The 72,089-nt window shown below is 47.4% G+C and overlaps 1 long non-coding RNA gene across 1 annotated transcript; it reads left to right on the plus strand.

Moving 5' to 3' along the window:
- The first annotated feature begins 10,371 nt into the window (after positions 1-10,371).
- LOC146863887 (uncharacterized) lies at positions 10,372-49,661 on the plus strand. Its single transcript, XR_014976583.1, has 4 exons — positions 10,372-10,491; positions 45,529-45,734; positions 48,431-48,523; positions 49,082-49,661. It is a non-coding gene; the product is annotated as an uncharacterized LOC146863887 (long non-coding RNA).
- Positions 49,662-72,089: the final 22,428 nt, after the last annotated feature.

The following is a 72,089-nucleotide window of genomic DNA, read 5'->3' on the forward strand; positions in this document are numbered from 1 at the left end:
CTCTGGTGGAAGTGCGGCCCTCATTATGCTGGACCTGTCGGCTGAATTTGATACTGTTCCCCATTGGCTGCTTCCGGCCCGTATGGCGGACATAGGTATCTCAGGGTAGACTTGGAGGTGGCTGAAACCCTTCTTGGAGGGATGTTCGCAACAGGTCTGGCTCCCGCCATTTTCGTCGCTGCCTCAATCTGTGACCACGGGAGTACCACAGGGTTCCTCCTTGAGTCCCCTGCTCTTTAATATCTACATCACCCCTTTGGTCGGGTCAGCGGAAGATCGGGGAGCCAAGATCGTTACCTATGCCAACGATACCCAACTTCTGTTTACTTGGGGTAAATCGGAGTTCTCTACTGTGAAGGCAAAATAGTGTCTGATAGCTGTTTTTCAGTGGCTCTGTGCTGCTCAGCTTAAATGTAATGAGGATAAGTCAGAAATCCTTCTTTACGAGATGTTTGCCCCCCAGTTCAGAGAAACTCTTTGGCAGTCCGACCATCCTCGGCCATCTTCCTCTGGCGTACCATTAAAAAATCTGGGTGTTTGGTTCGACGAGCAGCTGTCCTTCTGGACGCAAATTATAAAACTGGCTTGGGGTTGTTTTGGGATGTTAAAGTCCCTTAAGAAATTCCTTCCGCTGCTTCCTAGGACAGCAAATGAAGCAGTGACTCGGGCACTGATCTTATCCCACATTGACTATGCTAATGCATTGTACATTGGCCTCCCAGATTACACTCTCGAAAACTTGCAGGTGGTCCAGACTGCGCAGCTAGGCTTGTGTTCAACATTCCTATTAGAAACAGTGTCAAGCTACATCTACGTATACTGCACTGGCTGTCTGTCATGAAACGTGTAAAGTTCAAGGCCCTGGTTATCGCGCATCATGCTTTGCATGCGGGGGGGCCTGAATATCTCAGGAAGCGCTTTGCATTTTACACGCCTGCCAGACACCTGAGGTCGGCATCCCAGCTTCTTGCTCAGATACCCCGTGCCCGCCTACAAAGAATGGGGGGCAGGTCTCTTGCCATTAGGTCAGCCATGGCTTGGAACTCTCTGCCCTATTCTTTGCGTAGCATCCAGGATCTGGGGCAGTTTAAGAAGCAGCTCAAAACCTTCCTGTTCTAATCACTTCTATTTCCAGCACCTCTAGGGCTCACGCCGGGACACTCCTAGGAGTATCTGTGTGCAGTATAAATTTCCATAACATAACATTATGGTGTCCCACACCAACAGGCTGGTGAACCATATAAAGCTGGGCCCTCACCCACCCTGCTCGGGAACACTGATGGACTTTGCGAAAGGATACCAGGCGGCCTGAACCAGCTTCACTTGGCATCTGTGACCTGTGAGAAGGACCTAAGGAAGATAGACCGCCTTTCACTTGAAATCCAAGGACAGAAAGATCTCAAATGATCATAAAGCTGATCCCTACGGTAGATTCGGAAACATAAAAAAGCTGAAGAGGACATTTCTGTGACGACCCCCAGCTGACCATTGGCAATTAAGCCTGGGCTCGACTTTGCTGTCGCTCCTACTGAGGTTAAGTCAAGTCAGAGAATCTTATATAGCGCGCATATCACTGGTAGGTCTCATGGCGCTTGCTGAGATTCCAAATACTGACGGTCATATCCAATTTGCGTTTTTTCCGGTCAAACAGCTATGTTTTCAATTCATTGCGGAAACACTGGTTATCCGCAATAGAAAGAAGATGAAACGGCAGCTTGTTCCAGAGGTGGGGGGGCGAGAAAAGAAAAGGATCGACCCCCATTACGTACGGTGCGGAAGCACAATGGGGTAAGAAGAGATTTTGAACTGTATCCTAGTGTTCTTTCTGGCTGATATCTTTTAATTTTTTTTGCTAAATATCCAGGCCCGGTGCCATAGATACTTTTATGAGTTAGGCATAGGATTTTAAAGTGGCCTCTTTTCCTAACTGGAAGCCAGTGGAGGGACCTCAGACTTGGGACTGCAGGAGATCTTGGAGGTAGATTTAAGATCAGTCTGGCCGCAGTATTCTGCAGAATTTGCAGTTTAGAAAAGAGGTCTTCATTTAGGGAGGCTAGTAAGGCATTCCCATAATCCATGCAGCTTACAATTAAGCCCTGGACCAGAGGCTTCCTGGCTTCGATAGGTAGCCATTTTAATATTTTGAGTAGCTTCCGCAAAATCCCGTAACAAGTACCCAGCACAAGATTGACATGAGTTTTCATGTATAACTTGTAGACAATCATTATTCCAAGATTGCAGACTGCTTGTTTAGGGGGAGGGCATGGGCCCAATGCCTGAGGCCACCAGCTGCTAGACCAGTACTCTTCGGCCCTGCCGAACAGAATGATCTCGGTTTTACTGCTGTTTATCTGTAATTTGTTATTGCACATGTGGGTCAGACAGTTTTTAAACCGGATCATTATATCTGTAGGGTCAGGACCAAATGTGATCAGCAGCTGGGTGTCATCAGCATATGACACAACCTCAAACCCATAAGACCTGATTATCCTGGCCAGAGGTGTTACATAAAGATTAAAAAGCATAGGGCTCAGGATTGACCCCTGAGGAACTCCAATGCTTACTGGTCTGCTGCATGAGGCCAAGGTATCTACATGTACAGTAGTGGAACGATCCTTTAGATAGTTTTTAAACCAGTCCATAGCTTTCCCTCGGACCCCCATCTCCCAGAGCCGTTGTTCTAGAATGTCATGGGAGATGGTGTCGAAGGCGGCAGACAGGTCTAAAAGAACCAGCATAGCTGATTCTCTTTTATCCAAAGCCAGCCTGATGTTATCAACCATCTCTACTACTGCCGTTTTGGTGCTATGCACCGACCGGAATCCTGATTGCGATGAATCAAGAAGTCCATGACTTTCCAGATGGACAGTAAGTTGTTTACTTACCAAGGATTCGAGCGCCTTCCCAAAATAAGGCAGTAGCGAGATGGGACGGTAATTGCCTGGTTCTCTGGGGTCTAAGGTTGGCTTTTTCAGGATAGGTCTGACTTGAACTATTTTCCATCTTTTCAGCACCATCGCTTGGTCTAGTGGCATATTAAAGATCTCTGTTAACTTTGTTATCAACAGAGGTGCTAGTTGCATAAAGAAGTGGGGAGGAAGAGGATCTGCTGGGGAGCTTGATTAGATCTTAGAAATGACTTCAGATATCTGTTCGCAGGTCACAGTTTTAAATTCAATCAGCAAAGGCAACAGCGGTTGGCTATTCGCAGCTGAGTGTGAGTCAATATTGTTTACATTGTCTTGGGGGAAGGATCTATAAATAGCTTTAACATTTTTGTCAAAAAAGCAGGAGACTCTATCGACCCATTCTTGTGTGTGGGGAAGGGTGCGCAGGTTGGCCTGAGGAGTAGTAAACTCCATCAGAATTTTATATATCTCTTTACTATAGTTAGCGACATTGTTGATCCTCGCTGTTCAATAGGACTTTTTGGCCTGTTTAATATTGTTTAAATAGGTATGGTGGATTCATTTATATTTGATTTGATCTTCAGTAATTTTAGTTTTCCTCCAGTGCTGTTCGGCAGTTCTGCAGGAGAATTTCTCAGTTTTTAGTGCTGATGTAAACCATGGAGATGCTTTGCCTTTAGTCTTGACCCTTGACATGGGTGCTACTGTGTTCAGGGCATGTATAATGGCCTCTTCAAAGGCCGCAGTTGCTTGATCTACATTATCTGGGTGTAGTATGACTTCGACATTAAAATAGGTGGAGAATGATTCAGGGGTGACTTTACGCCAAGGTCTGATTAAGGCACAGTCATTATGCTGACGGATTTTAGGAGCATCCATACGAATGCCAAATTTTAGCAGATAATGGTCCACCCAAAGTAGAGTTTGAGGTTGTTCAACTGTGAGTTTAGTTGAGTTAGTGAACAGTAAATCCAAGGTATGACCAGCCTGATGGGTAGGACCTACTACCAACTGCACCAGCCCTAATGTCTGTAGTGAGGTTACCAATTGGTCAGTATCAGGGTCCTGTGCTTAATCTGCATGATAATTGAAATCTCCTATGAGAATGAAATTATTTGTGGCTAGGACATTAGGTGCAATAAGTTCCAAGAGAGTATTTACAAAATTAGTTTTTTGGCCTGGGGGTCTGTAAACTAGGGCCCCTGTCCATGCTTCCGACGATTGGATCATGATTTTAAAAATAAGTATTTCCGCTTTGTCCGTATTGTAGGAGTTTAACCTGATGATTTCCAATTTTCCCTCAGTGGCCACTCCTGTCCGACACCCTCTCTCAGCTGCTCTATCTAATCTAGTTAGCTGATAATGGGATGGGATGGCATTCGCTATGTCGGGAGATGCCTGGTCATGGAGCCATGTTTCAGTTATGAAACAGACATCCGGTTTTTCAAGATCTAGGAGGCTCCATAATTCTAAAGCATGTTTAGGAATGGACCAGGCGTTAAGATAGAGTCTGTGTAGTTGATACGGGCGATCTGGTAGGTCCCTTTTTAGGTCTCGGGACCATCCGGTCGGCAGACCGGAAGTCCGGAGATTTAATGTCTTTGAGAAGAGGGGCTTGCACCCGCCCCTCTTCTCTCCTGTTCTCCATTGGCTGGCCTCTTAAATGCTGGCCAGCCACTGGAGAAGAGGTCCAATCACTCCGATTATGCCCCGTCCTTTTCGGATCGGGGGGCGTGTTTTTTAAAGGAAGTCTCATTCTCTCCTCCAGCCAATGGCTGGAGGAGAGAAAAGACAAACACGCCCCCGAATCCGAAAAGGACACTGCGTTTCTCCGAGGCATTTCTGCTCTGCCTTGGAGAAAGGCGGTGGTGTCTTCCTGTGCTCTCGGCTTGTTCAGGCTTCTAATCGGATAACTTTCTTATCCTTCAGTGGTTAGGTCTTCCCCCCCCCTCCCCCAACACAACTCCCGGTCACGGCACAGCCAAAAGGTCCCACCTAGAGGATTTGTCAAAGCTCGCCTGATTGTTTGTGCACGCGGCCCGCCTTGGGGAAGCACATTTCAATAGTGCATCCTGCCTCTCCTCCTTCCCCCCTCGCCAGACACGCATGAAGCTGTCGAGAATGCTAATGAGCCCCTCTCCTGCCTTTGAAGTTTCTCCCGTTATCTGCGCTGTGCCCGTTGCCTTTTGCTCTTCATTTGTTTTAACAAGTTTCAGTATGCGCATTGTAAAGCCGCACATGAGCTCACGCGCTCCCAGGCAGCATGCTTTCAGACACATGAAAGTCGTGATGAAAGCGTACACATATTGCTTCCATAAATCTCTCCTTTTTGGCTCCCATTTCTTCCTTCCGCTATTCCACCCACCCCCCTCCCCCTCCCCCCTTTTCTTAGCTCCGCTTGCTCCCTCCCTCCTTCCTCTGCACTTCGTGCTCGCCCTCGTTTCCTCTGTCTCATTCCTTGCTTGGTGTACCTCTCTGCCCGTCCCCCTATTTTCGCTCTTTAGCAGTCTCTTCTTCCCTTCTCTTCCCTTACCTGGTTGTCGTCTTTTCTCCCTTTCTAACTTTATCTCTCTGTCACGCTCACTTATTTTCCTATCCCTCTCACTCCCCTCCCCTTCTCTTTTCTACTCTTGCCCCCCCTCACTCGCTGTCTCACCCCCCACCTCTGTGTCTTAATACTCTGCGGTAAGAGAGGCCAGTCACGAGCTTCCAGGCTCCGCTTTCATCCTCGTCTCTGTTAATTATTCGGTGGTCAATGATGAAAAGCCGAGACTTTTTTGCGCTACATTAGCACATTAAAAACACTGTTACCCAGCACATAAATGAATCAAATGCCCTCCTCAGTTGCTTGGTCTGATATTTCTACCCCCTCCATCATTCCCAGAAACGTCGGGAAATAAATTTCAGCGCTCCCTCCCACTCCCTCGCCCCACAGCCCCCAGCTCAGCTGGATGTCAGTTCACAAGGGTTCACTATTGGAAGCCGAGGCGGGGACAGAAAGCTGCTGTTCCCTGGCCGGCTCTGTGTGCCTGGTCAGCCGCCAGCTGTGCCCTGCAGCTGGCAGGAATTAGTTCCAGCCAGAGGCCTTTCTTTGTCGAACTTTACCATCGAAGTTATGCCTACTTCCAAGCCTTGGAAACCTCTGCTTCATCTGCTAATAGTGTCATTTTTTGGACGCGCAGACAGTGATCTTCTTGTTCCCCGATGTCTCAAGAAGGGTCTCTGCTGGTGACGTAACATCTCTCCCTGAAGAGGGGTCTCTAGCCCCCATCTAATGTTAACCGATGGCTCCATTTGATATGGGGCAGCATGTTGAGATAAACCAGAACTACCATTCCCACAATGCTTTGGCTGCTGAATAGAAGACCATGGCTGGTAAATAATACTCGACATTTGTGGTGTAGCTATGGTACCCTGGGCCCTAGTGCAAGCAAGGACAAAGGGCCTTCTGACTGCTGGATGGGTAGTAAAATAAAGCAATCAGTGCCCCCCTCGTATATCTGGGCCGCTATAAGGAGCTTGTGTTTGGGCAAGAGAAAGTGTCCTCTTGAGCGCCTGGTGAAATCAAACCGACAGATTGTGTGTGAGGGGGGTGGCAATGGGTAGGGGTGATGACGAGCACAGGCATTCCAAGTGCGCCTGTTCCCGGAGCAGCATATGCCACAGCGGCTCTTTGTCTGCTCGTCTCCGAGACGCCATCTCAGATGCGCGTTACGGCTCTTGCAGGTCTGTACGAAGGCTGCACACAGCTGCCCCCTTCCCTCCAATGTTGCACCCAAAAATATCTCTTTAATGGAGTTCTTCTGCAAGCATACTTTACATGGTTAAGCTCTCTTTGTACGCCATATTAGATAGACCTCGAGGGCTTTTTTCTCACTGACCATTCAGACACAGTGCGGGCCGTGGGTGAGAGCGACGGGCAGCGCCATTTCACAGGAGCCCGCGGTCTCCTGCTGCGCGCCTGTCTCTGCCGGAATCCGGACCCTAGACTTGCAGTAAGTTTCTCAGCTCTTAAAGGATAACAGGCGATGTTTGCCCCCGAGCATCTGCAAACTGCTCTGACATGTGATCTCCCTACCCAGCATGGCGCTCATTAGGCTGATTTTCAATACAAAGTTTGTATTATCAGCCGTCTCTAAGGGCAATTAGGAATGGGCGGCTCTGCGCACCAGACACCGGGTGACTCCGAGTGACTCATCTTTATTGGTTCCTTTGTCGGGGAGACAGTGATTGAGATGGCAGGGATGCGGCCTACCTGCCCATTTCATCGGGTAAATAGTGAAGAGAAATGGTGTGTAATTAATTGACAGTTAATATCGGCCCTGTTTAGTGTTCAGACACAAAGCGGGAGACGCTACCCAAAGGAACAAATTATCAAGGAACTGTGTGTAATTACCTGACAGTTAAAAAGGGGACCGTGCAAGGTATTTATGGGGTCTAGGATTTCGGTTTTGTGGGGGGCAAAAAAGAGGATTGGAAAAAAAAAGACAAAGAAAGCAAACTACAGTGACAATGCAAATTATATTTTATGACTACGCCTTCGGGCCTGATAACTGGTGGGAGCAGAAGGGCGCCGACATGAAAGAAGGAGCGCCCCTAAGAGACTCTGAGCCATTGTTATCACGATTTACCTAAGAATGCCACCTCTTTACTTAATACATTTTACACGAACTGAGCGAACAAAGGAGCGCGCGAAAGAGTTTATTTCAAGAGCAAAGACAAATTAACTGTTTGTTTAGAAGTTTGTGGTTATGTAATAACGACTACAGAATCAACGGTTGCAACGCATTGCTTTCTAATGATACAGGGGTGAGTTTTTACAACACGCACTGCCCAACATCTCAAGAACCCGTCACCTTTAACTATGTACCTAGCATGATTAACCATTTGCACTTAAATATTTTTACGTTAAGGTAAAGCACAATTATTTTAATGTTTAATCTAATGAAGCATTTTATAGCGCAAAACCAACCTATTTAAATGGCCTCTTGGCCCACTTTAGAGTTGTAAGCCATTGGATAGATTGCCCCATATAATATTTGAAGTAAATTTGGTCAAACGATTCTAAGCCTTCTTACTTGTTTGTGTGCTCATATCTCAATTTTTTCTAAAAACTTTTACTGACTGATGAAGACAGCGACTACCTCGGTCAGTTTAGCATGTATATTGTTTCGCTCCTTCATGGTGTGGGGTAGCATTTCTGCCTTACTCCTTCATTTATTTCTAAAAGAGTTTACGTGTCTGTATTTTAAAGGAGCCCCTCAGAAAAGGGGGGTTGCCTTGCCAGGGTTCAGTCTCTGCCACTCTGCCCTTCAGATGTGTGAGGCGAGTGTTATGTCGCTGAGACATCGCCCCCCCCCCACACATTACCAGAATCCTAAGAACTAGTGGATCTTATAACCTCGAGGCATTTGTAATGGAGGGACTCGGGGAACTCTTCTACCCTCGGAAGGGAAAGCTGACGATCTCTTTTTCATTCCCTGGCACGTTTGGTACTCCTTGTAGTTGTACTGTTATCTCTTTGACTTAGGCCAAGACTACAATTCCCAGAATGCATGCGGCTAAATCACCTCGGGACTCGAGAGGAGTTGTGTTTATTGACTAAACTGCTGATTTTGGCACCTGGGTTCTAATCAGGCTTTTAGTCAATCTGGGTAAATTAGATCCACCCACCCACCGCACCCCCTCGCCTGAAACCTATATATGCAATCTATTTCATATCATTAGGTATTTTTATATATGTCATGCGGGCTCACATTTTTCGGCCTGGTTGTCTTTGGGAGGAGTTGTATAGCACCCAGGAAAGAAACAGGAGAGCTCCTGTCAACAAAAAAACAAACTAAGACTAGATTAACGGAGATGATTTGCATATTCATGACTGTCAAAGAATTGGAATGGCATGGTAGGCAAAAAAAGAATGTATTTAGGCCCAGATCTCTGTATTCGAGGTGAATGTTTGGCATTCAGCATTCGGTCCATCAATTGTTCTTTTTGCAGCAGTCAACATGACTGAGCCTGAAGGGTGAGAAGGGGCGATTTTCACACGGCGTGGTGTATGGCAGGGGAATGGAAACCAAGGTCTCTCATTCCAGCACCCCAGGGTGGCACCGCAGAAGTGCTGCACGAAGGGCTGCATCAGACTGCTGCGCAGCTGTAAGGTAGGACACAGCAGAGTGTGGAAAATGAAAGGCCTGTTTGATGTACAGCTCTGATGCTCTGTGAAAGAGGGCTCCGCCAGGCCCAATCACACCAAGGCAGCTCTTCCGTACATTCAGTGGCATGCCGCAAAATGGCGGTGCCCCCTTAAACATGAGATGAGAGGCCCCTGAGCCTCCACTATCTCAGAGATATCCAATGCCCTTGTCCTAACAAGCATTTCCAATGCAACGGTCTCGGTGTTGTTAAAGTTAGAGCTATTGGCATTGCTCATTTGTTTATGTTTTTGTTTTTAAAACATGTAAAGAAACGGCATTGTTATTTACCATGTTAATAGCTTAATCAGTGTGTGTGTAGGTGGCTCTGTGTGTGGGTGCAAATGCAATAGGTCTCGCATTTGAGAGTGATTAAGCTATTGACATTGTAAATAACAATGCCGTTTCTTTAAATGTTTTAAAAACAAAAACATAAACAAAAATAATGTCATGAGCAATGCCAATAGCTCTAACTTTACCAATGCCGAGACCATTGCATTGTAAATGCTTGTTTTCTTGAGGCAAGAGGTGGTTTTCATATATGATTCCTTACTGGAGGTCTGAATGCCGACCGTTGGTGGCACAAAAAACTCCTCGGTACATGATAGATCTTTTGGTTTCAGGATGGTGAAAGGTCTTTTTAAAACTTTTAACTCTGTGCTACAGTAACGCTGCATGGCCATGGTTGATAGCTTGCCTTCCATTATGCCCTATATAATTAAAATGGCAGGGGTCCTGGCGACTGGCGGCGGTCTGGCGCAGACGGGTTTGCCTTTGGCATGCCGCTGGTGCGCAGCTGCGTGCGTCTGCTGTGCGTCCGCGCCCCATCCTCCTTTAAATAGGCAGAGGAGAGGATGCAGCCGCTAGACCGCTAACCCGACCGGAACCACCAGTCCCAGACCGGAAGTGTAAAAATAAGCCCTGAGTCCCTCTGCACAATCGGCACGAGCCGCGACGGACCGGTGACCGGGGACCGGGCACTGCTTAAATCAGGCAGATCAGGTGAGTGTTGATCAACACAAACATATGGCGATCATTTCAAATACAGAAAAGCAGTTTCAGCGCAGATAAAGCAACAGTGCACGTGTAATCAAGTTAAAACAAACACACAGTGCAAGAATTAAAAACTATAATCACGAGTTTTTAAGAACAATATGAAACCAAGAGGCTGGGGTCAGAGTATTGCCCATGCAGCCTGGAGTCCACTGCGCGTACACGCCCCTTCCTGCTTCAAATAGGCAGAGGGGAGGACACAGCCGCTAGACCGCCAACCCGACCGGAACCACCAGTCCCAGACCGGAAGTGTAAAAATAAGCCCTGAGTCCCACAGCACAATCGGCATGCGCTGCAGCAGACCGGGGACAGGGCACTGCTTAAATCAGGCAGATCAGGTGAGTGTTGACCAACACAAACATATGGCGATAATTTCAAATACAGAAAAGCAGTTTCAGCGCAGATAAAGCAACAGTGAGCGTGAAAGTAAGTTAAAACAAACATACAGTGCAAGATTTAAAAACTAGAATCACGAGTTTTTAAGAACAATATGAAGCCAAGGTCTTGGAATTGTACTCCTGAGTTTGTTGGGACACTAAAAGAAGTTTGAGATCTTTTTTCAAAACATTTTCCCCAGAGCTCTGATGCTGGAAGGGGTTTAACTGTGAAAATTATTTGACATGGCCTTGGATTGACATTGAGGTTTGCCCCACATGGAAAAGAGTTTTGACTCAGAAAAACAACAAAGTCACTTTTTAGATTGGGATTTAAAAGCCTTTTCAAACATCCCTACTTCCACACACTAGTGAGGCTTATCCACTTAGTGTATTCAATCAGCACTTGTTTTTTATTGTTGTGGATAGTAATTTAAAGTAATTATCACACCCAATGAATTACTAACACCAGGGTATCACATTTCACATTTTCCTGAATGGCAAGAGTAACAAGGCAAACCTTTTGATAAATCTGTGTAGTGTATGTGTGATGTAAGTGCACAAAATGAATCAATAATACAAACAACAGAAATAATGTAAAAATTCCAATTTTTTTTCTAAAATAGGAAGAGAGTAAAATGTAAAATGATCATAGAAACAATGAAATACAAATATGCAAATATAAGTATAAGGATGTTTTATTTAAAAATTCCACAAAAAAGCTTCACACTGAGAAAAGTAACAAGAGTACATCAGTGACAATATTTTTCAGAAAGGTAGGTTGGACCGAGGAGAATGGAATTTCATTGGTAGATGCCAACTGTGTAGCAATGCTGCAGACTTTCAAATGATAAAGCAGGTTCTCCATCAGTAGTAGTCTTCAGATCTTTAGGGCTGGTCTCTCCATCAACTGATGGCTCTAATGGCATAGCCACAAACAGGTCTGAAAGTCTTTGCACCACTTTGTACCACATCTCCAATCAAATACTAATTTAGCACAGAAACAGTCTTCTTCTGCAGGATTATTCGGTTCTAAATAACCCTGAGCATAGTGGGCATAGTGGGGCTACGCGGAGGTCCACGGAGTTGCGAACAAACTCAGTGGAACATCGCTCCGCTTCCTCCAACCCCCTATGAACAATTAATTGTACATTAATTAAAATTAAATTAAAAGCCACGTACCTGTACTGCGGTGTCCACGGGCAGCCCTCTTCCTCTTCCTCGCCTCCTTGGTAATCCTTGAGAAAACTGGGCCTGCGCGCGTGCCTGTGCATTCGCATTTCTCACAGGAAAGAGACCTGCTCTCCCCCCCGCAGCTCTGCTGTCAAGTGTCATCACTGTTGCTCTGTTGCTCTGGGCACTGCTGCTGCTCAGGTAGGTGTTGAGGCCCTCCTCCACCTGCAGACTCCTGCCTGTGCCTCATCCCTGGTGACCCAGTGAAAGAGCCTTGCTCTTCTGCCTGCATGTTGTTGTCTGTGTCTGCCTTGTGCCACCGTCCCAGTTTTCTGTCTCTCTTGTGTCCGTGTCTGTCTTTGTGCCATTCTCTGTTTTCTGTCTCCTTATGCCTGTTTTCTGCATCCTCTCTGTCTTCTGATTTGTATTTTATTCCTCTCTGCCTCTCTCTGTGTATTTTTTGTGCCCGTGTTCTGCCCTGTGCCCTTCCTGCCACTGCTGCCCCCATGGCCCCCACTTGCCGGTTTCCCACCTCCCGCTTCCCGCCTCCTAGCTGCGCTTCCCTCCCCCTCCCCTACTTAGTGGCAGCTGTTGCGCGGCCGCTCAGCGGACACGCACAGCAGACACCCCGCTGGCGTGCCAAAGGAAAGCTTGTCTGCGCCCGTCTACAGCCTGACCATGGCCAGCGCCAGGGACCCTGGTTCTCTGACCGTTGCCACTACGACTCAGCTGCCCTCTTCGCACTCAACCCTGGAAGCAACAACAACTGCCACAGATCGACGTCGAACACCACCCACGGTCAGTTCTCCTGCCGACACTGCTGACAATCCTTCACCATTAACAGCCCTCCCACGACCGCTGAACCCACGACTGACGCCCGCACCACCGACGCCCTGACGTGCATACTCCTCAAGGTACGCTCGCTCCACAGACACGCCACAGAGATCTGGGACCTGCTCGACACCCTCCCGCCAGACGTCGCCTTCTTCACGGAAACATGGACCAATGCCACCTCCACCCCCGACATCACCACCGCCATCCCTGATGGATAAAAGATCCAAAGAAAGGACTACCCCCACCGCCTAGGAAGAGCACTTACCATCGCACACAGGAGATCCCTTCAACTCTCCACCTCCAGAACTAGCGATGCCCACTCCAACACAGAGCACCTCCACTTCCAGATCCAAAGCAGCCCCAGAACCACGCTGCGCAGGACCCTCATCTGCAGACCCTCCGGGCCTCGCGTTTTCCGCCATGATCATTGCCGCCCTCATCGCACCCCACGCCATCGCCTCCATGGGCTACATACTCATTGGAGCCCTGAACTTCCACCTCAAAAACCACAATTACCCCGACTCCACCACACTCCAAGACAACCTCGCCAACCTCAGACTGAAGCAGCTCATTGTCACCACCCCCACCCACAGAGCCGGAAACACTCTCGACCCCATCTTCGCAGGAGGGACAAACATTCACTTCAGCCAAACTACGCATTCCCTCTGGACAGACCACCACTACGTACACTTCACCTTCATCACCACCATCGCACCAAAACCAGCCCCATGTCCGAAGCTAAGGAACTGGAGCACGATCACAGAGGAACACCTCAACACCACCCTCCTACCCGACTCCCCCTCTGCCACGACCAACGCCAACACTGCAGCCAAAGAACCACACCGCTGGATCTCCAGCTGCGCCAACGAACTCGCACCCCTCCCCTGCCACACCATCAATCAACACCCCTTGAAAGCCACCTTGTTCACCACCGACCTCCAAGAAGTCAGGCGCTCCTGCAGATACCTCAAGAAACTCTGGCGGAACAAGAAATCCACTGAAGACCTGAACAGCGACAGGAACGCCATGAACGAATACCACCAGCGCATAAGAGCCACCAAGAGGACTTTTATCAAAAACAAAATCCACTCCAACGCAAGTAACGCAAAAGAACTCTTCAACATCATACAGCAGTTCACCAAACCCCACAGTGAAGCCACGGACGTCAGTCCATCCCAGGACCTCAGCAACAAGCTCAGCTCCTACTTCCACCTGAAAATCAAGGCCCTCTATGACAACTTAAGCAAACAGACTCCTGACACCACCCCCCTCTCCACCACCGACAACCGGCTGACCATCACCACCTGGAAACCTGATACCATTGAAGACACCACCAAGACCATGACTCACTCAGGAGCCCCCACTGACCCCTGCTCACCACATATCTACCATGGAGCCACCATAGCTCCCAAACTATGCCGGACCATCAACGCCTCCCTCGAATCCAGCATCTTCCCCGATGACTGGAAGCGGGCAGAAGTCAAGCCCCTCCTCAAGAAAGCCTTGGCCGACCTGACGGACCTGAAAAACTGGCCCAGCTCTCTCCTTCCCTTCACAGCCAAAGTCACCGAGAGATTCATCAATGCCCAGCTGACCACCTTCATCTAAGAGAACGCCATCCGCATGCTCCTGATGACATCAGCTGATGACATACCCATGCTCCTTGACCAGGGCCACACTGCGGCCCTCATCCTACTAGACCTCTCCGCTGCCTTTGACACCATCTCACACCGTACTCTCGCAGCCAGACTCCACGATGCCAGTATAAGAACTGCCCTCGACTGGATCCGCTCCTTTCTCTCCAGCAGAACCCACAGGACCAGACTCTTTCCCTTCCTCTCCGAACGTACAGAGATCAACTGTGGAGTACCCTAAGGATCCACGCTTTGAAACATCTAAATGACCCCCTTGCCACCAGACAGCATGGGATCAGCATAGTATCTTACGCTGACCGCACACAGCTCATCCTCTCTCTCCCAAAGAACCCCGAAGACACCAGACTGAGTTTTCAAGGAGGAATGAAAGACGACGCAGCCTGGATGAGCGACAGCTGCCTAAAACTGAACTTGAAGAAGACCAAGGTCCTCGTCCTTTATCCCTCCCCCATGGCGTGGGACAGCTCCTGGTGGCCCCCTGCCCTTGGTAACCCACCCACCCCCACGGACCATGCCCAGGACCTCGGCATCATTCTAGTCTCCTCCCTCACCATGACTCGCCAGATCAATGCTGTCGCCTCGACCTGCTTCAAGTCCCTCCACATCCTCCACAAGACCTTCAAGTGTATCCCCCACAAATGCAGAAAGACCGTCACCCACACACTGTAACGCACTCTATGCCGAAATCAACAAAACTCTGTTACACAAGCTCCAAACCATTCAGAACACCGCAGACTGACTCGTCCTCGGAACCCCACGACACAAACACATGACCCCGCACCTACAAGACCTCCACTGGCTCCCCATCAAGAAGATAGTAACCTTCAAGCTACTCACCCACACCTACAAATCCCTCCACAACATCGGACCCAAATACCTCAACGAGAGAGTCTCCTTCTACGTACCCAAAAGGAACCTGCGCTCCGCCGATCTCACCATTTGTGTGTCTTTTGCATACCTACACATTGCCTCTAAGTTAAGCCTGACTGCTTTTGTGCCAAGCTTCTAGAGGGTTAAGCATAGTGTAATTTGGTGACTTTTGTGCACACTCTGACAGGTATTGTGGTTGTTGCTTGAGAAGAGTCTTCAACAACTTCAATCAATAACTCAATTTCTCACATTGGTGTTCAGTGGTGGGATCCAGTACTTGTATTTGAGCAGTGACACTCAAGTGATTTTTTTTAATACTAAAATCCTTAAAAATAATTATGCCTGGGCAAAGCACTATGCTATGCTCACGTAGTTTGCGCTACTTCGCACTATACGAATTGCACGTAGCACAGTTCAAACACACGTAGCGTAGCGTAGTGCAGCGGTCATTTTTTGCTTGCTCGCGGTCCTCAACGTCAAGTTGGCAACCGCCAGCAAGCAAAATGACATCCCGGCGAGACTTTTTACTCGTTAGTGATCAGCAACATCAAGTTGCCGATCACGAGCGTGGAAAATAAACCACCCGGCTAGCTTCTCAATGCGGGGAGGTCAGGTTTCTCATTGCGAGTGGTCGCGGATGCTCGCGACTACTCGCAATGAGAAACTACCAGTCCGCCTTGAGAAAGCTGCCGCTCGAGTAGAAATTTACTCGAGCAGCAGAAAACGACCGCTTGCACTGTGCAAGATGCAGTTTGCACTGATTGCACAGTACTGACAAGCATCCGGCACTGTGCAATCAGTGCGAACAGCATCTTGCACAGTGCACTACACAGTTTGTGAAGCTACACGTAGCTCGAGTAGCTCGCGTAGTGTGAAGTGCACTTCGCGTAGCTACGCGTAGCGCTACTTCGAAAACTACGCCCAGGGTTAAACATAATCTGACACCAGATTCAATCTCTTTTTCAATCCTGCTTAGTTTCTGACTTTGTCATTTTTCCTTTCTCCGAACGTAAGTTATCTCACCTCCTTTTTGCTTACAATGGAGATGGGGATGGTCAGTGTGGATGACGTCAGCAAGGCAGAGATGCAGAGGCTTTGCATGGACATGAGGTTGATTATAGGACATAAGGCCACAAAGGTGGGCCTCCACGTAGCCCTCAGAGCCTTTGAGGAAGTCAATTGGATGCAGTTCACTTCAGAGGTTTTAGGAACAGGATGGTCTTAAGGAGGAGGATGAGGCGGACTTAGAGGAGGAGAAGGAGGACTTGCGCACAGGTCCTAAGCTGTTGAAACTGGAGGAGGAAAAAATTGTTCACAGGAATGGAGTCCCCTTGACAGGGCAGGGAACAGTGTGTCCTCCCACAACCTGTCCCCTGAGGAGCAGGCCGACAGGAAAGCAGAAAAGGAGTTCAGGTCGCAGATGGCCAAACTTAAAATGCAGGTGGCAGCTGCCCAGAGGGCCCTAGAGGAAAGGAAACTGGTCCAGGAGAGTGAGAATGCTGAGACTGACAGGGCATTGGCTGAAAAGAAACCAGTCCTGGCTAATGAATTGAGTCTTAAGGAGCCGGATTTAAAGCAAGATATACAGAACAGTCCAGCAGCAATGGTGAGAGAATACCAGTGTCCCGTGTGAAGGTGAAAGTCTGTATACCACAAAACCTGGTGCCCAGCTATGTCATAAGGGATGCTAAAGACAAATTGTTTTCTGCCTTTGAGGTAGCCCTGTGGGTGCATAGGGTCCCAGAGGAGGATTGGGGGGAAAGCCTGTGGAAACACCAGAACAAAGGGTCTGCGTGGATATTAGCAGTCTCCACTTAGTTACCAAGACTGATGCTCACACCATCACCCAAGCTGATGAGCCAATAGACATGTTAGGGGCTGCCAAGTTCCTGACTACTTTTAATATGACTTCTGGGTACTGGCAGATTGCCCTAAACGAGGGGGCTACGGAAAAGTCTGCAATCTATTCAAATTGATAGCTGAAACCCTGCGCCTCCTCAACTTTTCAGATCCTACTAGGAAAGCACACCACTGTGAGCTCATAAATCCAGAGGGGGCCAACTACGCAATCAGTGTTGTATCACATGTTTGGCCATGGGCCAACTTCCGGACCCAATGACAAGGGCTTTGGAGAGGCAAGCGGTGATGAACAGCTTTACTGGCAGTGCAGCCTGCCTGGACAGTGGTTTAGCGCAGGCCCTCAATGGGAAATATCTCACTGGTCTTAAAATATTCAAAAAGTTTGGACCGGATATACCAGTGGTGGAAAGGGGGTGTAGGGACTCTACACCCAGACATCAGACACGAACCGGCTTGACCCCAGGCCGAAGCAACTCATGGATCCTATTGACACCTACAGGTAGATGTTGGACAGGTTTTTTGATGGCTGGTTCATTTTTTGATTTGCGATTCTCATGGCATTATTGCTCCCTTGACTGGGAGATCTTACACATACTCACAGTGTCCGGCCACTTTGTGAAATATGCCAGCCATACACACGCCAATTTCACTCTAACGATAGACGACAGATGCACATGCGCATTCACCTAGATCCTCGCTCAGGCTGACCTAAAAATCCTGTCCTTCAATGTACGAGAGCATAACAGTCCCATCAAGAGGAAATCAATACTATCCTACTTAGAGCAAGACCGGGGGTAAATATGCCTCCTTCTAAAGATGCACTTCCTGTCCAGGAAGTGGCACAGACTTAAATCCCATCTCATCACTACCCACATCAACATTTCTCTTCTAAACTCATCAAGATTGGTGACATGGCCATCTTTTTTCACACTCCTTTAGGGGGACAATCGAATACAAGATAGCAGAGAGACAGGAATAGCTTCTAGTATACCGCACTGAAGTAGGAGGCTTATCCCTGATGGTTGCTTCTGTGTACACGGCAAATGATGACCAAGGCCAGTTCCTAAAGTGAGCACTCCTTGAGCCCTTAGACTCCCCATATATCCTGATCGGAGAGGACCTTAATTTAGTGTTAAAAAGAGAACAAGATAGATCTTTTCAGTTCTATGGTAAGACGGGAGCCCTCATGGAGTGGGGTGTGCGATGGCTGCAAGTCTGGGGCTCTGCTCGGGAGGATGGCTCACACACATACCAGGGCTTACACTTACCATTCCCCAGCTCGTAAAATGTATGCTCACATTGACTATTTCCTGGGAACACTGACAACCCAGACTAGAGTTTGGGAGGTAGAGATTGAACACAGGGCACTGTCTGACCATGTAGCTTTGGCCCTAACTCACTGGGAAGACACTTCACTAGGACACTCCGGCCCATGAAGGCTCCGCAACACCATTCTACACCGCTCGTACACAGTCCATAGGCTCACTAGTACACTTATGGACATTTTAGCATTCAACGGAAATGCAGCCACTTCACTGGCCAATCTATGGGAGACGCTGAATCCGTAACATGAGGGAAGCTTATTGCAACATCAGCTGCTGAAAATAAGCAACGCAAAGAAAAGAGACCAGAGCTGGAAAGACAGGTGTAGGAGCTGGAGGTGATTCATGCATGGACAGACACCCCACAGATCTGGCAGAAACTGAAGTCAGTGGAATCCAAATTACTCCGCCTGGACATGGAAAGGGCGACCACACACTACTTCGCCTCCAGCATGCCATGTGGGAGTAGAAAAAAGTGGCAGCATGCCCACCAGCAGGCTCCAAGCTAAATGGCAAGCAGACAGGACTGAGACCAGTCACAGGACAGATGACGCTGGGCGCATCAAAGACACTACTATAGCGTCAGCCTTTCCAGACCTCTACGCTTCTTTGTATGACACACAGAAACTCCAGGCTGCGGACATCCACAAATACCTTTGAGGTGCGAACACCCCCAGTCACTAGATAAATGATATACTTCAACCAGGTGATCTCTTCAAATTTGCACTTGAAAGTTCTCAATTCCCATGTCACAGATGAGTTTTTAGCCCTGCATTATAAAACCTTTTGCCAGACACTCACGCCTGTCCTCACCAGACTATTAAGTCCTCCTCCCTCTCTATGCTGGAGGCCTCGATAGCAGTAATTCCCACGAGAAATGCAACTGCAGCTCTTACCACCCCATTTTGCTGATAACTCTTAACTGCCATCCTGGCAGCAAGACATAACCCCCTTATATCTGGTTTAATTAACCTGAACCAATCTGGATTTATCCCCCATCGCCAATGCAGGGAATACACCAATCGAATACTCAGTCTGATAGATAAGGCCAAGCTCTAAATTATTTCTTGCTCTTTACATGAAGCTCATGGTGCAGAGAGTCAGAGATGATCTACTGATCACATGTGTGTGTTTTGGGGGCAAGGGCACAGTACAAGCCTTTATGCAGATGACCTCCTGGCAGCTCTAGACACTCCTTTATGTTCTCTGCCGGCCTTCTTGCAAGAGATGGAGAGGTTCGGTGCAGCATCAGATTTCAAGTTTAACCTCCAGAAATCACACTCACTTAGTCTATCAGTCCCTGCCCCAATATAAGCTTGACTGGCCTCAGAGTATTCCATCATCTGGACAGATGCCTCCATCTCATACCTTGGAAAGCAGCAATCCAAGACATGGCGGTACTTAGCTATCACATGTTGCTTCAGCAATTCAGAACTGGCATTGCCCTGGTGAGGAATTACTGACTTTCCTGGCTGTGATGTAGAGCAGCTCTTAAAATTACGGCCCTCCCAAAGGCCATCTTTATATTCCAAGCCATGCCTCAAACCCCACCTATGTTATGAGATGTTATGCTATATTCCTTGATAAAGTGCAGCGAATCACACCCAAAGTTGTATACCTAAAGGGATGCTTAACTCATTGCAGACTGTCTGGGAGAACAAACGCCCTCATATGCACAACAATCAAACACATCAGCCACCAGCTGAGGGTGGTTTGGGTGTCCCTAAATTGCACACTAATATGAAGCAGCACAACTTCACTTTTTGGTTGAGTGGAGCCAACAGGAATTCATGGACAGGGCCATTGCAGTGGTCCAGCTCTGGAAAATCCCCTGGTTGCAGAACAGGCAGAGAGCTTGGGGTCTATACTCCGCCCCTGTAACCAGAGCTACCCTGGCAGTTTGGGACAAGGCTGCAGTGTTGAAGGGATTAACTACATTCCTTTCGCCCCAAACACCCTTAATATGATCAATGGTCTGGGTGTCGATCAATCGGGCACCTGTATGAAGCTGATGGGTCCATTCTTTTCGAGCAACTAAAACCTGAGTTTGGACACACTGTACCAGAGCATCTCCATTACCTACAGATCAGACACTGGGATGCACATCCCAACATCTGAAGGGAGACACAGAGGCTTCTTTCTCCTTTTCACAAATGGCTCCTTCTTAAGGAGGGGAACAAACAGATTTTTACTGAACTATACACATTATTGCTTCAACAGCGATCTGAGGAGAGGGCACTGGGACAGAGGAGCAGAATCTTTGGCCGACCCTGACACACAAAGAATGGGGAGATATATACATTAGTGTACAACACATAGTGAACAACACAGCCATTGTAGAAATAGCCATTAAAATAGCCACTTACTGGTACCATACCCCAGCCCAGTTACACCCACATGCAAGGGCTGTTTGGGAGCCTACGAGGGGACTGCCAGAAGCTGACAACCCACTGGGACCAAGTCCTGTTAGATTTCAACACTTACTTTGATACACAAATTCCACGCTTTAACTGCCTATGCCCTCTTGGGTCTCCCAGATGCTATATGCTTTCCTCTGAAATCTAGATAAGGCCACAATATTGACTTGGCAGTCAATGCAGCACTACAGGCAATATTTGCACACCGGTGCACGGACAGGGTTCCTGATCACACAGCCTGGCTCCATAGACTATGGTGTATCCTAGGTATGGAAAAACTGACCCTGTTGACAACCCAAATTCAGAGATTTACAGAGACCTATGGGCCTCATACATATCATTGGTCTACGCAAAATTCTGCGAACTGACATGCCTCAGATATCTGCGGGTTCTGAGACCGACTCCAGTGGAGGAAGACACAGGGGGTGCAGTCACCAGGCATCAGGATGGAACTGGGGCTGACACAACATGGGATATCCAATCATGTTAATGCATGGTGAGCAGGGGGAAGTTCGTGGGGGACAGTTTATTTTATGTCTGATTTTATATTCTGAGATGTTGCATCCTTTTTCTTTGCCATCTGAACCCAAAAGTATAGCTCAGCATACGATTTACGGAAGGTAATACTGTAAGTTTGATTACATGCTTTAAGACAATGTATAATTTGTTATTGAGTCTACAAGCACAGCCCTGAACATGGCACACAGTTGGTACTGTTATGAGTTTGTAATATTTAATAAAACAGATTTGAATTATAAAAGAGGTCTTATCCCTGCCATTGCAGCCTGGGTGCAGTTTGAAAGTGCCATTTTGACAAGGCAAAATAAACCTTTTGCCAGGCCTAAACCATCATTTTAAATTCATATAATTAAACCATAAGTAGGCCCTAAACAGCCCATAGGACAGGGTGCAGTGTATTTAAAAAGTTTTAGGTTTTACATGCTCTACTAATGAGAAACTCTCACATTTGTTGTTCACTTCTGTAAGGCCTGTCTCTCCCATCGGATACATTTGGTTTGCCTAATTACATTTAATATGTGATAACCCTTGATTGTGAGCAGGCATGATTGACATGTTTACGCCCAAATTAATTGTTATTTAAAACCCTCTTTAATGTTCCAGTTCTGGGCCTCGAGAGGTTGTGCTTGTTGCTGGGAGCAGAAAGACACCTGAAGAAATAAGAAAATTGAGACATCGCTCTTCTTGTGGCTGATTTCTTCTGATGCGGTACCACTGTTTTTTTATTTTATTTATTGAAATAAATAAAATAAAAAACAGTGGTGCTACGTCAGAAAAAATCAGCCACAAGAAGAGTGATGCGTTAATTTTCTTAGTTCTTCAGGTTTCTTCCAGCTCCCAGCAACAAGCACAACCTCCCGAGGCCCAGAACTGGAACAGTCACCTCCTGACAGGTCAGAACTCTCAGCAGCAGAGTTCAGGGGAGCTGGGGGTAAAGCATTTGTGTCCCTGAGACTTCAGAACAGGAGGCCAGCACACACAGGACCTTGGAGATTGTCTTCAAGCAGGTTCAAAGCAAAGTGCCAGTCTTTGTCCTTCCCTTGGCAGAAACAGCAACTTCAGGCCAACCCCACACAGCACACAGTAAAGGGGCAGTACTCCTCCTCACAGCTCTTCAGGGCTTCTCCTGGCAAAAGTTCCACTTGAGCCCAGAACTAATCTAAATCTCTGTGGTTTTTGGTCTAATACTTATACCCCAAAATGTCATTGTTATCTTTGTGCAAGGGTCTCTGAGCCCAGTCCAAACCAGTTCTGTCCTCACTGGTGCAGTATGACCACAGGGGGTGGAGACAAAATTGTGCATGGGAGACAGGCCCTATTCAGGTGCAAGGACATCTTATCCCACTACTCTAAGTGCGGCTAAGCCACATTGATCGCATCTCTGAGTCATCCAGGAAGGGCCAGGTACACCTCAACCCACCTCCCCCCCCCGCAGCCCCTGTCACTCCAAAAACAGACAGTCAATGCACAAACAGGCAGAGGCACACAGAATGGTTAAACAAGAAAATGTCTACTTTCTAAAGTACCTGGTTTGGCAGTTCGGGCTGGACTGTTTAAATTAAGCACAGGTTCAAGACTGATTTGAATATGGCTGGGTCCAAACTATGGTGGCGTGGTGAGAAAAAGAAGGGTGGATTAAACCCAGATCTTTGCGACTTGGTGTGAATGTTTGCATTGTTCAGTATTCAGTTCAACATTTGTTCCTTATGCTATTTTATAAAAGTGGCATTTTCAAACACACAATTGAAAAAACAACTTTATTAAAAGATGAGTTAGTAAATTCTGAGTTCAGAGAGTCTAAACTTTATTTCTCTAGTTTGTCCCAATGGGAAGTCTGTTTCCGGTACCCCAAAACTTGCTTTGATTTGCTCAAAGGATTTTATCCCCAAAACTAACATTGATTTGGTCAAAGCATTGTATCCCCCAAACTGTCTTGGATTTGCTCAAAGGATTTCCTCGCCAAAACTCTCTTTGGCTCGCTTAAAGGATTGTATCTCTGCTGTGTCCCATAGGTCTCCCATTCACTCACAGTTCGCTTTCTGACATTCTGTGTACACCTTTCCCAATGCTGTTGTGTTCACTAAGATAGGGGTTAGAGATGATGGAAAGTGAAAACCTCCCAACCTGGTCACTGTCTCCCAGGCTTGCGGTGTGGATTTGGTGAACAGCGATGAGTAAAATACCCCAGCATGTGCTTTTTTGTCAGACATGAAACCTTCCCTGTAAGAAGTTGGCATGGTGTATGCTGTCCACTAGTTATAGTGGGCACCCTGTACCAGTCCAAACAACCCTTTATTGGTTATAGGTTAAAGACGACCTGTATTGAAAGCTATCCTAGTGGTAGCTATGGAGAGCAGCCTTCAGGCTAAGTCTTGAAGGAATGTAAAGCAGCTTGTTTTACCAGTCTATAATCTCTTGAGTGCCTAAATAAAAGACATCCACACCAGGTATATATATAAAATATATTTATTTATTACTAAACACACCCTCCTAGTATCTTTATGAGACTAGAGGTCAAAACACATTAGTTACACTTCAAATATTACAGTAAAATTACACAAATACACGTCAGGTCCTAGGGGCGAGCCAAACCATATATTAAAATAGTGGTATGAGAACCACAACATAACTAGACACAAGGCCTAGAGCCTGTAGAATCGCTGGGACCCCAAGGAACCACCCAAGGTAGTGACACAGGGGACTCACCGGGGCCGTGTGCAGTGTCTGAACACAGCCACGAGCTCCCGTTAGCTTCTATGGGGAAAGTCGCAGTTAGAGTTTTTAAAGATTAGGGACACTTAGAAGTGAGTCAGGACCAAACCCTTTGGGACGTAGGAAGTTCTAGGACCAACACCCACAGGAGCACCGTAGTACTCGTGTTACCTCACCCAGGGAAGCCGGGTGCATCGTTGTCAAATGGTGTCGGGTCGAGTCGTCGATTTCAATGGGAGCTGGCAAAGAAGTGCTGCTGCCGGGAAGATGCGAAGTGTCCGAAGAGATCCAAGCCTGGATCAAAGATGAGAAGAACCTGAAAGCAGAGGGGAAAGAGTCTGGGTCACTAGCCAGTGACCAGGAAGGGGATAGGCAGATGCCCACCGATGTTGGGTGATTTCAGGTGAAGAAGGTGAAGCTTGACTCTTCAGCCACGAGGACCAGGAGGCGTCGAGGATGACCAGGAGCTGGATTCGAGCCGTCCCATAAAGGATGTCGAGTGCTGCAGCATTGTTTCCCGGTTTGGACACAACAAGCCTTGGCAACAGCAACCCAAGCAAAAACCAGAAAGATACTTCGGTGCAGACCAGCAAGGTCTGTGGGACTCACCACTTGGAAGGGAGGCAGGGCACGTTTGGAGCAACCAGGAAAGCCCAAGGAAAGTCAAAGTTACCCCCTCAGAGACCCAACAGTCGAAAGACCAGGGATCGCAAAGGTACCTCAAGACAAAACACAAAATGGCAGTCCACGTGTCACTCGGGGTGACTAGGCTGACAATATTTGGTGGATTCTGGGCTAGAGGTGGGGGCTATAAGTCAGCTGAAGCATGACTTCAGGAGACGTCGAGAAGTCAATGCACTTGCATAAGTGCACGGTGACCAGGAGTTCCAAGTCCATGCTATTCACGAGGGCCATGGGTCTCAGCTTTGCTGGGGCTTGGGTCAGCCTCTGAGATGTCTGGATATTCTCTTCCTGGGCTGCAAACACTTCAGAGTCTGGCGGGAGCTTCGGAAATGCAGACCAGCAAATTGCTTCGTTGGTGCCTGCCAAGCAGGGGAGTCACTCCTTGACCCCAAGGGAGATTTCTTCAGTCCTCTATTCTTGAGTAGAGCGTCGAAGTTCCAGGATTCAGCTTCAGAGTTTTGTCCAGGGATAGCTTGAATTCTGGTTACAGAGGTTCCTTACTTATACCTAAGGAAGGGGTTGGATTAGCTCTGGGGACCCACCTATGGGAGGGTTTGGAAAGAGGGGTGGCTACACCCATTTCCTTTGTCCAGTTTCACACCAGAGCAGGGGCTGGAAGCCCCTGAACCGGTTTGAGCTGGACTATGCACAGGGACACCAAATGTGCCCCTAGTGCAGGACTTCAAAGCACTCTGAGAGTACACCCACCCAGCCCCAATACACATTATCCTATCCGGGAGGTGGGTACACCTCCGTGTGACAGGAAACCTATTGTCCAGGCCTCAACTGCCGGAGTTTCGGTCAGCAGCAGGAGGCCAGACCCATATCTGTGGCTGCAGCATCCATTTTGTGATGCCAGGGCTCTGTTAAGTTTCTAACCGGTAACCCAGTACTGCCATGTTCCTCCCTCTAGATGGGTAGGATCATACTCCCACACCAGTTACTAGTGTGGGGGTATGATTCCAAGGTGTTTGACACCAAACACAACATGTTTCCGTGCAGCCAGTCCAAAGTTAGCATTTACCATTTGGTTATAATGCACTTAAGAGTATGTGGTCAGGCTGCACCACTGACAGCCTAGGAGATTCCTAAGGTTGCAGAGGGGCTCAGCTCATGCCTGGCCATCCTCTCACATATAACCAAGCACCCTGCCTTCAGGATTGATAAGGCCTGCCATAGGGGTGACTGATTGGTTTGTATGTGCAGTGATAGGTGAGGTATAGTGAACCTATACCTCAGTAAGGGGTGCATGCACCACCTTACCCAGGCTGCAGTAGCAGACCTGTGGTTTCATTTTGGGTGGATTTCCAGGGGTGGCATAATACATGCTTCAGCCCCTGGTAGGTCTCTAGGGTACCTATGGCCTGGGTACATAGTATACCATATACTAGGGACTCACACGGGTGCCTCAGGATCCAATCTGTGGTGTACCTAAAGTACATGCAATCAATTTAGAAAGGAAGCAGCTAGGCTGGGGCCCTGAATAGCAGGGTCCCAGCCAGACTAAAGTCGAAAAACTGTGGAACACCAGCAAAAAGTAGGGTTAAACATGTGAAGCAGATCCTACTCTCCTACACCCCCCCCCCCCCCAGATGCAGGGACATTAAATTAACCTTGACCAGTTGAGTCTTCATGTTCTAAGTGGAAATATCTGGAGAGTCCATCTGCATTGGCATGATTACTCCCAGGTCTATGTTCCACTGTATAGTCCATCCCCTGTAGGGAATTGGACCACCTGATAAGTTTGGGGTTTTCACCCTTCATCTCTTTCAGCCATAAGAGGGGCTTATGGTCTGTCTGAACAACGAAGCGAGTACCAAACAAGGATGACTTCAACTTCATCAGAGCCCAACCACAACAAAGGCCTCCCTCTCAATGGTTGACCAACCTTTCTCTCTGGGGTTCAACCTTCTGCTTATGAAAGCTACTGGTTGATCCTGACCTTCATCATTCAACTGTGACAGTACAGCCCCTATCCCCAACTCAGATGCATCTGTCTGGACAATGAACTTTTTGGAGTAGTCTGGACTTTGAAGAATGGTAGAAGTGCACATGGCCTGCTTCAAGTTATCAAATGCCTTTTGACAGCTAACTGTCCATTGAATCTTTTTGGGCATTTTCTTAGAGGTTAAGTTATTCAGGGGGGTCACTATTGATCCATACCCCTTGACAAATCTTCTGTAGTACCCAGTCAGGCCTAAGAAGGCTCTCCCTGAGTCTGGGTAGTTGGAGCAACCCAGTCCATGATGGTCTGGATTTTGCTCTGTAGTGGTTGAACCTGGCCTCCACCTACAAGGTGGCCCAGGTACACAACCTGACTCTGCCCTATCTGGCACTTGGTGGCCTTGATAGTGAGGCCTGCCTTTTGCAGGGCCTCCAAAACATTCCTCAGGTGGACCAGGTGATCCTCCCAGGTGGAGCTAAAGACAGCAATATAATCTAGATATGCTGCGCTATAGTCTTCCAGGCCTGTAAGGACTTGATTCATCAACCTTTGGAAAGTGGCAGGTGCATTCTTCAAACCAAAGGGCATCACCACAAATTGATAGTGCCCACTAGGGGTAGAAAATGCTGTCTTTGGCTTTGCATCATCAGCTAGTCTGATCTGGCAGTAGCCAGCTGTCAGGTTAAATGTGCTTAGAAACTTGGCTGAGGCCAAAGTATCTATTAGCTCATCTGCCCAGGGGATGGATGGGCATCAGTCCTAGTGACTGCATTGAGACCCCTGTAGTCCACAAAAAACCTCATCTCTCTATTGTCATCTTTGGTGTGAGGTTTAGGTACCAGGACTACTGGACTAGCCCAAGGGCTATCTGAGGGTTCAATGACTCCCAAATACAACATCTTTTGGACTTCTGTTCTTATACAGTCCCTGACATGGTCAGGTTGCCTATAGATCTTATTCTTCACAGGCAGACTGTCCCCAGTGTCCACTTCATGAGTGCACCAGGTAGTCTGACTTGGAGTCAGAGAAAACATACGTCTGAACTGGCTGAGAAGTTTTCTGCAGTCAGTGTGTTGCTGGACAGTGAGGCTGCCTGCCAAGGCTACACCATTAACTGACCCATCATCAGGGTTCTGAGAAAGCAGGTCAGGGAGTGGGTCACTCTCTTCTTCCTGTCCTTGATCAGTAGCCATGAGCAAGCCCATGTCTGCCCTGTCAACATATGGTTTAAGTCTGTTGACATGAAGGACCCTGTGGGGACTCCTAGGGGCTCCAAGGTCTACCAAGTAGGTGACCTCCCCTTTCTGTTCAACAATTGTATGGGTGCCACTCCATTTGTCCTGGAGGGCTGCTGGGGCCACAGGCTCCAACACCCACACTTTCTGTTTTGGCTGGTAAACAGTCAGTACAGCCTTTTGGTCATGCCAGGCCTTTTGTAATTCCTGGCTAGCCTCAAGGTTTTTGGTTGCCTTTTTCATATACTCAGCCATCCTGAAGCGGAGACCAAGAACATAGTCCACTATGTCCTGTTTAGGGGGTTTGAGAGGTAACTCCCATCCCTCCTTCACCAGACACAAGGGGCCCCTAGCAGGATGGCCAAACAAAAGTTCAAAAGGGCTGCAACCAACGCCCTTTAGTGGCACCTCCCTTTTAAGGCAAACAAAAGACAGGGCAAAAGGATGTCCCATCTGCGCCTAAGCTTCTCTGGGAGACCTTTGATCATTCTCTTTAAGGTTTTGTTGAATCTTTCAGCTAAACCATTGCACTTTGGGTGATAGGGTGTGGTGAACTTATAGTTCACTCCACACTCCTTCCACATAGCAGTCAAGTATCTAGACATGACGTTTACATCCCTGTCAGATACTACCTCCTTAGGAAAGCCTACTCTTGAGAATACACCCAAGAGAGCTCTTGCCACCACAGGTGCTAAAGTGGTCCTTAGGGGAATGGCTTCTGGGTACCCGTTGGCATGGTCTACCACCACCAGTATAAACCCGTGCCCAGATGCTGTCTGAGGATCCATGGGACCAACAATGTCAATCCCAACCATTTCAAAGGGAACCCCCAACACAGGTAGTGGTATCAGGGGGGCCTTTGTGGTACCACCTGCCTTGCCACTGGCTTGGCAGGTCACACAGGAGCCACAAAACTCCTTAGTGTCTTCAGACATGTGGGGCCAGTGAAAGTGAGGGACAATTCTGTCCCAAGTCTTGTTCCGGCCCAGGTGTCCTGCTAGGGGAATATCATGGATCCTGGACTAGTGTCAATAGGAAACCCCTAAACTTCAGAGGTATACCCAACCTCCTGGATGCACCAGGCTTGGGGTCTCTACTCTCTGAGTAAAGGAGTCCATCATCCCAATATATCTTATGGGTGCCACTAGCATTCCCAGCAGCCTCATCAGCAGCTTGTTTTCTGAGGGGTTCAAGAGAGGGGCAGGTTTTCTGCTCCTGGCTCAGATCAGACCTGGAAGGGCCCCCTGTTCCCAAGAACTCAACCTGGTCAGGTTCAAGCTCCTCTGTGACAGTTCCTTCTTCAGGCTCAATATCATCTCCCTGAGGAGACTGATCTGCATTCTGAGTCAGGTAGGAAGGCACTGCCTTAATCCTACTGCTCCTCCTCTTGGGAGGCACCTGGTCCATTATGGGCCTGTCCAGTGTTAGATATGTTGGCCTGTGACCTAGTCACAGCAAAGACATGAGCAGGGATCTCTAACATTTCTGCATGTGTCCTGAGCTGAAGTTTCTAGATCATTGCCAAGAAAGCACTGTACTGGTAGGTTTGCACTTACCACAACCTTCTTAAGGCCAGTTATCCCTCCCCAGGAGAAGTTAACAACTGCCAGAGAATAGTCTGTTCTGCCATTGCTATCATTGGTCACTTGGTACATTTCACCAAGTATAATCTGCCCAGGATCTACAAGATCTTTTGTCACCATTGTGACATTTGCTCCCGTGTCCCTGAATGCCAAAGCCTCTGTTCCATTTATCAAAGGCTGTTGTCTGTATTTTCCCAAGTTACTGGGACTCAAAAGGGAGGACATATCCATGCCTCCATCACAGACTAGAACCACCTGAGTTACAACTCTGACTAGGGCCAGAGTCCATCTCAGAACCCGGGGTCAACCCTACTACCACATTTATTCTGAACATTACCACCACCAATTGTAGCTGTACTAGGGGGAACAGTTGCCTTAGGGGCAATGGTGGCTGGAGTAGATTCTTTGGACTTGGTGCAGTCACTGGTCCAGTGAGTTTTCTGCTTACAGATTTTGCACCACGGTTTCTTTTGGCCTTCTCCCTTGTTAGAATGTGAATCCCCACCTGAAGAAGATTTTTGGGGCCCTTGTGAAGACTTCTGGTCTTTACCCTTCTCCCCACCCTTGTCAGAGTTTTTAGGATCTTGCTTTTTGGGTTCACCACCTTGGTTCAGTGCCTTATGCCTCACCCTGGTTCTGACCCACTTGTCTGCCTTCTTTCCCAATTGTTGGGGAGAGGTCAGATCTGAGTCCACCAGATACTGGTGCAACAGCTGATTCTGACAATTATTTAGGATCTGCTCCCTCATAATCAAATTGGACAATCCTTGAAAGTCATGCACTTTGCTGCCAAGTAACCAACCTTCCAGAGGCTTAGTAGCACAATCTACAAAGTCTACCCAGTCTTGATTCTGTGCCTTTTGGGTATGCCTGAACTTTAACCTGTATTGCTCAGTGGTTAGGCCAAACCCCTCAATCAAGGCATTCTTCAGACTGTTGTAATCATCTGCCTCCTCCTCTCTAACAGTGAGGAGCTTATCTCTACCTTTGTCTGAAAAGGAGAGCCATAAGATTGCTGCCCACTGCTCCCGGGGGACCCTTTGAACTTCACAGGCCCTTTCCAGTGCAGTTATACATTTGTGGATGTCATCCCCACTCTGGTAGGGAGGGACAATCTTATTCAGGTTTCTATGGTCATAAGAACCCTCCCTTTCTCTAGGGATGTTGCTGCCACCATGGGACTCTAGTCCCAACTTTTTTCTAGCTCTGTAGAGCTCTAGGGCCTCCTTATCTAGGGCTTCCTGCCTCTTTCTGATTTTCTGCTGAGCTTCCTCACATTTAAGCAGTCGCTCCCTCCTCTCTTGAGAGGTTTCCCTCCTATGAGAGGAAATAGAGGTCCCTATGGATGAGTAAGAATGTTTAGACTCCACTGAGGGAGATTTAGACCTTCTAGGTCCACCACCAACCCTTCCAGGAGGGACAAAGAGGGGTCAATTGTGGTCCTCTCCATCATCTTCTAGGGGAATTAGATTTTCCAGGTCCAGAACATTGTCATCTGCCTGGCCAGCCTCAGAGGTCAGGTCATGGGGAGGTCCACCCCTACACCATTCCTCTGGTGCTCTCCCACCCACTCTGCCTGCCCCTTCAGACCCTATAGGTCTTCTGAGATCATCCAGCCTGAGTACCTCTATGAGATGCTGGGTGGTTGGACTTTTGCCTGTCTTCAATTTCCTAGCTGTGCATAATGCTCTCAGTTCCAAGAATGGGAGGTTATCATACTTGGAAACTAGAAGCCTATTGGCTTCTGGCAGGGACCCACTGGTTCCTAGCCTTGAAGACATTACTAGTGAGGTGTGGTGTATTGCACTATCTACTTTAGTGTGGCCTACTAAACTCTCTTGAGTTGTAGAAAGGGTGTGCTAAGCCCTTAACACACAACTCCAAGTTCTGTAGAACTTACTATATTCTAGAGCTTGTATTATATGTACCTAGGGTGCCTTTAGTGATTTTCAGTTAGTCACTCAATTGAGATTATCTGGTAAAACAGTAGCAAGCTGGAATCCCACACGCTGCACACCAAATGTGTGAAGTTAACCTGGTATATGCTGTCCACTAGTTATAGTGGGCACCCTGTACAAGTCCAAACAACCCCTTATTGGTTATAGGTTAAAGACAACCTTTATTGAAAGCTATCCTAGTGGTAGCTATGGAGAGCAGCCTTCCGGCTAAGTCTTGAAGGAATGTAAAGCAGCTTGTTTTACCAGTCTATAATCTCCTGAGTGGCTAAATGAAAGACAACCACACCAGGTATATATATAAAATATATGTATTTATTTCAAAACACACCCTCCTAGTCTCTTTATGAGACTAGAGGTGAAAACATAAGTTACACTTCAGCCAAACCATACACTATAATAGTGGTATAAGAACCACGACTTAACTAGACACAAGGCCTAGAGCCTGTAGAATCACTGGGACCCCAAGGAACCACCCAAGGTAGTGACACAGAGGACCCACGGGGGCCGTGTGCAGTGTGAGAACACAGCCGCGAGCTCCTGTTAGCTTCTATGGGGAAAGTCTCGGTTAGATTTTTAAAGATTAGGGACACTTGGAAGTGGGTCAGGACCAAACCCTTTGGGACTTAGGAAGTTCCAGGGCCAACACCCAAGGGAGCACTGGAGAACTCATGTTACCTCACCCAGGGAAGCCGGGTGCATAGGTGTCAAATGGTGTCGGGTCGCGCCGTCGATTTCAATGGGAGCTGGCAAAGAAGTGCTGCTGCCAGGACGATACGAAGTGTCCGAAGAGATCTAAGCCTGGAGAGAAGATGAAAAGAACCTGAAAGCAGAGGGGACAGAGTCTGGGTCACTAGCCAGTGACCAGGAAGGCGATAGGCAGATGCCCACCGATGTCGGGTGATTTCAGGTGAAGAAGGTGAAGCTTGACTCTTCAGCCACAAAGACCAGGAGGCATCTAGGATGACCAGGAGCTGGATTCGAGCTGTCCCGTAAAGGATGTCGAGTACTGCTGCATCGGTGCCCGGATTGGACACAACATGCCTTGGCAACAGCAACCCATACAGAAACAGGAAAGATGCTTTGGTGCAGACCAGCAAGGTCTGTGGGACTCACCACTTGGTAGGGAGTCAGGGCACATCTGGAGCAACCAGGAAAGCCCAAGGAAAGTCAAAGTTACCCCCTCAGGGACCCACCAGTCGACAGACCAGGGATCGTGAAGGGACCTCAAGACGAAACACAAAAAGGCAGCCCACCGGTCACTCGGGATGACTAGGCTGACAATCTTTGGTGGATTCTGTGCTCCAGGTAGTGGCTACAAGTCAGCCCAAGCACAACTTCAGGATATTTCGAGAAGTCAATGCACTTGTAAAAGTGCACGGTGACCAGGAATTCCAGTTCCATGCTACTCATGAGGGCTGCGGGTCTCTGGTCAGCCTCTGAGATGTCTGGAAATCCTCTAGCTGGGCTGCAAATAATTCGGAGTCCGCCGGGAGCTTCGGAAATGCAGACCGGCAATTTGCTTTGTTGGTGCCTGCCAAGCAGGGGAGTCACTCCTTGACCCCAAGGGAGATTTCTTCAGTCCTCTAGTCTTGAGTAGAACATTGAACTTCCAGGATTCAGCTTCAGAGTTTCATCCAGGGATATCTAAAATTCTGGTTACAGAGGCTCCTTACTTATACCTAAGGAAGGGGTTGGACTAGCTCTGGGGACCCACCTATGTGAGGGTTTGGAAAGAAGGGTGTCTACACCCATTTGCTTTGTCCAGTTTCATGCCAGAGCAGGGGCCCTGAACCGGTTTGAGCTAGACTATGCACAAGGACACCAAATGGGCCCCCAGTGCAGGACTTCAAAGCACTCTGAGAGTGCTCACACCCAGCCCCAATACACATAATCCTGTCTGGGAGGTGGTTACACCTCCCTGTGACAGGAAACCTATTGTCCAGGCCTCCCCTGCCGTGCCGGGGTTTCAGTCAGCAGCAGGAGGCCAGACCCGTGGCTGTGGCTGCAGCATCCATTTTGTAATGCTAGGGCCCTGTTAAGTTTCTACCAGATAACCCAGTACTGCCATGTCTCTCCCTCTAGAAGGGTGGGATCATACCCCCACACCAGTTACTGGTATGAGGGTATGATTCCAAAGTGTTTGACACCAAACTCAACATGTTTCCGTGCAGCCAGTCCAAAGTTAGCATTGACCGTTTGGTTATAATGCACTTAAGAGTATATGGTCAGGCTGCACCACTGACAACCCCGGAGAAGAGATTCTGAAGGCTGCAGAGGGGCTCAGCTCATGCCTGGGCACCCTCTCACATATATCCAAGCACCCTGCCTTCAGGATTGATAAGGCCTGCCATAGCGGTGACTGATAGGTTTGTATGTGCAGTGATAGGTGACGTATAGTGAACCTATACCACAGTAAGGGCTGCATGCACCACCTTACCCAGGCTGCAGTAGTAGAACTTTAGTGTCATTTTGGGTGGCTTTTCAGGGGTGGCATAATACATGCTTCAGCCCCTGGTAGGCCTCTGGGGTACCTATGCCCTGGGTACATAGTATACCATATACTAGGGACTAACAAGGGTACCTCAGGATCCAATCTGTGGTGTACCTAAAGTACATGCAATCAATTTAGAGAGGAAGCAGCTAGGCTGGGTCCCTGAATAGCAGGGTCCCAGCCAGACTAAAGTAAAAAAACAATGAAACACCAGCAAAAAGTGGGGGTAAACATGTGAAGCAGATCCTACTCTCCTACATTTCCTACATGGGTTCCCATGATAAATCGGTCTGTGAAGCGCCAGTGTTTTTCAGATTTGTGTCTATGCCAATCCATGATATAACTAAGTTGTGCAGGGAGTGAATATTTATTGAGGTTAGAGATTACCATACCTACCATTTCCTAAGGTAGGTAGATTATTCTCCTTGTCACTTGTGATTTCTTGCCCACCCAGACAAAGCTTTTTATGTATCTATGCATTTTATCGTGGGGGAAGTGGGTTGTAGCGGGAGAGTCTGAAATACACTTATGACCCTGGGCACGAGGGTCATCTTAATTGCTGCGACTCTGCCCAGTCAAGAAAGAAAGGCTGTGTGCCATGACTGTAGGTCCTTTCAAGTCTTGGTGAGCAGCTCTGTGTACTCAAGGACTTCTGTTTGATCTAGGGATGGTCATATTTTAAGCCCCAGAGATTGTATGAATTCCTTTGACCAGGCTAATGGGAAGAGTTGTTGTTGCTTGACCTGCACTTCTATCAGGTAGATCTGCAATTTTTTGGGGTTAACTTTGAAGCCCAATACACCTCTGTAGTTGTGCTCCCCCAGGAAGGCTGAGATTGACCTTCACGGCTCTGTCAGCATGGTAAGGACATCGTAGGATAGAGTTCCAGCTTATGTACATGTTTCATATGGCAATCCCCTTTGGCTCAGGGCCAGACCAATTTACAAAGGCATTCTGACATTAACCTTTTTTATGGCCAAATACTTTTGTTCCCAAGAGATGTAAATGGTTTTATTGCTGTGTATTTACAAAGTAGTTGAAGCCAAGCCCAGGGCTGGCTGCGTAAAAGGAACATGGCAAGGTTAACATTGTAAGTATGTCGATGTCCACAAACGTGTACAATTGTATAATCGAAATTAGGCTTTGTGAAAATAAAAAATTCAAACTTGAAGAAAATAATATGTACAGTCATAATAAATAAATACCAATACTAAAAAAATGATAAAAAATAAAGCTAAACCCCACACTCACATTACATGGTAGGATGATTTTAGGGTCTTCCCAAACTTTAACTGTTTATGAGGGCTTGGATTCCAGTGGCAAAACATTGATGCCCTGTAGGGTGGGTCCTGCAGCAGGTTGGCCAGAGTGCTTGCTATAGTCCAAAGCCTGCTGCACACATCAAAAGGCCATGTACAATGGTGGGTAGCCACCTGTGAATGGTTCGACATTGCGCTTGCCAGTAGGGCCGGGTTGTTTTATAAATCCCAGCTGTTCATGGTTAAAGACTGTTCATAGCAGTGGTTGGCTGTCGGTAGCAGAGTGTGCAGAGGGCCAAAAACCAGTTGCTAAAGGCAGGCCCAGATGATCATGGCCCAGCTGCATGGCTATGCACAGAGTTAAGAAATAACTTGGGTGCACTCTGAAATGCATATTTTGTCATGAATTGAAACCAAAAAAATGCAAGATATAGCTAACCGGCCAGTGTATACATCACAAAATGACTCTGCTCTCTTGGGACAATGACTTGGCCACCGGGTACAGGAAGGTACAGGTGTTGTCAGCAACTGACTCTTAATGTTATTAACAATATGGGAGGTGGACAGAACAAATGAGACTCTTAACACATCTTTTCTGGTCCCAGTAATGCTAATTGGGACAGACAGGAACTGCTACTAGTCATTCTGATTGCCATCTTAGATTTACTGGCTCCATTCCCAACAGGAGGGAAAATTAGTTTGGATCCTCAAACAGAGAAGGGTGAGTTTTTGGTTTTAGGGCTCCTGGGAACTTTTACAGTAGACAAAGTTAGAAGGTGAAATAGTGCTGGATAGCAGTCAGGAATGGGTATAATTTATCTAACCCTTGGCTAGTGTACAGCCTAAGACTGGCATCTCATGACCACCTCCTCAAAAATCAAACCCCCTCTAAATTATTAACATACATTCTGACAACTGTATTACATGGAATCTTTTCGTACAGTAATAGTTTGATCCATTTGACTAGGAAATACAATCTTTTTGTGTAAACCTCCAAATTATGTTGATGATTAAATGTAGCAGAGAGTTGTATATCCCAATGCCCTCACAAATTCCCATAAAAAATGTATCTATGAAAGGCTAGCAAAACCTATTTCAATTCTGGGCCCATTGTCAGTTGCACAGTGAAGAAACAGCTTCAATAATCTGGTTCTACTATAGACAGAATGGATTTTTACAACGTAATGAGTAAAAAAAACATTTGCCAGAAGCTAGGGTAGCTAGTTTTTAAAATGGAAAAATATAAACATTTAAGGTTGCCATGTTCCTACAGTGACTAGCAACCTAAGGTTATTTTCACTGTTTAGGGCTGTAGCTATTTCTATGAGAAAGGTGCAATTAAAATGCTCGTTTTGTTAACCTTGGCCTGCAGTAAGCAACAGAATCCATACAAACACTGTTTTATTAGGCATTAAAATGCAATTTGATGGTGAAGTTGGGTGTTTTATAAATATACAAGGAAAGTACTTTTTCAGCTGTTTGATTTTTCCTGCCTGGAGCTCAAGTAGGCTAATTAGCCTTATTTCATTGCTTTCCCCTTTGTGAGGTGTAAACACTTTTCACAGAGAAGAGTCCATGGCTTAGGCCTTTTGGCAGTAAGACCAGGGTATGTTGTATGTGACTCATGCTCTCTCAGAAAAGCCAGTTGGGGAAGGTTTGGGAAATTAAAAGGGACCTGTGTGATGCCTGTCCTATCATAGTTAACTGTAAACTAAGACCTAGGGAATAGGGTTCCTTTGATCCCAGGGCCAACTGTAGCCAGCCTGTCTCCATTCCAGTGGGACTGCAAGCTATCCCCAGAGCCAGTTGGTGTGGTGTTGGTGTCATGTACAGACAAACAGTGGGCACTGCGATGGGTTCATGCTTCGCTCCCAGTTTTGCGAATCTCTTTATGGGATACTGGGAGGAAGGGGTATTTACCAGTCCTGACCTAGCAGGTGACCTTGAACGGGTCACTACATGGATGCGGTATATCGATGATCTGTTCATTGTTTGGAAAGGCAGTGAAAAAGAGGCGATTCTATTCATCGAGAAACTTAATATCAACAATCACAATATTGTCCTCACCAGTCAAATCAACAAAGTCAATGCAGAATACTTGGATGTTAGACTAGAAATTCTGAATAAGAGTATTCAGACCACTCTTTTTAGGAAAAGTACAGCAGGCAACAGTGTCCTGCATGCCCTCAGTAGCCACCCAGAGACACTCAAATGGAGTATTCCATATGGAGAGCTGCTGAGGGCACGGGAGAACTGCAACACGGAAGATGCCTACCAACTGGAGAGCACTGAAATGCTAGCTCACTTTAAGAGCAGAGGGTATCCTAATTGGGTATTACGCAGAGCTAAAGAGAGAACAGATGCGGTGACTATCCACTATAACTGACAAACCAATAAATCCCTCAGACGATAGCGAGGACAATACTCGTATAATTTTGACTTACAATGCTGATTCCAACAACATCCGTAAAATCCTTGCCAAAAACTGGGACATTCTGAATTGTGACAACACGATTGGGGAAATGATTTCCAACAGGCCTAACATCATGTTGGACAGGCCTCACAGACGGCTCGCGCCCTCCCCGCTCGACAAGGCCAGGACTCCGGGCCACCTGGCATAACCCCGCGACCAGCACCTGTACCCTGTCCCCCGACGGACCCTCTGCCCTCGGACCCCTACTCATCACGGGGTCCAGCCCCACCGGCTTTCCCGGCCGGGTCAAGCCGCCATCTTGGACCCTGTACCACGCGGCCGCCTGGCCTCCCCTCGACCCTAACCCCGGGCCTGGCCGGCCCCGACATCCCGGCACCACTATCCACCCAGGAGGTGAGCGGACCACTTGGCAGGTCAATGGGAGACCGAAGTGTCAAGGGCTCTCCCCCGCCAGGTGCCGATCGCTCCCAGCTCCCCCGGGCACTGGCTCCCCCCCCTGCTGGGTGTCTGGACACCTTCATCCCGGACCCTCCGACCTCCAAGTGCGAGGGTCCGGACATCAAAGGGCACCAGCCCTATAACTGAGGCAGCTCCGGAGCAGGAAGGCAGTTGTATCCTGGAGTCGAGAGACACCGAGTGAACTCAACCCTGACGGTCTACTGGCGCTGCCGTAGCCCGCTCTTGTGAACCATCGTCCTGCCTGCTGGCGCTGCCGCGGCCTTCTGCAACCTTCATCTTCCTGGGACCTGCTGGCGCTGCCGCGGCCCGTGGTACCGACCATCCTCACCGGGACCTGCTGGCGCTGCCGCGGCCCTCTGCAACCTTCATCTTCCTGGGACCTGCTGGCGCTGCCGCGGCCCGTTGTAACGACCATCCTCACCGGGACCTGCTGGCGCTGCCGCGGACCGTTCATCTTCCAGGGACCTGCTGGCGCTGCCGCGGCCCGTTGTATCGACCTTCCGCACCGGGACCTGCTGGCGCTGCCGCGGCCCATACCACCTAACCACCACGCTCGAGGATTGTGAGCTCATCACCATCCCCTCCGAATTACCTGATTGGTAAATAGACTGTCCCGCTACCCCCTTCCCTACCTTACGAGACTCTAATCGAGGGGACCCCTGAGTCCAGACCTCCTTGTACCATTTTTCCGTACCTTAAATAAGTGCCTATAAAGATCACTGAACCTTATCCGTGTGTGATATCTGTCTGTGGGGGGGAAGTTACTTGTCTGTACGATCGCTGGAGACGGCTCTCCCCGGAGACCTCTCCCCCTGACCCCGGCCGACCCTCCCGGTCCATCTACCTTTTCTAACATTGGTGGCCAGCGGCGCGATCCGAATCAACGCGTAATCGTACAGAGAGTAGCTCACCCCACGACAAAGCACGATGTCGACCAAAGATAGCAGCTCCACCGAGAAGTTCCAAATGGAGAAACTAGAGGAGTACAACCACCGCGAACTGAGACAATTTTGCATAGAACTTGGCATTGCTACCACTGGCCTGAGTACCAAGGATGACCTAAAGCACGCCCTTGAGTCGTGGACAGAAACGGGGGTCGCAAGACCCTCCGACCAAAACAGCGTTACACCAGAGGGGAACGCCACGACTCCCGAGGAACGGGGAACGGGCCTCTCACCGGAGGAAATACGAGAAAGAGACAGAGTCAGACTGCACGAATTAGAGATGGCACGACTCAAGATGGATGGGGAGCTCAAGTTGGCTGAACAGAAACTCAACCTCGAGCATATGCGGATTCGAGAGGAGCGAGAAGAAAAACAGAGACAGAGAGAGCTGGAAGAGAAAAAGATAACGCTCGAGCACGAGCGCCAATTGGCAGAGATAGAACTGCGCAAACAGCATAAGGACTTGGGGGTACCTGAAAGACCACACACCCCGGGACCAACTGAGAAAAAAGTTCACATCCCCAAGGATGTGGTCCGCGAGTATGTCCGAGAAGACGACATACAACAATGGTTTAAGGCCTATGAGATCGCAATGACCTCCCACCGGATCGACCGGAGTGATTGGGGAGCCGGACTTTGGGGGAGATTTATCAACGAGGGTCGCGATGCCCTGCTGCAGCTCCCCGATCACCAAATGTCGTCCTACGACCACATGAAGGCTGCCCTCCTCACCCGCTACGGCCTCACGCCCGAGATGTACCGCCAGAAGTTCAGGGATTGCACCCGGATCCCAGGTACCACTTGGGTGGAATACGTGAACTATTTCAGCCGGGCCTTCGAGGGTTGGATCAAGGGAAGTCAGGTCACCACCTACGAACAGCTCTTCAACCTCATGGTATGGGAACACCTGTCAAACAACTGCTTCGTCGAGCTCCGGCAGCACCTACTCGACAGTAAGCTGACTGACCCCCGGCAGCTCGCCGCCGAAGCTGACCGGTGGGAGAGCACCCGAGTGGGCCGGAAAGGGCCACACGACCAGAACAGAAGCAACCAAGGCCAGCACCGTCCTCGAGGAGGAGGAGGCCAGGGGCGGGGGAGAGACGCCTTGCCAGCAACAACCGTGGCCAGCACCCCGCCGCCGGCCGGCCGGGGCAACCCCCCGTTGCGGCCTGGGTACCGAGCCAACGTCACGTGCCACAGATGCCAGCGACTAGGCCACTACGCCAACGATCCGAACTGCCCGCTGAACCAAACGCCCAAACCCCGCCAGGTAGCTGCCGCTGCCCTGGGGGAGGAGCAGTCGTTGGAGGGTCCCGAGGAGTGTGAGCCGGACCAGCAAGGGTGGGAACCGGCCGCCATGGTCCTGGCATGCTTAGGGGGAAGAGACATGGTTCCGCGGGCTCCCCTACCCGCCAACACCAGGAAATACGGTCAGTGGGTGACCATTAATGGACAGAGAGCTGAGGCCTTGCGCGACACCGGCGCCAGCGTGACGGCCGTCCGCTGTCACCTGGTGAAGCCCGAGCAGATCTTGCCGAACATTCTCTGCCCCGTCCGCTCGGCAGATAACTCTGAAAGCATGTGCAAGATGGCCTGCGTCCCGTTTGAATGGGGAGGGGTCTCCGGCCTACTGAAAGTGACGGTCCGGGACGATGCCCCCGTGGACTGCCTCCTGGGGAATGACCTCGAGAGTTCCCCGTGGGCCACCGTCGAGAGAAGAGAGCACTTGGGGATGCTGGGCCTCCCGGACTGGGCCTGCATAACCACCCGATCCATGGCCGGCCGGGCCGCCCCCCGATCAGAAGAAACCAAATGGCCGGCACCTCCGCCCCCGGTTGCCCCCGTAGAGGACAACGGCGAGGCCGACCTCCCAGACCCGGCCCCCGAAGAAAACGCGCAACCCCAGGACCTTCCGGATCTGGCTCAGTGGCGGCAAGAAGGGGGGCCCACCCAAGAACAGTTCCGCCAGGAGCAAAATACCTGTCCCTCCCTCGAGGGACTTCGCCAACAAGCCAGCACCCAAGCCGCCGGGGACACCACCGGAACCCACTGGGTCTACTGGGATAACGACCTGCTCTACAGCGAGCAAAGAATCGCCGAGCTGGGGGCCAGTCGAGTTCTGGTGGTACCGCTCCGCTTCCGAGACTTTCTACTCAACCTAGCCCACGATGTCCCCCTGGCTGGGCACCTGGGCCAAGATAAAACGTACAGTCGACTGGTGACCCACTTTTTCTGGCCAAAAATGAGGAATGACGTCCAGAACCACTGCCGATCGTGCCCCACATGCCAAGCAAGCGGGAAGAGTGGCCGGAAGCTTAAGGCCCCTCTACAACCCTTCCCGGTGGTCACCACCCCGTTCGAGAGGGTGGGGATAGACATTGTGGGGCCGCTGGACCCTCGCACGGCACAAGGACACAGGTTCATCTTGGTTCTAGTGGACCATGCCACCCGCTATCCCGAGGCGGTGCCCCTACGGACCGTGACCGCTCCAGTGGTTGGCCGGGCCCTGATGGGGATCTTCTCCCGGGTAGGCTTCCCCCGAGAAGTCGTCAGCGACCGAGGTACGAACTTCATATCGAAGTACATGAAGTCCCTCTGGCAACAATGCGGGGTCACATACAGATTCACGACCCCCTATCACCCCCAAGGAAACGGACTAGTGGAGCGGTTCAACCGCACTCTCAAAGGGATGATTGGGGGATTGGAAGAGCCCCTCCGTCGCCAGTGGGATGTACTGCTCCCGTGCCTCCTCTTCGCCTACCGAGAAGTACCCCAGAAGTCCCTCGGCTTTAGCCCCTTTGAACTCCTATACGGACACCCTGTGCGAGGGCCCCTCAGCCTCGTGAAGGAGGGCTGGGAGTTGGCCCCCCTAACGACCCCTCCAGACGTCTTCAAATACCTCCTGGCCTTACGAAACCAGACCCGGCGCTTCAGGGAGATTGCCAAGGCGAACCTCGAGGCCAGCCAGGAAGACATGAAGAGGTGGTATGACCACAATGCCTCCTCCGTGGAATTCGAGCCGGGGCAGCAAGTATGGGTAATGTCCCCCACCGAACCGTGTGCCCTGCAAGATAAGTGGACGGGGCCCTTCAAAGTGGTCGAGCGCAAAAGCCCCGTCACTTATCTCATCGACCTGGGGACCTCCCGGAACCCCCTTCGGGTCCTCCACACCAACCGGCTCAAACCGCACTTTGTGCGCTCCGAACTAAGCCTCTTGATGGCTACGGACAGTGGCACAGAAGAAGACTCCGAGCCCCTCCCGGATCTCCTGAAGACTCACGAGAAGGACGGGTCCGTAGATGGGGTCCGGCTCTCTGACGCCCTCACTACGGAGCAACGACAGGACTGCCGGGACCTCCTGCTGCAGTACGCTGCCCTGTTCTCCCTCACCCCCGGGGTCACCCCCTGGTGTTTGCACGACGTAGACACCGGGGACAGTCCCCCTGTCCGGCACCGGGCCTACCGCGTACCAGATCGGGTACGGGCCTGCATACAGGAGGAAGTGGCCAAGATGCTCACGATCGGGGTCATCGAGCCCTCGGACAGTCCCTGGGCCAGCCCGGTCGTACTAGTCCCCAAAGCCGCTGCCCCCGGCACCGCACCTGAACTGAGATTCTGCGTCGACTACCGGGGCTTGAACGCTGTCACCCGGACCGACGCTCATCCCATCCCCCGAGCAGACGAGCTGATCGACCGGCTGGGGGCCGCCCGCTACCTTAGTATCTTCGACCTAACGGCGGGCTACTGGCAAATCGGCCTCACACCCAGGGCTCAGGAACGGTCGGCCTTCTCCACCCCCGATGGCCACTATCAATTTAAGGTCATGCCCTTTGGCATGAAGAATGCCCCCGCCACGTTCCAACGCCTTGTGAACCAGGTCTTGACGGGGCTTGAAGAATTCAGCGCTGCCTACCTGGACGATATCGCTGTGTACAGCCGCCACTGGTCCGACCACCTCCGTCACCTCCAAGAGGTCCTACAAGCCCTCCAGCGGGCCGGCCTCACCATTAAGGCCGGCAAGTGCCAGATTGGCCAAGGGTCTGTGACCTACCTGGGGCACCAAGTGGGGAGCGGGCTGGTGGCCCCCCTACAACTTAAGATTGCTGCCATCCAGGCCTGGCAGCCCCCCGTCACCCAGACCGAGGTCCGAGCCTTCTTGGGGCTCACCGGCTACTACCGGCGGTTCGTGAAGGAATACGGCAGCATCGTGGGGCCCCTCACTAGTCTCACATCCAAGAACCAGCCAAAGCGGGTCAATTGGACTCCGGACTGTCAAGCGGCCTTCGAGGAGCTGAAGGCCGCCCTGTGCACCGCCCCGGTGCTCCGGGCCCCCGATTACAGTCGGGAGTTTGTGGTGCAGACCGACGCCTCCGACCACGGCATCGGAGCCGTCCTCTCTCAGTTGAACCCCGAAGGTCAGGACCAGCCGGTGGCCTTCATCAGTCGACGTCTCCTGGCCCGAGAACAGCGTTGGAGCACCATCGAGAGGGAAGCCTTCGCAGTGGTGTGGGCCCTCAAAAAGCTCCGGCCCTATCTCTTCGGTACCCACTTCCGGGTACAGACCGACCATCGACCCCTGCAATGGCTGATGCAGATGCGGGGGGAGAACCCAAAACTCTTGCGCTGGTCCATTTCCCTGCAGGGAATGGACTTCACTGTGGAGCACCGACCGGGCCGAGACCACGCCAACGCGGATGGCCTGTCCCGCTTTTTCCGCCTCGACGAAGAGAGTCCCCAAGGGGATGGGTGACTCTCCCCGCCTTCAGCTGGGGGGGACGCATGTTGGACAGGCCTCACAGACGGCTCGCGCCCTCCCCGCTCGACAAGGCCAGGACTCCGGGCCACCTGGCATAACCCCGCGACCAGCACCTGTACCCTGTCCCCCGACGGACCCTCTGCCCTCGGACCCCTACTCATCACGGGGTCCAGCCCCACCGGCTTTCCCGGCCGGGTCAAGCCGCCATCTTGGACCCTGTACCACGCGGCCGCCTGGCCTCCCCTCGACCCTAACCCCGGGCCTGGCCGGCCCCGACATCCCGGCACCACTATCCACCCAGGAGGTGAGCGGACCACTTGGCAGGTCAATGGGAGACCGAAGTGTCAAGGGCTCTCCCCCGCCAGGTGCCGATCGCTCCCAGCTCCCCCGGGCACTGGCTCCACCCCCTGCTGGGTGTCTGGACACCTTCATCCCGGACCCTCCGACCTCCAAGTGCGAGGGTCCGGACATCAAAGGGCACCAGCCCTATAACTGAGGCAGCTCCGGAGCAGGAAGGCAGTTGTATCCTGGAGTCGAGAGACACCGAGTGAACTCAACCCTGACGGTCTACTGGCGCTGCCGTAGCCCGCTCTTGTGAACCATCGTCCTGCCTGCTGGCGCTGCCGCGGCCTTCTGCAACCTTCATCTTCCTGGGACCTGCTGGCGCTGCCGCGGCCCGTGGTACCGACCATCCTCACCGGGACCTGCTGGCGCTGCCGCGGCCCTCTGCAACCTTCATCTTCCTGGGACCTGCTGGCGCTGCCGCGGCCCGTTGTAACGACCATCCTCACCGGGACCTGCTGGCGCTGCCGCGGACCGTTCATCTTCCAGGGACCTGCTGGCGCTGCCGCGGCCCGTTGTATCGACCTTCCGCACCGGGACCTGCTGGCGCTGCCGCGGCCCATACCACCTAACCACCACGCTCGAGGATTGTGAGCTCATCACCATCCCCTCCGAATTACCTGATTGGTAAATAGACTGTCCCGCTACCCCCTTCCCTACCTTACGAGACTCTAATCGAGGGGACCCCTGAGTCCAGACCTCCTTGTACCATTTTTCCGTACCTTAAATAAGTGCCTATAAAGATCACTGAACCTTATCCGTGTGTGATATCTGTCTGTGGGGGGGAAGTTACTTGTCTGTACGATCGCTGGAGACGGCTCTCCCCGGAGACCTCTCCCCCTGACCCCGGCCGACCCTCCCGGTCCATCTACCTTTTCTAACACATCACGTATAGAAAAGGCAGGAATATCAGGGACATGTTGGTTCGCAGTGATGTCACTGTATATCCTGCCAGACATGAACATGGCCTAAAGGGATTTTTTCCCTACGGCCATTGTAAAGCCTGCAAGAATAGTACCTTCATCAAAAACATCACATATAATGGTGTCAGCAAGGATATCAGTCAATTCCTTACCTGCAGTACCACCTTTGTCATCTATGTGATTGAGTGCCCATGTAAACTCTGGTACATAGGCAGTACTACTCTTTTAGCCAAAAAACGCGTACTGGAGCATTACCGAGCAATCACTCATAATGAAGAAAAATATCCAGTGGTCCGTCACTTCAGGGACAAACATTTCTCTAACCCTGCACTTCTGAGGTTCTTCATTCTTGAACAAATTATGAACCACCCCAGGGGTGGAAACAGAGTGCTCAAATTGAGACAAAGGGAGTCCAAATATATAGTGGACTTTCAGACCAAGGATCCGGGTGGTCTGAACCAAGATGAGGAACTGGCGATACATCTTAGAGAATGCTAATTTCTCATGTTTTCCCTTTTCTTTCTTCTATTGGAGTCTCCATTGCTTAACATGACATGACAAATGTGATTCCTCTTATTTCCATTTATTGTGGTTCATACTTCTTTTGTTTTTCATTTTATTTACAGGAGGAAAGGAAGGTGCCCGGACACAGGCACTCACTCTACACGGGCCACCTACCCTTTTTCCTCTGATCATCACTGAGCACTTTGACTGTACAAGCACGTATGATATGATATTTGTTGATTTATTTTCCTGTGGCAGAGGTTTTGACCGCGCTATCATGGGCACTTGCCCGATGAGTATATACATGGACAATATGACATTTATTATGGTAATGATTGAACATTAGTATATCCTTTCTCAGGGCTAGACTTGCGCCTTCTACGTTGGGTATGATACCATTTATGTTGTGACCATGTTACAAAGGATAGTTTATTTAAGTTACTATCATATTTTATACTGGGATTTATGTGCAAGACATTCCAAAATATGTGTAACCACATATGCAGTTATAATCTGCTATTTTGCACGCGTGATTCCAATATACATTTTAGGTTGAGATTATACTCCCCATGCTTTACACCAACAGACAGCAATGCAGTAATGTTTATATTTAATGTATTAGGTGGTCAACACTATTGGATCCAACATATATGTTGTTTTGGTGATGAGCAATGTGGATATTTTTCAGGGCACTTGTCCCCCATGTGACTATAGCGCAACACGCATGACATCAATATACAACTGAATTTCCTTGCATTGTGCTGTTGCTGGGACAATTGTTTGTATTTTGCATCGTATATTAATCTGTATACTGCAGTTGATTGACAGCCCAGCTGGTTAGTTCCTAGCGGCGTATATACAACATAGTTCAAATATCGAAAACGATCGTAGCAGTTTATATATGAGATTTGGCCTTAATATCTATGATGAGATGCATCACTTCCTATGATCCTACTGGGGAAGGGAGTTATCCACATATGATATGATTATGTCGCGCCATACGTTTACTTAACTTGATCTGTCTATAGATGACTGTAACAGCACACCGATTATCCACTTCATTTAATCTCGTTGAATCTTGTGTTCAATCGAGTATACAAATTATTAACTACTATATAAAGACATGTCATGACAATGAATTAGTACAGTACTGTTCTAAACACCTATTACCGGCATATTGATACACTGACTACCTAAAGATATTTGACGTGTATACCAATTCTGTCAAAACTTTGCTCACATTTCAACTTATGCATATTAATTATTAATAAATACGGATATATATTCTAATAGAAATAAAAAAGTCATACACTGTCCTAAACGGATTTGCCATGGCTTCAATATTCACGACGTTGTATTCACTGATGCCAGCAATATACTTATTCGCGAGTTATTGAACTCGTATAACTTGTCATTATATATTTGGAATGGCGTTTTTAATAGGGTGGCTTGCCTTTACTTGTTTATTAAGATATATGGCTTAAACATAATAGACTATTTCACCACTCTAAGATGGCCGCACCAGTAGCCCCGATACCTTTGACAAAATGTATGGCGTTGTATTCACGGATGCCAGTAATATACTTATTCGCGAGTTATTGAACTCGTATAACTTGTCATTATATATTTGGAATGGCGTTTTTAATAGGGTGGCTTGCCTTCACTTGTTTATTAAGATATATGGCTTAAACATAACAGACTACTTCACCACTCTAAGATGGCCGCACCAGTAGCCCCGATACCTTTGACAAAATGCACAGGATGCCATGTAAGGCACGTGACATGATTAATACTAGGTGCTGGAGTTAAATTTTCATAAAACGAAATAAAAGAAACTAAACAAGTAATTATAAAAAGAAAACGCATATATTTTTTATGCTACTCAGAATATTTTAATTAGCTATCATCCTTTATTTGAATGTATGTGATGATATTTACAACACATGGGTTCTTTACACCATTCTAAGATGGCCGACAGTGCTGCACCAGCACTTTTGACAAACACTCTAACAGGGCACGTGACACTGGCATCATCGGGCGCCGGATTTAAAAAGCCGATGCTAATACGCACACGGCTTCGCTGAAATCATGACCTGAGTTGGTGGTTACCAGACTGTCACAAGTACGTTGAATAGATAGAAAAGCCTTGTCTAACTTAAATGTAATATGGGCTTGGTACAGCTGCCGTTCTAAATGAGGAGCATTTGGTTGTCACTTTGATCTTTCACGGTTTAACTAGCGCACTCGTTCAAGTAGATGCACGCACTTCATCTCGATTTTAAATAGACTTAACTAACTTCACGAATACTTTACACCTACACGGGATAGGTGGGGCATAAATACTAGCAAGAGGCACGATCTTCATAATCGGTTCTTACTCTTGTGATTCTCCGCTACACGCGGTTATAGCTTATTCCGCATGTATGTGAATAGATGATGAGATTGTTTAGTACATGCTAATATGACCACATTTGGAGCAAAGTCCCTTAATTGGTGTCATTAGGTTCACATAGGCGGATATTTACATAGCATCTGCCTTTTTAATTATATATAAAGCGAAGACTCTTAATTGGCGTCACGATGATGTATACAAGTAGACATTTATTCTTTAACATAGAAAATATACTCTTTTCTGTGCTATCTTGTTAATTAATGAGAAAAAAGAAAAATGTCTGTATATTAGTCTTGAAATTTATCTGTTTCATTGTCACCTCTTCAAAGATAAATCTGGCTATATTATAAGCCCCAAATGTAACTACAGTATTGATCCATTTATAAAACATGTTATGTATTATAGCTTTTAAAATGGAATGTATGTTTTAAATATTTATTCTCAGTAATTATGTAGTACGGTTTTATTCTTTAAAAAGTTTAGGCCATCAATAAATGGATATTATTACTGATTAAAATGGGCAAGTAAAAACTATTTAGATATGAAGATGCAAGACGTCATTAAGTATAAGATTAGGAACATAACAATTATGGAATGAATATTTAAAGGTTGTATAAATACATTTATTATAGAATACTTTATGACCAAGATAAGACCTGCATCGTGAAAACCATATCCAAAAGAACGGCAAGACTGAAAAGAAATATACTCACCATATTATTGAGGTATGCGAATTAGATATGACTTTAAAGGATGACATGTAATAGAGATGATAATGTGTATTCCTGACCTGTATTAGATTACCTTACAGAATGTGAAGCGGTTCAGAAGCAAAATGCAGATAGAATGTATTCAGATTTATCGAATTATGCAACATATAGTTAGCCTGCCCTGCATGATTTCAGCAGTATATGCCACAATTTGAGCATAGAATATTGGCAATGAAGATGTGACATTGGATGATGACAATACTGTGTACGTTTTAATGAAGTTAGATGTACCCAAATAGCCTTTGTATGTGTTTTTGATAACCAGTTATGAAGTCAACAATGTAGAGAATAGTTATTACTGAGAATCAGTAACACTGATGTTTCTCTTGCCTTTCATAGGCTAGGCCCTCCATCTGTGCATGTAAAATGCTTTGTGAAGGATATGGTCAATGTCGAACTATACAGAAAATTTATGTTTTGGTTTTGTAAAGGAATCAAAAAATTATTTTCAAACCATGTTCAAAGATGTTAGCATTGAATCCTAAAAATCTTTCGTGTATGCTCTTTTGATAGCCCTGAAGAAGTCTCATGGGAGACGAAACGCGTTGGCTATGGCTATGAAAATATGAAATGTGACATGGAAGAAATCTTCACTCAAAATCAATAAAGAAGAAAATCTTTACATGTTATATGTGTCGTATGCTTTATCAGGAGTTTACTTGTTACTTTGAAAAGATACAAAAGTGTATAGGTACTTGGAGACCTTACGAAAGTACATAGTGCTGAACCTCCTGTGTATTCATATGTTGTTGTAGGACTTTGTCCCACATCGTTGAGAGTAAAGAGGGTAGTACTCTCTGGTTTCGTGCACTATCTCTGAGCTATTTACGTTAACCACTAATTTTGTTAGGTGCGGTTCAAATCAGCCTCCACCCTCTCCTCTTGTGTGTTTTTTTTTTTTTTATATATATGACTGTCAGCTATTACCCATGCTCAGTGCGTTACACATTTGGCTGAAAAACAATTGTTTTTACAAAGGATGCAAGGTCGCTTTGTTTGTTTAAAAAGAACCAACTGCAAAATACAGAAGCCATTTACTGTTCCAATATGTCTGCTGCTCTTGCATATTTTATGTTTGTATTTACTGCGCATGTCCTTCATTCATGTCTACTATGGAAAAACTTTATCAGTCAAGGTTTTTGTATACTGTCTTCACGTGAACAAGGCTTCGATGTAGACTGAAACGCGTTGTGATTAAACACCCTTTATATCCTGTTTTACTGTGTGGTCCCTTTTGACTGAGAGCGCACGTTATTGTTGTTCATTGACTGGATCGGATTACCAGCGTGGTCCGCCGGGGTGTGCGCTACCTTTCTCGGGTCCCGAGCTGTCGGAAGGAGAGTTTTGTGGAACTATATATATATATATATATATAATATATGGCCGCGAACGAGAGGCGGCAGCAGAAGAGTTATTTGGCAATGCACCCATGATGGCAACCAATGTGGAGAATCCTCCCGGTACCAGCAATGGAGGGAAACCCAGTATCAGTACACTCATTAAGGACTTAGAAAGGAATCAAAAATTGGAAATAACAAAATGGTGGGAGCATCGATCATTGAGTAAATATGCTGAAGTAGGAAGAGTCCCTCGGGGGTTGCGCATTCTTTTGGCTCCCAGTTTCGACAAACCCAATCCTTCCATGCTAAAGGAATGGGGGAGAGTAATTTGGCGGCATCAATGAACTTGGTTCACATTTTAATTAAATATGCCGCCATCGATCGAATAGCAATCTTAGAAGCAATAGATAAATTAAATGGGGAAATCGAGAAAAGGGATGAATCTAAGAACACAAAGAAAATTATGGATGCCATGAATGAAAGACTGCGTAAGCATGAGGACAAAATAAAAAGTAGAAAGGCACATGAGTTTGCACGAGATCAGGCAGACTATAACAACAGCCAAATCTTCACTTTTGCCCGGAAATACAATGCAGTCAAAAGACAGGAATACAGCAAGAAGGGACAGACAACAGTTTCTCAACCTATATTATCTCTCAACACAAGATCCAATGTGGAAAATGAGTTTTCTAGTATGGAAACAATCTCTATAACCAGCGAATCCAGCTTAGACTCGGTTTCTACTAGGCAACAAGTTTCAACTAAATTAAATCTGGAACAAGAATTGGATTTTTTAGTCGAAGAAAGACTGCAAACATTGAGACCGAGACAACAAAGGAAACAAATAGAAAAAAGACAAATAAACGGAGACGAGATAGAAGACGCAAGAACAAACAAAAATCAACAAAAAAAGGAGGAAAAAAACAATTGGCAAAGGAAGAAATAGCAGAAAACAATTCTATCATCAACCTATCGACTGTCACCTTAACTAAAGCAGAAGAACAACTATTAGCACTTAGTCCGAATTATTGCCCCAAACAAAGTTTCAACTATGCTAACACACGCATAGATATCTACTGCTTCATCAGGAAACTCAAGTTAAAGAAATTCTTCGCTAGGAAATCAGTGAAAGAAATTGTCGAGTCGGAAACTTGTATTAGAGATCCCACTATGGAAGACAACAGATAATTGTCCTCAGATGTTCCCACCTTACTGACCTTACATGATCTCGACAATGCCACAAACTCTCAACCCTCTGGGCCAGATTCTGACCCAACAACGCAACTGAGACTTCACAAAACTAATATGGCACAAAAGGGAGCTGGCATAAGTCCGTTTAAAGCAAAATCCAACTTTATTCCACTAATGCCTAAGGATGCAGTAGATACTTTTCACGATTGTGTAATTAATTATATCAAAAAATGGGATCAACATATCAAGGGCAAGAAAAGAAACAAAATCCAATATACAAAACTACAATATAACAACCTTATGAATAAATTAGGTGAAAACAAAGAAATCGTGATAAAAAATTCAGACAAAGGCGGTAACTTGGTTATCTGGCCCAAGAATGAGTACATCAAATAGGCCAATAGACAATTAAATGACGGCAACTGCTATGAAAAAAACGATACGTAGGGAATATACCAAAGCTAAAGAGACTCTGTATAAACAGCTTTCACAATGGCGCAGGGAGGGACTTATTTCATCTGAAGAATTTAAATTCATGAACAATGAGTTTCCAGTTCTCCCTGCCCTATACTTAATCCCAAAAATCCCTAAAGGAGTAATACCGACACCTGGAAGACCAATTATATCGGCCATCAAAAGTGCTGGAGAACAGGTGGGCCAATACATTGACTTTTTTTGCAAGATCTAGTCAAAAATCTACCAAGTTATGTAAGGGACACCAGTGACTTCCTGGAAAAGGTCAAAGATCAATACTGGAATGAAGATATGCTGCTTATAACTTTAGATGCCGAGTCTCTTTACACAAGTATAAATCATGTACAAGGAGTAGCCGCAGTGAGACATTTTTTGGCCAACAGGACATTTGAATATCATGAACATAATAAGGTTATTGTCAAGCTCATTGAGTGGTGTTTAAATAATAATTTCTTTCTGTTTGGAAAGGAGCTGTATATACAACTCAGAGGTACTGCAATGGGTTCCTGTTTCTCCCCCAGCTATGCGTGTGTACACGTAGGCTGGTGGGAGGAACAGGTCCTAAATATAGAACACAAAGAATCGGGTAAATGAAAAGATAATATGCTATTTAAGGTATATTGATGATATTTTTATCCTGTGGCAAGGAGATGAACAAGAAGCCATAAGTTTTGTGGAAACTATCAATTGCAACTCCCTCAACCTCCGTTTCACATAACACATTAATAAAATGAGCGCAGAGTTTTTAGATGTGAAAATTTACATCAAAAATGAAAGAATTAAAACAACCTTATATCGAAAACCCATAGCTGGAAATGCAACGCTTCATGCTACTAGTTTGCATCGCAAGCATTTAATAGCTAGCATTCCCTACGGTGAGATATTGAGGTTAAAGGAAAAATTGTAGTTTAACTACGGATTTTGAATCTTGCCTAAATGATTTGATCATGAGATTAAAGAAAAGAGGATACACAGACAAAATATTACAACTAGATATTGATAAGGCAAAACTAAGACCCAGAGAAAGCCTTTTTAAATTCAAGGAATCCACAAATTCAGGTGCAGAAGTTAAGGTGGCCACAAGGGAAGAAATCAGTTTAAATGAATGTCCCAGACTAATAACCACATTTAGCAATGAAGAAAGAAAAATCAGGGCTATCGTGAAGAAAAATTGGCCCACACTATTAACAGATGGAGTACTCAATTCAAGATTGCCAAGTACCCCTACTATCACATTCAGGAGAGCCAAAAATATGGGTACTGTCCTGGACAAAAATAGCCCTGACACTAGACAAAATGTAATGTGGCTTCAACCTGCACATGGATTCTGCAAGTGCTCTAGCTGTAGAGCTTGCAAATTCTGAACTAATACAACTCATTACCAAACTCCATTTAGTACACAGGAGGTGGCTATCACTGGAAGTTTTAACTGCAAGACCAAATTTGCGGTGTATGTCCTGACGTGCACCTGTGGTTTGAATTACATTGGCAGCACTAAGCTGCAGGTGCATGTCAGGATTTTACAGCACCTCTGTGCTATTCTACACAGTGACCCTACTTACCCAGTGGCACGCCATTTTAAAAGTACACACAATAATGACGTTGCTTGTTTTAATTATTTTGTGGTAGGTTCAGTTTGGAAATTACGCAGAGGGGGAAACTGCGAGCTACAGCTGAGACAACTTGAAACAAAAATAATTTTAGAGTTTGATAGCAAGTGGCCTAATAGGTTGAACAATACTGAGGACATGTACAATTTCATTTAATGTCTTCAGTTCCCCATTTCTCTGTATATTGTCATAACTATTGGGATCTTTATTTTCTGCATCAAATGAAACAAAAATGGTATCTGTTTTTCCTCTCTACCTTGCTGATGCAATACAAATGTGATTTTAGTTGTATGGCGATCTTAATATATAGGTTCCCTAATATTAACCCCTTCGCTGCCAGGCCTTTTCCCCTCCTGTGCCACGCCCTTATTTTGCTATTTGGGGTAGTGCGCGCTGAGGCCCTTGTAACTTTTTGACCACATAAGGTATCCACGCCAAATTTTCATCCTTTTCTTCCAACATCATGGGGATTCTGAAGGTACTCAGGGTGTGTGGATTCCCCTGGAGGGGTCACAGAAATGAGCCAAAATACAGCAAAATGTAGTTTTTTTGGGGAAATTGGGAAAAACGGGCTGCAAATGAAAGCATCTGGGTTTTTCCCTGCACATGTTATCAAAAAAGGGTTTGTGGGGCTGAAATCACCATTTTCCCAGCTTTTAGGGGATACCAGACTTTTGTCAGAAACCCAAAATGTTTTACACAGTTTTGGCATTGTTCTGGGACATAGCCTATTTTTGCTAGTTTTTGTGTTTTCAACCTCCTTCCAGTTAATGGTAGAAATGGGTACAAAAGTAATAATGGATCCTGGAAAGCTATACATTTTAGAGAAACAAAATTCTGAATTCAGCAAGGTGTCATTTGTGTAGATCCATCAAGGTTTCTTTATAGAAACTAACAGTTATAGGATACATTGAAAATTTGTTGAAAAAAAGCGCCTTTTGTGTCAACATTTTCACCGGTAACTTCTTCTAATTTTGACAACTCTTTGAAAGCAATATACCGTTACATCCGCTGGACATTACTGGTTGTGGGTATATATAGGATTTGTAGATTCACCAAGAACCCGACGAACCCAGAGCCAAAAACTGAGCAGCAACTTGCAATGGTTTTTTATTATGTACCAGGTATATAGTAATTATTCTGTAAAAATGTGTACATGGAAAAATCGGTATGAAAGACACCTAGGTATTTCTGAAATGGGAACAAAATATAGAGTTTAGAAACAGTAGATATTTGCACATCTCCGAAATTGGGATACTCATACTAGCATGAGAATTCTCAGTCATTTTTTAGAATGACTTCTTTTTTACACAATGTCTTTCATTTGGAAGGCAGAAATGCATCGTAAGTCAATAGGTAATAACAGTTCCTTTTCAAATCTGAACTACGCTAAGTCTCCCGATAAAAATGGTACCTCACTTGTAGGGGTAGGCATAGTGCCCACGACAGGAAATGGCTCAAAACCCAACGTGAACACTCCACATTTTCACAATGCAAAATTACCCTTTTTTAGCAAAGTGCCTAGCTGTAGTTTTTTAACCCTAGCTCTGCCGGCACCTAGGGAAACCTAGCAAACCTATACATTTTTTAAAACTAGACACCCAGGGGAATCCAGGATGGGGTGACTTGACTGCCTCCCACCAGGTTCTGTTACCCAGAATCCCTTGCAAACCTAAAAAATTGCCAAAAAAAACACCTTTTCTCCACATTTCTCTGGTGAAAAGTTCTGGAATATGCGTGGATCCACAAATTTTCACCCACACCGCATTCCCCAAAGTGTTCCGAGAAAAATGGTACCTCACTTGTGTGGGTGTCGCGAGTACTTGGGCCTCCCACACGAGTGAGGCACCGTTTTTATCGGGAGACCCGGGGGAACGCTGGGTGGTAGGAAATTTGTGTCAGCCTGGTGATACCACAACTTTCCCACACAAAAATGTGTGAAAAAGGTGATTTTTTCAGCTAAATTTGAGGTTTGCAGGGCATTCTGGGTAAGGAAACGTTGGGGGATCCATGCAAGCCATACCTCCCTGGAATCCCCCAGGTGACTAGTTTTCAGAAATGTGTGGGTTTGGTAGGTTCCCCTAGGTGGCCGCCGAGCACCGGGCCAAAAACCCAGGTGAACCCCCCTTGCAAAACCAGGTTGTTTTGAGGTAGGCAATTTTCATGTCGCCTCAATACGTTTTGGGCCCTTGTCTGTCGTGGGTACTTGGGCCTCCCACACGAGTGAGGCACGTTTTTATTGGGAGACCCGGGGAAACCCTGGGTGGTAGGAAATTTGTGTCAGCCCGGTGATGCCACAACTTTCCCACACAAAAATGTGTGAAAAAGGTGATTTTTTCAGCTAAATTTGAGGTTTGCAGGGCATTGTGGGTAAGGAAACGTTGGGGGATCCACACAAGCCATACCTCCCTGGAATCCCCCGGGTGTCTAGTTTTGAGAAATGTGTGGGTTTGGTAGGTTCCCCTAGGTGGCCGCCGAGCACCGGGCCAAAAACCCAGGTGACCCCCCTTGCAAAACCAGGTCGTTTTGAGGTAGGCAATTTTCATGTCGCCTCAATACGTTTTGGACCCTTGCCTGTCGCGGGTACTTGGGCCTCCCACACGAGTGCAGCACCATTTTTATCGGGAGACCCGGGGGAACGCTGGGTGGTAGGAACTTTGTGTCAGTCCGGTGATGCCACAACTTTCCCACACAAAAATGTGTGAAAAAGGTGAGTTTTTTTCAGCTAAATTTGAGGTTTGCAGGGCATTCTGGGTGAGGAAACGTTGGGGGATCCACGCAAGCCATACCTCCCTGGAATCCCCTGGGTGTCTAGTTTTCAGAAATGTGTGGGTTTGGTAGGTTCCCCTAGGTGGCCACCGAGCACCGGGCCAAAAACCCAGGTGACCCCTCTTGCAAAACCAAGTAGTTTTGAGGTAGGCAATTTTCATGTCGCCTCAATACGTTTTGGGCCCTTGCCTGTCGCGGGTACTTGGGCCTCCCACAGGAGTGAGGCACGTTTTTATCGGGAGACCCGGGGGAACGCTGGGTGGTAGGAAATTTGTGTCAGCCCGGTGATGCCACAACTTTCCCACACAAAAATATGTGAAAAAAGTGATTTATTTCGGCTAAATTTGAGGTTTGCAGGGCATTCTGGGTAAAGAAACGTTGGGGGATCAATGCAAGCTATACCTCCCTGGAATCCCCTGGTTGTCTAGTTTTCAGAAATGTGTGGGTTTGGTAGGTTTGCCTAGATGGCCGCCAAGCCCGGGGCCAAAAACTCATGGGACCCCCTTTGCAAAACCAGGTTGTTTTGTGATAGGTAATTTTTATGTCTCCTCAATAGGTTTTGGGCCCTTGCCTGATGTGGGCACTAGGCCTACCCATGCAAGTGAGGTACCATTTTTCTCTGAAGATCTTGGGGAACGCAGGTTGGGTGGATCTTTGTGGACCCACGCAGATTCCAGAACTTTCCATCACAGAAATGTGAGGAAAATTTGTTATTTTGGACAGATTTTTAGGTTTGCAATGGATTCTGGGTAACAGAACCTGGTGAGAGCCAGTGAAGTCACCCCATCCAGGATTCCCCTCGGTGTCTAGTTTTAAAAAATGTACAGGTTTGCTATGTTTGCCTACGTGCCAACTGAGCTAGGGCCCAAAATCCACAGGTATGCACATTGCTAAAAATAATTCGGAGCCCAGTGGTCTTTCTGCCGCCCTGGGGGGGAATTGGGGAAGGAGGTTTCATCCTGATATGCCCCTAAAGGGGCAGGAAGACTTTGGCTATTTTTTGTGGGGGTGCGGGCATTGGTATGACCATTTTGGGCAACCCCCACGCATAAAAAAAGCCTGCGTACTCGCTGGCACCTAGTGGGCTTTCTGCCCCCCCAGGGGGCAGATCAGGGGCCACTAACACCATCTCACGCGCACACTGTGTTTTTTTCACCCTTTGGGGTCCTTTAGGGACCCCCTGACAAAGGCTAGGGGGTCAGGAACTCTCTACCCTGCCCCCTTTTCACGTTCTTTCACTGTCACACACAAAACACACAAAATGGCGCCCGACACTTCCTGATTTCGACCGATTCGAATGTTGACTGACATGTAACCACCAATCAGAATTACGCTCGCGCACGTTATGGTGCCGTGAGCGCTTATAGATATTTATGTGCTTTTAAATGCAATTTTCTCAGGAACTACTGAACAGATTGACACCATATATGCAAAAGGCACATGCCTGACCTGAGGACTACCTCTTTGCCAAATTTCAAGTAATTCTGTTCAGCCGTTCGGGCTGTACCTTCGACTAAAGGTCCTATGGGAAAATGCATGGGGAAAATGCATTTTGGGACCCCCCTTTTTTCACAGCCCCCGCTTGACGAATCACCCCAAGACTTTCAGGGTAGGAGCTGAGCGGAGCGCCCCATTAGTTTTGAAAATTTCGCGAGGATTAGTCAACCGGCGCCAAAGTTATTCAAAATAGAATTTTCAGATTTCCTATTGAAACTCGGTCCTAACTATAACTATCTACTGGCAACCGCCAGTAGATAATATGTATATATATATATATATATATATATATATATATATATATATATATATATATATATATATATATAAATACAATGAAAAAAAACACAGGTTTCAAGGACGTTATAGTTAGTTGGACATTTCACTTGTACAAAACCATAGAAATTTGGCCATTATAGTTAGTTGAGCTAAGTATAACTCGCGCCCCCGGAATGCTAATTTCTAACTATTATTTCCCTGAAACCTATGGTTTTTTTCAGTGACTTTCGAAGGTTTTTTAAATGATAATTTCTAACTATAACGTCCTTGAAACTTATGTTTTTTTCAGTGAATTTCTAAGGGTTTTTTTGAATGCTACTTTGTAACTATAACGTCCCTGAAACCTATGGTTTTTTCAGTGAATTTCAAAGGTCTTTTACATGCTAATTTCTAACTATGCCTACAGAGGTAGGACATGTGAAGAAAGAGGAAGAAAGGCGCAGAAAGAAGCAAGAAAAATGCAGAAAGAGGCAACAGAAGTCCAGAAAGATTTAGAAAAGTACAGAAAGATGCAATAGATATGCAGAAAGGACCAACAGAGGTGCAGAAAGAGGCCTTGTTGCAAAGTCATCCTGTGCCCCCAACTTTTTGCTGACTGGTACTGGTGGTAACTGACGCCAGTGCTATGCTGAAGGACACTTATAATACAGTGGAAACACCTTCATACACTGGGGTACAATATGGATTGGGGCATTTATTTATTTTATTTTATGTGACTTAGATAGCACCTGAATCCCCCCAAAAGGGGTATCTCTGCGCTGTGACTGCTTGTGGCCCTGACAAGGAGGATTTAGAACAGTGCAGCTTTCAGAAGTTTTCTGAAAGCCAAGAAGTTTGTACATTGGTGCATCTGTATGGGGAGTTGGTTCCATTAGCGGTGGGCCAGATGAGAGAAGGCTTTGTCCCCTGTGCGTGCCAGTTTGACACAGGGAATGCGAAGGAGTGCTTGGTGGGCCGACCTCAAGGGCCTGGCCAGTGTATCTGTTTAACTTTTTGGCTAGATACCTGGGGTGCATATTGTGTATTGATTTGTACACCATGCAGCAAATTTTAAACTTAATTCTCTTTTTTATTGGGAGCCGGTGACGTTCACGGAGAAGCGGAGCGGAGGGGGTTCTGGGAGGGGCATTGCTCACCAAATGAGCAAAGGTGTTCTGGACTATTTGCAGTTTATTTAAGGATTTTATTTTGGCAGAAATCAGCAGGGCATTGCAATAATCAAGGCGGCTGATGATTAGTGCCTGGATTAACTAATGGTAGTAAGGGGAAAACCTAGAAATGCCAAGAGTGTGAAAGCATATCCTGGCTGTGATGTTGATATGTTCCTCTAACGTTAGGTCCTGATCGACTCACACTCCTAGGTTTTTCACTATCTACTTTTGGGAAGGGGCTGATCCTAATTCTTCTGGCCACCAATTGTGGGACCATCTCAATTTAGCTTCTCCGAATAACATAATCTCGGATTTTTCGGTGTTCAGTTGGTAGGAAATTGTCCCTCATCCATTGAGCGATGCCTTTCATCCCTTCCGAGAAGGTGTCTTGAATGTGCGGGTCTGTTTTGTCAAAGGAAGGGAGAAGTTGTGTGTCATTGGTGTAGGAGATGGGGATGAAGCATAGTTTCCTCAGTAGCCCTGCCAAGGGGGTGACGTAGATGGTAAATAGCGTGGGGCTCAAACAAGAGCCCTGCGGAAACCCCTTGGTAACTGTGGTGGTCTGGGAGTGGTAGGAGTCAAGGTTGATTGTTTGTGTTCTGTTAGTTTAGAAGTCAGTTAGCCAGTTCAAGGCTTTACCCTGGATGCCTATATCCTTAAGACGTCTGAGCAGGACCAGGTGGGAGATGGTGTTGAAGGCAGCGGACAAGCCAAGCAGCACCAAGAGCACTGCCCGACCGTTGTCCACTGCCATTCAGATGTTATCAGTAACTTCCACCAGTGTCGACTCTGTGCTGAGTTTTGGGCGAAAACCAGATTGTGATTGGTCAAGGCGATTGGCAGATTCGACGAACTCAGATAGGTGTTTATTTATATGCTTTTCTAAAAGTTTGCTGTATATGGGAAGCAGAGAGATGGGGCGGTAGTTGGTGACATCTTCTCGTGAGGCATTTGGGTTTTTCCTTATGGGGATAACCTGTGCTGCTTTCCACTCAGTGGGAAGGATACCTGTCTCCATGGAGTTGTTGAGAATTGAACAGATTGGTGCTGCAAGAGTTTTGGATAAAATGGCAGAGGTTTTGGCAGGTAGGGGATCTAGTGGGGACCCAGATCTGACTGTTCTTAGGAGAGTATCTACTTCTGTAGTGGTGAGGGCTGGGAAGGTTTCCAGGGTAAGCACGTCATTTACGGTGGGGGGGAAGATCTGAGTGAGGGTCAGAATGGCAAGCAGAAATGGAGGTAATTTTTTGGTATATGTTTTCTATTTTCTGAGAGAGTTGGTTCGCGATATTGTCACAGAGAATTTGAGATGGGGCCTCTTCGGTATTACATGCTCTTGGGTTGGTAAATGATTTTAATATCTGGAACAGTGTACGGGGATAGTTTTCTGCTTTATCGATCTGTAGTGCTATGTGTGATTTGCGAGCCGATTTTAAGTTTTTGTGGTAAGCCGCTAATGCACTTTTGAATTGATTTTTATCTAGCGGGTTTTGAGAAAGGCGCCATAGACGTTCTAATTTTTTACAGTGGCTTTTTTCAGTTCTAAGGGTGGGGGAGTACCATGGAGTGTGTATGCGTTTGCTGTAGTTCGATTGGAGTTTTAATGGGGCTAAATGTTGTATGGTGGATAGCAGACTAGTGGTCAGAGAAGATAGTCTTTTCTCTGTGCTTTCTGATTCCAATTTGTGAGGAGGGGTGAAAACTTCCTGGAAGTTTATAGGTGCTATTTTATGCCGTTGTCTATATTTTCTAGGAGAGTTTGTTTTAGGGCCAATATGGCCATGTTGGCCACTGATATTGAAATCGATCATCGAGTAGTCTGACCATTCCGAGGGGCTGATGGCTTTGTAGATAATATTAGGAGAGTTGGTTGGAATTAGGTCTAGCATATGTCTGGCCTGATGGGTAGGGTCTTTATTTATTTTACTTAAATTAAGCGTGGTGAGGTCAGTCAATAGTGTTACAGCTTCTTTGTTTTCGGGATTTTCTCCATGCACATTGAACTCTCCCAATAGTAAGAAATTCTTGGTTCAAATCACATGGGGTGAGATTAGTTCCAATAGTTGAGAAGGAAAGTTTGATAGGGGTCCAGGAGGTCTGTATACCAGGGCACCCTTCCAGCAGAGTTGGGGGTGTATTTCGGCTCTGAAAATTAGTATCTCCATGGTGTCACTGCATAGTTGGTCAATGAGGGAGATTTTGATAGGGTCTATGTATATAATTGCTAATCCTCCTCCTGCTTTGAGGGATCTGTCTTGTCTCTGAATTGCGATGGCGATATCAGGGTTGGAATCGGGCTTGGTCCATGTTTCAGTCAGAAACCCAATGTGGGGAAGGGTGGAAGATAACAAATCCCAAATGTTTATTGAATGTTTGGGGAGGGATTGGACGTTAGCCAGGAAACAATTCACTCTCTATTGTTTTTATGACCATGATGTAGGGGCTCTTTCTGCACCCTGTTGACCTGTAGTGGACTGGTATCTTGGTGGGGCGAGGCGGCGTTGATTGCCTTGAGTGGGGGCCCTGCATACACTGCACATTGGAATCTACAATTCTTGCAGGAGAAAGGTCCTTCTACAGTTCTTGATGGGGCAGATGTTCTAATGGGGGTGTATAGGGATGGTGACTGTCTCTGATACACGTAAGTTCTCTGTTGGAGTATTTCTTAAGAGTGATTGTTTTATGGTACCAATCTGGGGTTTGACCGGCAGGGGTTCTGGCTTCTGGCAATGGCCCGGCGCGGATGGGTACAGACAGGCTTGCCTTTGGCATGCCTTTAGCGGCCGGCGGTGTGCCGGCTACGCGCGTCCGCTACGCGTCGTGCCCTGCATCCACTTTTATGGATCAGCTAGAGTGCTAACCACCCCAGTCTGGTGTCTGCTAGAAGTGCAGTCTGATTGCCTTCCGGTAGGTGCCTACTTCCTTAACACAATCGGAACGTTCTGTGGTGGACCAGGGAGGCAACCAGCAGAGATTCTAAGAGCGGCGTGTACAGGTAAAATAGCGTGCTAAACAGTTCTTGTACAAGTGATTCTTTTTAAAAATGGTGCATTAATTCCTGGCCTTATATTCAATACAGATTAAAAATCAGTGACATCGCAGTGGGGAGCTATTTACCAGGCACTCCTAGCGCTATCGTAACAGTGATCTAGCCTTATAGAATTAAGTTCCTGAGTAGCCACAAGCATGTCCACTGTGCGTCATGAGTCAGACCTCCATCCACTTTTATGGAGTCAGCTAGCACGCTAACCGTCCCAGTCTGGTGTCCGCCGGAAGTGCCGTCTGATTGCCTTCCGGTCTGCTTCCTCCACACAATCGGAACGTTCCATGGTGGACCAGGGAGGCACCCAGCAGAGATTCAAAGAGCGGCGTGTACAGGTAAAATAACGTGCTTAACAGTTCTTCTACAAGTGATTCTTTTTTGAAAAACGGCGCATTAATTCCTGCCCTTAAATTCAATACAGATTAAAAATCAGTGAAATCGCAGTGGGGAGCCCTTTACCAGGCACTCCTAGTGCTATCGTAAGGCCCTAGTACATAATAGGGCAGGGGGGCTAAAACTACCCCTAATTCAGAGGTGTAGAAAGAGGCAAGAGAAGGGCAGAAAGAAGCAAAAGAGGTGCCGAAAGAGGCAAGAGAGGTGCAGAAAGAAGTAAGTGAAGTAAGTGAAGTACAGAAAGGGGCAAGAGAGATACAGAAAGAGGCAGGAAGAGTGCAGAAAGAAGGAAGAGAAGTGCAGAAAGAGAAAAGGGAATTGCTGAAAGAAGCAACAGAGCTGTAGAAAGAAGCAAGAGAAGTCAGAAGGAGGCAAGGGAGGTGCAGAAAGATGCTAGAGCATCTCAGAAAGAACCAACAGAGGAGCAAAAAGAGGCAAGAGGGGTGCAGACAAATGTAGGAGAGGTGCACAAAGAGGCAAAAGAGGTACAGAAAGAGGCTGGAGGGGTGCAGAAAGAAAGAAGAGAAGTGGAGAAAGAAGCAACAGAAGTGCTGAAAGAGGCACAAACGGTGCTGAAAGAAAAAGAAAAGTGCAGAAAAAAGCAACAGAGGTACAGGAAAAGGCAAGAGAGGTGCAGAAACAGGCAGGCAAGGTACAGAAAGAGGGAAAAGGGGTTCAGAAAGAGGCAAGAGGGATGCAAAAAGAGAAAAGAGGGGTACAGAAAGAGCCAAGAGGGGTGCAGAAAGAAGCAAGAGCAGAGTAGAAAGAAGCAACAGAGGTGCAAAAAGAGGCAAGAGAACTGCAGAATGAACCAACACAGGTGCAAAAAGAGGCAAGAGGGGTGCAGAAAGAAGTAGGAGAGGTACACAAAAATGCAAGAGAGGTACAGAAAGAGACAGGAGGCATGCAGAAACAAGGAAGAGAAGTGCAGAAAGAGGCAAAAGAATTGCTGAAAGAAGCAACAGAGGTGTTGAAAGAAGCACAAAGGGTGCAAAAAGAGCAAGAGAGGTGCAGAAAGAGGCAACAGAGGTACAGAAGGATTCAAGAGAGGTGCAGAAACAGGCAGGAAAGGTGCACAAACAGGTAACACGGGTGCAGAAAGAAGCAAAAGAGGTGCATAAAGAGAAAAGAGAGGTGAATAAAGAGGCAAGAGATCTGCAGAAAAAAGCAACAGAGGTTCTGAAAGAAGCAAGTGAGGTGCAGAGAGAGGCAAGAGATCTGCAGAAAAAAGCAACATAGGTGCTGAAAGAGGCAAGTGAAGTGCCAAAAGAAGCAAGAGAGGTGCTGAAAGAGGCACGAACGGTGCAGAAAGACCAAGAGAAGTGCAGAAAAAAGCAACAGAGGTACAGAAAAAGTCAAGAGAGGTGCAGAAACAGGCAGCAAGGTACAGAAAGAGGGAAAAGGGGTTAGGAAAGAGGCAAGAGGGGTGCAGAAAGAGAAAGGAGGGATACAGAAAGAGGCAAGAGGGGTACAGAAAGAAGCAAGAGCAGTGCAGGAAGAAGTAACAGAGGTGCTGAAAGAGGCGCAAACGGCGCAGAAAGACCAAGAGAAGTGCAGAAAAAGCAACAGAAGTACAGAAAAAGGCAAGAGAGGTGCAGAAATAGGCAGGAAAGGTACAGAAAGAGAGAAAAGGGGTTCAGAAAGAGGCAAGAAGGGTGCAGAAAGAGAAAGGAGGGATACAGAAAGAGGCAGGAGGGGTGCAGAATGAAACAAGACCAGTGCAGAAAGAAACAACAGAGGTGCAAAAAGAGGCAAAAGAACTGCAGAATGAACCAACAGAGGTACAAAAAGAGGCAATAGGGGTGCATTAAGAGGTAGAAGAGGTGCACAAAGAGGCAAGAGAGGTTCAGAAAGAGGCAAGAGGGATGCAGAAAGAGAAAAGAGGGGTACAGAAAGAGGCAAGAGGTGAGCTGAAAGAAGCAAGAGCAGTGCAGAAAGAAGCAACAGAGGTGCAAAAAGAGGCAGGGGGGTGCAGAAAGAGGTAGGAGAGGTGCACAAAGAGGCAAGAGAGGTAGAGAAAGTGGCAGGAGGGGTGCAGAAAAATAGAAGAGAAGTGCAGAAAGAGGCAAGAGAATTGCTGAAAGAAGCAACAGAGGTATAGAAAGAAGCAAGATAAGTGCAGAAAGAACCAACAGAGGTGCTGAAAGAGGCAAGAGGGATGCAGAAAGAGGCAAGAGCAGTGCAAAACGAACCAAGAGAAGTGCATAAAGAAGCAACAAAGGTGCAGAAGGAGGCACGAGAGGTGCAGAAAAAAGCTAGAGAAGTGCAGAAAGAAGCAACATAGGTGCAGAAAGAAGCAACATAGGTGCAGAAAGAAGCAAGTGAAGTGCAGAAAGAGGCAACAGTCGTGCTGAAAGAGGCAAGTGAGGAGCAGAAAGAAGCAAGAGAGGTGCAGAAAGAGGCAACAGGGGTATAGAAAGAGGCAAGAGTTGTGAAGAAAGTGGGAAGAGAGGTGTACAAAGAGGCAAGAGAGTTGCACAAAGAGGGAAGAGGTATACAGAAGAAGGCATGAGGGGTGCAGAAAGATGCAAGCGAGGTACGGAAAAACACAAGAGAGGTACAGAAAGAGGCAAGTGAAGTGCAGAAAGAGGCAACAGTGGTGCTGAAAGAGGCAAGTGAGGAGGAGAAAGAAGCAAGAGAGGTGCAGAAAGAGGCAATAGAAGTACAGAAAGAAGCAACAGAGGTGCAGAAAGAGGCAAGAGGAGTGCATAAAGAGGCAAGAGCAGTGCACAATGAACCAAGTGCAGAAAGAAGCAACAAAGGTGCAGAAGGAGGCACGAGCAGTGCAGAAAGAAGCAACAAAGGTGCAGAGAGACGTAAAAGGAGTGCAGAAAGAGGCAGGAAAGGTGCAGAAAGATGGAACAGGGGTGCAGAAAGAAGCAAGAGAGGTACAGAAATAGAAAAGAGGGGTGCAGAAAGAGGCAAGAGATCTGCAGAAAAAACAACAGAGGTGCTGAAAGAGGAAGGTGAGGTGCAGAAAGAGGCAACAGACGTGCAGAAAGAACCATGAAAAGTGCAGAAAGAAGCAACAAAGGTGCAGAAGGAGGCACCAGGGGTGCAGAAAGAAGGAAGAGGAGTGCAGAAAGAAGCAGCAGAGGTACAGAAAGATGCAAGAGTGGTGCAGAAAGACAGAAGAGAGGTGGAGAAAGAGGCAAGAGAGTTGCAGAAAGAGGTAGGAGGGGTGCAGAAAGAAGCAAGTGAAGTGCAGAAAGAGGAAACACAGGTGCACAAAGAGACAAGAAAGGGACAGAAAGGCAGGATGGGTGCAGAAAGAAGGGAGAGAAGTGCAGAAAGAAGTAACAGAGGTGCTTAAAGAGGCACAAAGGGTGCAGAAAGAGCAAGAAAAGTGAGAAAGAGGCAACAGAGGTACAGAAAGAGGCAAGAGAGGTGCAGAAACAGGCAGGAAATGTGCAGAAAGATGGAACAGGGGTACAGATAGAGGCAAGAGAGGTGCAGAAAGAGAAAAGAGGGTTGCTAAAAGAGGCAGGAGATCTGCAGAAAAAAGCAACAGAGGGTGCAGAAAGAGGCAAGTGAGGTGCAGAAAGGGGCAAGAGATCTGCACAAAAAAGCAACAGAGGTGCTGAAAGAGGCAGGTAAGGTGCAGAAAGAAGCAAGAGAAGTGCAGAAAGAGGCAATAGAAGTGGAGAAAGGAGCAACAGAGGTACAGAAAGAGGCAAAAGAGGTGCAGAAAAGGCAAGAAAAGCAGAGAAAGAGGCAACAGAGGTACCAAAAGAGGCAAGAGAGGTACAGAAACAGGCAGGAAAGGTGCAGAAAGAGGGAACAGGGGTGCAGAGAGAGGCAGAAGAGGTACAGAAAGAGAAAAGAGGGGTGCAGAAAGAGGCAAGAGATCTGCAGAAAAAAACAACAGAGGTGCTGAAAGAGGCAAATGAGGTGCAGAAAGAGGCAAAACATCTGCAGAAAAAAGCAACAGAGGGGCCAAAAGAAACAAGTGAGGTGCAGATCGAAGTAAGAGAGGTACAGAAAGTAGGAACAAAAGTGCAGAAAGAAGCAACAGAGGTGCTTAAAGAGGTACGAAGGGTGCAGAAAGAGCATGAGAAGTGCAGAAATAGGCAACAGAGGTACAGAACGAGGCAAGAGAGGTGCAAAAAGAGGGAACAAGGGAGCAGAATGAGGCAAGAGAGGTATAGAATGGGAAAAGAGGGGTGCAGAATGAGGCAAGAGATATGCAGAAAAAAGCAACAGAAGTACTGGAAGAGGCAAGTGAGGTGCTTAAAAACAACGGAGGTGCTGAAAGAGGTGCAAACAGTGCAGGAAGAGCAAGAGAAGTGCAGAAAAAGCAACACAGGTTCAGAAAAAGGTAAGAGAGGTGCAGAAACAGGCAGGAAAGGTACAGAAAGAGGGAAGACGGATTCAGAAAGAGGCAAGAGGGGTGCAGAAAGAGAAAAGAGGGGTACAGAAAGAGGCAAGAGGTGAGCTGAAAGAAGCAAGAGCAGTGCAGAAAGAAGAAACAGAGGTGCAAAAAGAGGCAGGAGGGGTGCAGAAAGAGGTAGGAGAGGTGCACAAAGAGGCAAGAGAGGTAGAGAAAGAGGCAGGAGGGGTGCAGAAAAATAGAAGAGAAGTACAGAAAGAGGCAAGAGAATTGCTGAGAGAAGCAACAGAGGTATAGAAAGAAGCAAGATAAGTGCAGAAAGAACCAACAGAGGTGCTGAAAGAGGCAAGAGGGATGCAGAAAGAGGCAAGAGCAGTGCAAAACGAACCAAGAGAAGTGCATAAAGAAGCAACAAAGGTGCAGAAGGAGGCACGAGAGGTGCAGAAAAAAGCTAGAGAAGTGCAGAAAGAAGCAACATAGGTGCAGAAAGAAGCAACATAGGTGCAGAAAGAGGCAACAGTGGTGCTGAAAGAGGCAAGTGAGGAGCAGAAAGAAGCAAGAGAGGTGCAGAAAGAGGCAATAGAAGTGCAGAAAGAAGCACCAGAGGTGCAGAAAGAGGCAAGAGGAGTGCATAAAGAGGAAAGAGCACTGCACAACGAACCAAGTGCAGAAAGAAGCAACAAAGGTGCAGAAGGAGGCATGAGCGGTACAGACAAAAGAAAGAGAAGTGTACAAAGAAGAAACAGAGGTGCTGAAAGAGGCACGAAAGGTGCAGAAAGAGGCAAGAGTAGTGCAGAAAGAAGCAACAAATGTACTGAAAGAGGCAAGAGCGGTGAAGAAAGAGGGAAGAGAGGTGTAGAAAGAGGCAAGAGAGTTGCACAAAGAGGGAAGGGGGTACAGAAAGAGGCAAGAGAGATGCCGAAAGAGGCAAGAGGAGTACAGAAAGAGGCAAGAGGGTTGCAGAAAAAGGAAGGAGGGGTGCACAAAGAGGCAAGAGAGGTACAGAAGGAGACAGAAGGGGTGCAGAAAGAAGGAAGAGAAGAACAGAAAGTAGTAACAATGGTGCTGAAAGAGGCACGACGGGTGCAGAAAGAGCAGGAGAAGTGCAGTAAGAGGCAACAGAAGCACAGAAAGAGGCAAGAGAGGTACAGAAACAGTAAAGAGGTAATGGGTGCTTATAGAGGCAAGAGAGTTGCAGACAGAGAAAAGAAGGGCGCAGAAAGAGGCAGGAGATCTGCACAAAAAAGGCAACAGAAGTACTGAAAGTGGCAAGTGATGTGCAGAAAGAAGCAAGAGAGGTGCAGAAAGAGGCAAAAGATGTGCAGAAAGAAGCAACAGAGGTGCGGAAAGAGGCAAATAGGGTGCAGAAAGATGGAACAGGGGTGCAGAAAGAGAAGAGAGGGGTGCAGAAAGAGGCAAGAGATCTGCAGAAAAAACAACAGAGGTGCTGAAAGAGGCAAGTGAGGTGCAGAAAGAGGCAAGAGACGTACAGAAAGAGGCAAGCGGGGCACAGAAAGAGGAGAGAGAAGTAGAGAAAGAAGCAAAAGAGGTGCTCAAAGAGGCAAGAGGGATGCAGTAAGAAGAGAGAGCAGTGCAGAAAGAACCAATATAAGTGCAGAAAGAAGCAACAAAGGTGCAGAAGGAGGCGCCAGGGGTGCAGAAAGAAGGAAGAGAAGTGCAGAGAGAGGCAACAGAGGTGTTGAAAGAGGCAAGAGTGGTGCGGAAAGACGGAAGAGAGGTGTAGAATGAAGCAAGATAGTTGCAGAGAGAGAGAGAAGAAGGGTACAGAAAGAAGCAGGAGGAGTGCAGAAAGAAGCAACAGAGGTGCTGAAAGAGGCAAGAGGGATGCAGAAAGAGGCAAGAGCAGTGCAAAACGAACCAAGCGAAGTGCATAAAGAAGCAACAAAGGTGCGGAAGGAGGCACGAGGGGTGCAGAAAAAAGCTAGAGTAGTGCAGAAAGAAGCAACATAGGTGCAGAAAGAAGCAAGTGAAGTGCAGAAAGAGGCAACAGTGGTGCTGAAAGAGGCAAGTGAGGAGCATTAAAGAAGCAACAGACGTGCAGAAAGAGGAAACAGGGGTATAGAAAGAGGCAAGAGTGGTGAAGAAAGTGGGAAGAGAGGTGTACAAAGAGGCAAGAGAGTTGCACAAAGAGGGAAGATGTATACAGAAGAAGGCATGAGGGGTGCAGAAAGAAGCAAGAGAGGTGTGGAAAAACGCAAGAGAGGTACAGAAAGAGGCAAGTGAAGTGCAGAAAGAGGCAACAGTGGTGCTGAAAGAGGCAAGTGAGGAGCAGAAAGAAGCAAGAGAGGTGCAGAAAGAGGCAATAGAAGTGCAGAAAGAAGCAACAGAGGTGCAGAAAGAGGCAAGAGGAGTGCATAAAGAGGCAAGAGCAGTGCACAACGAACCAAGTGCAGAAAGAAGCAACAAAGGTGCAGAAGGAGGCACGAGCGGTACAGACAAAAGAAAGAGAAGTGTACAAAGAAGAAACAGAGGTGCTGAAAGAGGCATGAAAGGTGCAGAAAGAGGCAAGAGAAGTGCAGAAAGAAGCAACAAATGTACTGAAAGAGGAAAGAGCGGTGAAGAAAGAGGGAAGAGAGGTGTAGAAAGAGGCAAGAGAGTTGCACAAAGAGGGAAGGGGTACAGAAAGAGGCAAGAGAGATGCCGAAAGAGGCAAGATGAGTACAGAAAGAGGCAAGAGGGTTGCAGAAAAAGGTAGGAGGGGGCACAAAGAGGCAAGAGAGGTACAGAAGGAGACAGGAGGGTGCAGAAAGAAGGAAGAGAAGAACAGAAAGTAGTAACAGAGGTGCTGAAAGAGGCACGATGGGTGCAGAAAGAGCAGGAGAAGTGCAGTAAGAGGCAACAGAAGCACAGAAAGAGGCAAGAGAGGTACAGAAACAGGAAAGAGGTAATGGGTGCTTATAGAGGCAAGAGAGTTGCCTACAGAGAAAAGAAGGGCGCAGAAAGAGGCAAGAGATCTGCACAAAAAAGCAACAGAAGTACTGAAAGTGGCAAGTGATGTGTAGAAATAAACAAGAGAGGTGCAGAAAGAGGCAATAGAAGTGCAGAAAGAAGCAACAGAGGTGCGGAAAGAGGCAAATAGGGTGCAGAAAGATGGAACAGGGGTGCAGAAAGAGAAGAGAGGGGTGCAGAAAGAGGCAAGAGATCTGCAGAAAAAACAACAGAGGTGCTGAAAGAGGCAAGTGAGGTGCAGAAAGAGGCAAGAGACGTACAGAAAGAGGCAAGCGGGGTGCAGAAAGAGGAGAGAGAAGTAGAGAAAGAAGCAAAAGAGGTTCTCAAAGAGGCAAGAGGGATGCAGTAAGACGAAAGAGCAGTGCAGAAAGAACCAAGTTAAGTGCAGAAAGAAGCAACAAAGGTGCAGAAGGAGGCGCCAGGGGTGCAGAAAGAAGGAAGAGAAGTGCAGAGAGAGGCAACAGAGGTGTTGAAAGAGGCATGAAGGGAGCAGAAAGAGACAAGAGAAGTGCAGAAAGAAGCAACAGAGGTACAGAAAGAGGCAAGAGTGGTGTGGAAAGACGGAAGAGAGGTGTAGAATGAAGCAAGAGAGTTGCAGAGAGAGAGAAGAAGGGTACAGAAAGAGGCAGGAGGGGTGCAGAAAGAAGCAACAGAGGTGCTGAAAGAGGCAAGAGGGATGCAGAAAGAGGCAAGAGCAGTGCAAAACGAACCAATGCGAAGTGCATAAAGAAGCAACAAAGGTGCGGAAGGAGGCACAAGGGGTGCAGAAAAAAGCTAGAGAAGTGCAGAAAGAAGCAACATAGGTGCAGAAAGAAGCAAGTGAAGTGCAGAAAGAGGCAACAGTGGTGCTGAAAAAGGCAAGTGAGGAGCAGAAAGAAGCAAGAGATGTGCAGAAAGAGGAAACAGGGATATAGAAAGAGGCAAGAGTGGTGAAGCAAGTGGGAAGAGAGGTGTACAAAGAGGCAAGAGAGTTGCACAAAGAGGGAAGAGGTATACAGAAGAAGGCAAGAGATCTGCAGAAAAAAGCAACATAGGTGCTGAAAGAGGCAAGTGAAGTGCCGAAAGAAGCAAGAGAGGTGCTGAAAGAGGCACGAACGGTGCAGAAAGACCAAGAGAAGTGCAGAAAAAAGCAACAGAGGTACAGAAAAAGTCAAGAGAGGTGCAGAAACAGGCAGCAAGGTACAGAAAGAGGGAAAAGGGGTTAGGAAAGAGGCAAGAGTGGTGCAGAAAGAGAAAGGAGGGATACAGAAAGAGGCAAGAGGGGTACAGAAAGAAGCAAGAGCAGTGCAGGAAGAAGTAACAGAGGTGCTGAAAGAGGCGCAAACGGTGCAGAAAGACCAAGAGAAGTGCAGAAAAAGCAACAGAAGTACAGAAAAAGGCAAGAGAGGTGCAGAAATTGGCAGGAAAGGTACAGAAAGAGAGAAAAGGGGTTCAGAAAGAGGCAAGAGGGGTGCAGAAAGAGAAAGGAGGGATACAGAAAGAGGCAGGAGGGGTGCAGAAAGAAACAAGACCAGTGCAGAAAGAAACAACAGAGGTGCAAAAAGAGGCAAAAGAACTGCAGAATGAACCAACAGAGGTACAAAAAGAGGCAATAGGGGTGCATTAAGAGGTAGAAGAGGTGCACAAAGAGGCAAGAGAGGTTCAGAAAGAGGCAAGAGGGATGCAGAAAGAGAAAAGAGGGGTACAGAAAGAGGCAAGAGGTGAGCTGAAAGAAGCAAGAGCAGTGCAGAAAGAAGCAACAGAGGTGCAAAAAGAGGCAGGGGGGGTGCAGAAAGAGGTAGGAGAGGTGCACAAAGAGGCAAGAGAGGAAGAGAAAGTGGCAGGAGGGGTGCAGAAAAATAGAAGAGAAGTGCAGAAAGAGGCAAGAGAATTGCTGAAAGAAGCAACAGAGGTATAGAAAGAAGCAAGATAAGTGCAGAAAGAACCAACAGAGGTGCTGAAAGAGGCAAGAGGGATGCAGAAAGAGGCAAGAGCAGCGCAAAACGAACCAAGAGAAGTGCATAAAGAAGCAACAAAGGTGCAGAAGGAGGCACGAGAGGTGCAGAAAAAAGCTAGAGAAGTGCAGAAAGAAGCAACATAGGTGCAGAAAGAAGCAACATAGGTGCAGAAAGAAGCAAGTGAAGTGCAGAAAGAGGCAACAGTTGTGCTGAAAGAGGCAAGTGAGGAGCAGAAAGAAGCAAGAGAGGTGCAGAAAGAGGCAACAGGGGTATAGAAAGAGGCAAGAGTTGTGAAGAAAGTGGGAAGAGAGGTGTACAAAGAGGCAAGAGAGTTGCACAAAGAGGGAAGAGGTATACAGAAGAAGGCATGAGGGGTGCAGAAAGATGCAAGCGAGGTACGGAAAAACACAAGAGAGGTACAGAAAGAGGCAAGTGAAGTGCAGAAAGAGGCAACAGTGGTGCTGAAAGAGGCAAGTGAGGAGGAGAAAGAAGCAAGAGAGGTGCAGAAAGAGGCAATAGAAGTGCAGAAAGAGGCAA

This window comes from Triturus cristatus, chromosome 2_1 (assembly GCF_964204655.1).
Source record: "Triturus cristatus chromosome 2_1, aTriCri1.1, whole genome shotgun sequence".
Taxonomy (NCBI): domain Eukaryota; kingdom Metazoa; phylum Chordata; class Amphibia; order Caudata; family Salamandridae; genus Triturus; species Triturus cristatus.